Here is a 72089-nt window from a genome sequence, read left to right on the forward strand (position 1 = left end):
TATAGGATCCCCTGAATGGGAAAGAATAGTTATAGATGACTAATAATTAATTATTAAGTTCAGATTATGTATTATGTATATTGGGCAATCAAGGAACATATCATTTCATCATCTTATCAATTGTGTTCAATCAATTGAACTAAAACACTTTAACAAAAAAATTTAAAAAATTGACATTAGAAATAATAAAAATTAAAACTATAATCATATAATAGATATTAAGTGAATAAACTAGTTTCTATATATATATTAAAAAAAAGTAAGCAGACAGATATCAAGGCTTTAAATTTTTTTTGTTAAATTAAAGCTAGATATTATTTAAGTGGGATAAATAAAAATTAAAGCCTCCATATTTTTTGGCTTACTTTATGCATATAATTTAACATACAGGTAAGAAACAAAATTAGTAAACATTTATTAATTTATCCTTAATAGTTTTTTATTAATTATTTTAAAAAATTAAATATAAAATATTATTTTACTTTAAATAATTTAAATTTAATAAATATACTTTTATTATTAAAGAAAATATTAAATTCAAATTTCATTAATTCATTTATTAAATTGTTATTGAATTAGGTTTTTAAATTAAAATAAATTTAGTTATTATTTTTTTTAAATCAAGTTATGTTAAAATTTATTATTTGTGTTCATTTTGATGTAGGGTTAGGTTTAAATTTTGTTTACAATTCAAGATTATGGTTCAACTTTGTCTAGTGTTCAATTTGGTGTAGGGTCTAATTTGGGTTAATGTTTAATTAAGTTTAGGGTTATGGTTCAATTTGGTTTCTAATGTTAGGCCTAGGGTTCAATTAGGTTTTTTCTTATAGATAGGGTTTAATTTGGTTCACAACTATGATTTAACTTTGGGTTTATGGTTTGACTTGGTCTATGATTGGGGTAAGGTTAAATCTAATCTGTTATTCAATTACGGTTAGATTTAGGGTTCAATGTGGGTTAAGTTTAGTGTTAAGGTTATGGTTCAATTAATTTTAGGGTTAGTAGGATTCAATTTGGCTTAGTGATAGGCTTATATTACATATAAAATAGTGTTGGAGTTGGAATTAAAAGACTAACTATAGTATAGTAAGGGTTTGGGTTCAATTTGGTTTTATGGTTGAAATTAGTTTATGGTTCAATTTGGTTAAGGGTTATGGTTCAATTTAGTTTAGTGTTGAATTAGTTTTAAGGTTAGGCTTTAATTTGGTTTAGTGTTCAATTAGGTTCAAGGTTAGGGTTCAATTGGTTTACTACTAGGTTCAGATTATATTTGGCTTAGGTTAGGTTCAAATTGTTTTAGTGATAGTGATAGGGTTAGGATTTTATCTATAATTCAATTAGGTTTGAGGTTAGTATTCCATTTGGATTCAAGTATATAGTGATAAGGTTATGGTTCAATTATTTTTAGGGTTAGGGTTCAATTTTGTTAGGGTTGGAATTAAAAGATTAATCTAATATAGTAGGGTTTAGGGTTCATTTTCGTATAGTGTTATTGTAAATTTAGTTTACTGTTTTCATTTAGGTATACAATTAGGGTTTGGTTTGGTTTAATGTTTAATTATAGGTTGAAGGTTAGGCTTCAATTTGGTTTAGTGTTAAGGTTAAAATTGCAATTGGCTTAAGTTAGGGTTTGATTCATTTTAGTGGTATGGTTAGGGTACAATTCAGTTTAGGTTTACAATTAGGATTTATTTAGGTTTAACGTTTAATTACATTAATGGCTAAGGTTCAATTTAATTTAAGGTTAGAGTTCAATTTGGTTTAGTGTTGGGGTACAATTTGATGGAGTATTATTTAAGTGGAATAATTAAAAAAAATGAAAACCTCGATATTTCTAGGATTCCTTTATATATATAATTTATTATATATAAGCTAGTAGCATCCCCAGTGGTAGCTCAACATAAATTAAATGAGGGTTTAATAAGAGTTTACTGGTAAATGATCAAGGTTCAATTATATTTAGTGTTAGACTTAAGATTCAATTTTTTTGTAATTAGGTTTAGGATTGTGTTACAATTTGGTTTATTGTTAAATTAGGTTTAGATTTAAGATTAAATTTGGTTTACTGTAAATAAGGTAATGGTTCAAATCGGTAAATAATGTTCATTTTTCTTTAGGATTAGGGTTAAATTATTTTTAGCATTATTGTTAGAGTTTAATTTGGTTTATTTATTTTCTTAAATTTTGTACAAGTTTAGGGTTCAATTTATTATAGCATCCAATTAGGGTTATGATTTAATTTTTCTTAGTGTTAGGGATAAGTTATAATTAGGTTCACCATTATGGTTTATTGTGATTTATCTCTAGGATTAAATTCAGTTTAGTTATTTTTATGGTTAAAATTTAATTTTGTTTAGGTTTAGGGTTCATTTTTTAAAATATTTTTTCTATTAATTATAATTGGTAACCATTTAAAAATAGCAGTGAGTCCAAGCATAAAACAAGCATAAAACAAATTATTGTCAGACTCTTCTCGAACACAGTTAAGGAAGGAAAAAATAAGAAACTACTCACAAGGATGGACAAAATCAGAACTTATTAACAAGTATATACACTACCACAATACAAAATTACGGAGAAATTAAAAATATGATATGAGAAAAGATGGCATGCACATAATATCAAGGTCTAACATGCCCTACCAGAGAGATAGAATCCCCCATAATCTCCATCCACATTGTCCAACCTTGTGGTCCTTCCAACTTAGTTCTCCACCCCAAAAGATAGGATCTACACATGGATGGATCACAAGTACAACCACTGGTAGGTCTAGCCCTATCCCTTGTCTATTATGATTTCTCTACTTCTATAAATCCCTCCCAAACATAGCTAGTCCTTCCTCAAATGAAGACCTATCCTCAATGGTCCTAGTCTAGAAGAAATCATGTGTTATCTCCCATGTAAAGACTCTGGTTTGTCCATCCTGCAGAAAGTTTTCAAAGACTCAATAAGGGATGTCTCTCTGTCATTAAAAAGACTATCATTCCTAAACTTCCGAATGAGCCATAAATCTTCTAAAGAAAAGATAGACCAAAACAAATTTGTAGATTGTTTTAGGCTATGGATATGACCAAAGATCACCTTAGAGACCCAAATATTGGCTCCAATATAAATCCCAAAAATGTACCAAACCTTCCTGGAAAATAAGAAATCAAAGAAAATACGCTTGACAATCTTAGGAACATTTCAACGAGAGAAAATAGAGATCTCACCATCAAAATTCCTAATGGGGATTTTATGTAACAACAATAAAAATAAAAAGGATTTTTAATTGGGTTCATTGAGTCTAGTCCACAAGCTGGTAAAAAAATTCTTCCAAAATTCATGACCTTGATTCAAACCCCAACATGACTCAACATGGGACAATATAGAGGAATCATTGGTAAGGAAAACATAAATAGATTTCAATTTAATATTAGACAATAAGGATCCATAAAACCATGTAAACAAAAGAAATATGGAGTCATCAAATAGACAAGTTTTATGTAGGTCAAGGTAGGAGCAAGCATCTCATAGAATAATGTAAGTCTTGCGGTGAGAGCGGGGATAGGAAAGGTTTCTCTCAAAATATTCCAAATCAAAAGGTGCTTATCATTCAAAATATCAAGTTTATTGATGCCTAAAGTAGCCTAGGCCTTAGTGGAACAACCTTGCAGTTGGGAAGAGGTTTGTCCTTGTATTTCAGATTCCACTAGATCGACCGATCTCCACACACCTCCCAGTTGGAAATGTATTTCCTTACTACCTTCCAAGACTTCCCAATAGATTTAAATAATTTAGATCCTGAAGGCGTAAGATCAAAGTGTCTTGCAATGATATCACAAAGCAACAATTCTTTCCACACCAAACTTTTCTTGGGAGTGGCCTTGGAAAGGTTATGTCTAATTAGGATTTTCCAACACTCATTCTCTTGAAGAGCTCTAAATATCCACTTTTGCCACCAAATAATTGCCTTTTCATCTCAAGTCCTTGAGACCGGGACCCCCATATTCCTGTTTAAGGTACATCATTACAATTTTATTGCATATTTTTTCATTCCTCCTTTTCCATCCAACCATAAAAAATCCTTGATTTTCTTATGGATATGGCAAAAATGATAGTTATTAAAGAGCCAGAAAAAAGTGTAACAAATATTATAGGAGGAAAGGATCTTTTGACATATCTGCACCCTCCCTGCCAATGAGAAGAAGTGTCTATTCCATTTTCCCATGTATTTGTTAATATATCCTCTGACCCATTCTCACATTACCATCAAATTGGGTTCTATGACAAAGAGGATTCCCAAATATCTTACCAGGTGGTCCAGTCCTCCCCAAGAGATAGAGAAATTGAAGCACCAAGGGGGCAGGTTTGCTTCCCATCCTAAAAGGACTGATTTTTGCAATGAGATCCTACTCCCTGAAGATTTATAGAATAGATCTAATTTGGCCATAAGTGTATCTATGTTATCTCTTCCAACTTAGAATCTACAAACTAAATGTTGGAAATATTCTCTCCATTTAGTAAGGTAATACCCTGGAAAGTGCGAGATGTACTATAGTCCCTCATGAAGTAGTATAGTGCATTGACTGAGATAACAAAAATAGTAGGTGCTAAAGGGAAGCCTTGTCTAATGTATCTTGAGAGATCAAAAAATCCAAATTTCTTACCATTAACATCAAAACATTCTTTGGCATCCTTTATCAATATATTCACCATTTTAAAAAAGTGTATGTTAAAGGGAACGCATACATTTTTAATCATATTGTATGTCTTTTTATGTGATGCAAGGAGATCATATTTAGTGCTAAGAGCCTCCCAGCTAATAAGGTTATCATATTCAAGGATATCCATAATGTACTTGATTCCTTTGTTATACCAGTGCTTAGCAGAGCAACCTTGGGTTAAAGCAAGGAGTTTGGAGTTGTGATGTAGGTTCCACCATATTGACATTTCACCGTGTAGGGAGTTGTCAGAGTTGATGCTCGAGTTGTTAATTAGACCATGCACATGCTCCCAGACTTTCTAGATGGATTTAAACACCTAGGTGCCTTGGACAGACATAGGAAAAATGCCAGCTATTAGGTCGCTGAGTGGGAGAGCTTTCCACATTTCAGCATTTTTACAAACACGATTTTGAATGTTGTTTCTGATGAGGATTTTCTAGGGTTCTTGTCCTTCCAGTGAGTGAAATATCCATTTGGCAACAAGGGAGATGCTTTGTAGCCTAAGATCCTTAAGGCCTAGGCCACCAAGTTTTTTATCCAAGTGGCACCAAGTCCAGTTGACCGCGTGGACTTTCCTTATACCCTTCCCATCCGACCAAAGGAACCATCTGATAGCTCTTTAGATTTCAAAGATTTGGTAGTTGCTAAACATCCATATCGAGGAGTAATAGATATTGTATGAAGATAGGATTTTTTGGCAGACTTGAATCTTGCCAGCAAGGGGTAGGACCCTATTGTCCCACTTGTTGAGTTTACTATCTATTTTTTCCCTAACCCAGCCCCACATGTCCTTAAGAGAGGGAGATATCAAGAAGGGGATGCCAAGATAACGGACTAGTTTAGTAGGTCCTCCCCACGCATAGCCAAAGTGGTGAAGCTAGTCCGGGGGATTATCTTTCCATCCAAGTAGGATGGATTTTGTCTTGGATATCCGAGCTCCAGATGCTCTATGAAAAATGTCAAGTTTTTTATTTGAGGGAGTCAATATTATGTCTTGAGAGCTTCAGGAAGAGCGAGGTATCATCAGCAAACTGGATGTTAATCAATTCAGAGTCATCTGGTAGGGTAATGCCTTGGACATAGGGGGAGAGAGTGTCATCTCTAAGGAGATAATACAGGGCATTAGAAACAATGACAAACAGAGCAGGGGCAAGGGGGTAGCCTTGCTTTATTGATCTAGACAAGGGAATAGGCTAGGAGAGGGTTCCATTGACTTGAACTAGGGTGGATGCATCCTTGAGGAGGATTCAAATATAATCATAAAACTTGCTAGGAAAGCCAAAGGTTGAGAGCATCACGGGGATGAAGTTCCATTCGACCTTGTCAAGTGCTTTCTCAAAATTGACAAGGAACATGGCGGCATCTTGGTTTGAGGTTCTGGTCCATTCCATGGATTCCCAACTCGTTACAAGATTCTCCAAGATGTATCTGCCTTTAATGAAGCTTGTTTGGGTGGAGCAGATGAATTTGGGGAGGATCTTCTCAAGCTAGGAGGCTAAGGCTTTGGCCATGATCTTGTAGGAGACATTAAGGAGGGTAATTGGCCTCCAATTTTTAATTAGGGCTTTGTCCCCTTCTTTAGGGATAAGTTTAATAATACCCCTATTTATGGATTCCCCCAGGGTGCCAGTGGTAAGGGCTTCATTATAGATATCATAGAGGTCAATGGAGATCCAATCAATGTTAGCTTTGTAGAATTCAACAGGAAGCCCATCAGGGCCTAGGGCCTTGTTATCCTTAAGAGTTTTAATGGCATCCTTGATTTCTTGAACGGTTAGCTTAGCTTTGAGGAGGGTGGATTCATCCTCAGAGATTCTATTAGGAATAATGGTCCTACACCTGGTACGGGCATCTACCGCAACCTCATTATCCTCAGAGGTAAACAGAGTCTTATAAAAAACTTCAAAGGCTTCTTTGATGTCATTGATATCTAGGAATTCCTTATCATCTATAGTTATTCTATCAATTTTTTCTTTGATCTATTTTTGTTTGAGTATTTTAAAGAATATTTTAGAGCCCTTATCACCAAATTGAAGCCAGTGGTTGCGGGCTCTAATGAAGGAACCTCTGATTTTAACCTGCTGGTGCTTTCTGAGGATATCTCTAGCCTCGGTGACCTGCTTTGCCAAGGTAGGGGAGGAAGGTTGAAGTTGAATATCATGCTCTATGGAGTGGAGTTGAAGAGTAAGAGTTTTTTCTATGCATCTGAAGTCCTTGTCTTTCTTCTGGCCAATGGTCTGGAGAAGATTCTGCCAGGAGGAAATGTTCCTCTGCCATCTATTCATGGGGGATTGGGGGAGATGCGGTTGCAGATTGAAGAGTCTAATTAATTTGATGGCATGAAGGACATCCTTATCTTGTAGCAAAGAGGTATTGAGCAAGAATTTCTTATTGCGAGGGTGGCTAGGGGTGATGGAGTTCCTAATGTTGATAATGGCTAGAATGGGGAAGTGGTCAGATAGGGTAGTTGGTAAGACTGCAACCACATTCCCAAGCTAGTTAGGGGAAAAGGAGAAGAAGTCTTTATTAGCATAGAACCTATCTAACCTAGAGTAGATCCTATTAGTGTTTTGCTATAAATTGCACTAGGTGTGCCATAGGTTGGGGGTATCAGGTTTGGAGCCCTCCAGGGGGTCAAATAGTTGCAGATGTTGTTTGAATCTACCCCAATGAGGCTTTTCTTCATTTTTCCATTCAAATGAAAGTCCCCCAGCCTTGTCATTCTTGGATTCAGTCATATTAAAATCCCCAGCCATGACCCAGGGAATATTTGGGAGGGAAGTTAGCCAATTCCAGAGGGATATTCTTTCCTTATAATTGTTAGATGCATAAATGGAGCATATGCTAAAGAAAGAACCCTTAACCTCAAAGGTAGCCCAGGCTACTCTATTACAGGGGGAAGTCCCTTTATCCTTGAGGTACATTCCCCATTTAGGGGCAAGAAGGAGCCCAACTCCTCCTTTACCTCTTGGGTGGTTGGTACAAATTTTCATAGCATCTCACCAAATGAAGTCAAGCATTGTGTTGAGGGAGAACCCAATAGACTTAAGCTCTTGTAACATCAAAAAATCTAAGTTTTTATGCAAGTCCAAAAACCTTTTAATAACAAATTTTCTATTAAGTGACTCAAGGCCTTGAATGTTCCAAGATATGTATTTCATCAAAGAGAAGGGTTTATGGGGGGCTGGTTGGGAGATCATTGTTGATCGCCAGACTTCTTATTTTTGGAGCCCACAGGCCTACCTTTTCTTTTATTAAGGGAGTGCCCTTTCATAGAATCCTCATCATCTTCACTGGGTTCTGGAGGTTCAGCTCTAGTAACTGCATTTCCTCCTATGTTGGACCTAGACAACAGGGAGCCTGGAAAGTCCGAGAGCATAGTGCTAGGCCTAATTTCATCTAGACTCTTATTGGCATATATAAGTTCTATTATATGACCATTCTCTAGTTCTTTGAGTGAAGATGGAGTCGAGGGATCGATGGTGTTAGCATCAGAGATAAGTCTTGCAAATGAAGAGGAGACTGATTGGATGGGGGTTCCGGATCTGAAGATCATTGTAGGGTTATTGCTAATGCTAGCACAATCAACACCAAGACTATGGTTTTCCAATTTATTAACCATATTTCTAACCATGGATTTGACAGGGGATTGGTCAGGAACCTGGGGCTTAGGAGAAGAGGCCATTTGGCTGGAGGAGGAGTGGTTAAGATTTAGGGCTTTAAGGGGGGTGATTTTATGTCTCTGCTTTCTTGAGGTAACAAGTTGAAAGCAATCAGCAAGTGATTCTACAAGATTTTGAGAGGGGTCGAGCACAGGGATGAAGGGCTCAAAGGCCAAGTGTGCGAGATCGGGGATGAGATGGTTAGCCTCATTAGGAGCGGGAGTAGGATCTACGAACACCATGTCTTTAGGTTTAACAATAATAGGAGGGGGAGGATGTGTATCATTAAATTTTTTAGGGTTTATGATCGCTTCATCAGATTTATGCTTTTGCTTCCTACGACTGATAATTGGGCAATTTTTGTGAATATGCCCTTCCTTTTTGCAGAGAAAACAAGTATTCAATTCTCCAAGCATTTCAATTGGATAGACGAATGTGTCTCCATTAATATCTAGGTTTAAAGAAGGCGGAATGTCAATTCCAAGCTTGATTGAGACAAGCATTCTTGCATCTAGGTTGGGCACCAACCTAGCAGTTTCATCAACCCGAATGATTTTACCAAATGGTGCCATTAGTTGGCGAAGGAAACGCCACAAAAAAGGGGGGACATCCTTGAGGATGACCCATCTAGGAGAGGACAATGCGAGGACTTCCTCATTAACCACCTCTGGAGACCAGGCGAGGGCTCGAAAAGAGGTATTCCCTACCATCCAGTACTGGCGATTAAGTGCTGCGATTTGGGCTTCATGCAAGTTGAAAAAAATGAGAAAAAGACCTCTTTGTATTTGTCTACAAAATGTAATTTTAAGCCCTAATTCAAGATTCCATAGATTATGAAACCACTCATCTACAAATTTCCTAGGTGGGCATTTTAGAGCATCCACACAAGCAAAGAAGATAGCAGTGTCACGTAGTCTTCGTTTTTCCAAAGCAATCTCACTTATCATTTTAGAATTTGGTGAAACAGCAAAGGGGTCCGAGGTATTGCAAGGGGACATACCTACCTTACTGGATCCTTCATCTGTAGGAGCCTTAATGAAGTGCGCTGACGAGTGGACTCCATCTGCAGACGGAGCGACGGTCTCGGTGAAGGATTCTTTTAGGGCTGGAGTGGTATGCGGGTAGGGTTTAGGGTTAGAAGTATTAACACTGTCTGACTCCGGTTCCATCGCAAACTAGGGTTAGGGTGCGCTGGGTGGGGCATATGGGATGGAGTAATTTGTAATAAATGCAGAGTAGAAAAAGAAAGAAAGAAAGATAAAGAGCAAGTAGATGAGCGAGTTAGGAGGTGCAAACCAAGTGGAGGAGATAAACTCCTCCACATAGATGCAAGAGGATGCCCACAAGCGTGCCTCAATCCAGCTTCCAACTTCAAGGTGCAGACGAAAGCGCCGAAAATTCATAGAGCCTTGTGTGATAGTCTTCCCTATTCGCAGTCCATAACCCGCAGCAGTAGTTTGCAGTCCGTAGTTGTTGTTTGTTGTTCGCAGTCCGCAGTTGTCATTTATTTTTTCAATTTAAAAATATTATATTTTTATATATAAAATTTAAAAACATATAAATTCTTTTTTATCTTTCTAAAGTGATGATTAAGATTTTTTCCTTCTTTTTTTAATCAAAATTGCTTCTATATACTAATATAATATGTAGGCAACATTATGTTAACAAAACAAAATCATGTGTTTTATCAATCTATGCAAAGAAAAATTTGTTGATATTAAATTGATATTAATCACTATAACATACTAATTTTTACAAGAATTTTTTCTTTTAGATTATATTGTGAGGTAAATAGCCCTAATAGAACTTCTAAACTCAATTCCCAAATCCATTGCCTTTACTTTGAAATTATTCCATTTTTTTTTATAATAATAGATGTTGATACAATCCCTTTATTGATGAAAAACAAATTTCTGATCACTAATCATAAATATACATGAAAAAATATAATAAAAATAAAAGAACTATTTTTTAATTGAAAATATCAATAAAATGAACATTTTAGACATAATTGGTCCCATGCATTTCACATAAAACTTCAATTTTTTTTGCATCTTTGGACATTTCTGCCGACTTCATTAGCGAGCGATTGTAGGCTTTCTCTTAATGCCACAGAGCAGGGGCAACAAGTCAACAACATGCAATAACTGACAAAACATGGGGTCAAGGAAATCTTGTAAATCCAGAAAACACTAAAATAGGGATACATATATTTAATTGGGATAGCAACTTTTTGTATGCAAATTAATTTTGTGACTATTTCAGAATATTATTAAAATATAAGCATTCAAGCTAGGTTGTATATTATTAATTCATCTAAAAATATTTTTGGGTAAATCAAAATGTCATTAGTTCTATTTTACATAGATTATTCAAAATATAAGTATGGAAGTTGTACTCATGTAAATTTGATGGAGTAAACCTATGTTTTTAAATACTATAATAAAATATAAGATTGATATGCTAGCTGTATATTATTTATTTAATAGCAATATTTGTTAGGAAATCACAATGCAATGATTGTTATTTTATATAGACTTTTCGAGAATATAAGTATGTTATCTTTGTTAGCATAAATTGGGTGGGGTAAATCTATATTTTTACTAACAACATTTGCTGCTAAATCAATATCTCATGACTTCTATTATGCATTGCTTTTTTTACCTCCCAAATAGGAGGCATTGAGGGATCATCTATTTATACAATATAAGATTGTTATATTAGTTATTCACTCGCAATATTTGTTGGTATATCCCAATGCCATGATTTTTATTTTGTATAGGTTTTTTAAAATGTAAATATATTAGGGGAGAGGGACCAGTAGTTGTACGGGATCCAATAGTTGTTATAGCATTTGTGCATATAATATCCAGTCTTGCCACATATTTATACTATATAATGTAAATAAATAATCCACATGTAAATAAAAAAATTGCCAAACGTTGATCAAAATGGACCAATACTTGAACATAAGAGAACCTATAAATGTTATATAAAAAAGGCATAAATACACTAATTAACAAGTGAAATAGATATTTTTTGTTTCAAATAAAATATCATAGCTATCCACAGTGTGTCATTTATAAAATAAGATACTTAAACAAGTACTGTTATCATAGTGTAAAAATATTATTCTTATGTGTACAACTATTGGGGTAGCAATGTATATGCATTGGAGTATTTCATATTAGTAATTTGTCTTGTCACAAATATAAAAGGTGAACACAATAAATACCTTATTTTTCTCCATGAAATGTGAGGGATTGTCCAAAGATTTAAGTGTTCAACAATTGGTCCTTTTGTGTTCATATAAGTTTTATTTTATATCATAATATGTTGTTTTGTGTTCAACTAATGGTCCTTTGGTGTTGGATATAAAAGTTAGAGATAACACACATTTATGATTACTAATAGGCATTTGGTCCACTTAAGTTTCATATAAGTTATATTTTACATAAAAATACGATATTATATTAATTACAAATAATATTTTTTTATTCAACAACTACAGATTTTTAGATTAAGTTTTGGTGGAATCTTTAAGAAGTCATTTTTTTGACACTTTGCACTAGACGTGTTATTTTGACGACTTGCATGATGAGTCACGCCTTCAAACCTTAGTTGTAGATAGTTAAGTGTCCATATTACATTTCTAAAAAAAATGAAGGTCTTACGATATTCCATGTGACGGCTACATGTTGACGAAGTTAGCCCTAACGACTATTGGTCCCTCTCCCCTAATTCTAGTCATATAAATTGGATGATACAAATCTATATTTTTAAATAAATAATAAAATATAAGATAGTTATGACTGTTATTTATTATTAACTGATTAACAATGTTTGTTGATAATCATAATGCTATAACCACTACATAAATTTTTAAAATATAACTTTGCTAGTTTTATTCTATAAAGTGGATGGAGTAAATCTGTATATTTAAAAATATTATAATATATTATAAAATGGCTATACAAATTGTATATTATTATTAATTTATTAACAATAAAATTTATTTTTGCAATCGTTTGAATAAGTTACAATGTTTTAGCAATAACGGTTACCCTAACGTGCTACAAATATCTGGTCCTTTGAGAAACTTGTGGAACAAATTTGAGAAACATATATAAGACGCTTCAATCTGCCATTTTCTTCAAGGCTGATCTAACAAGAGACGTCACGCGTGAAGCTAGAAGAAGTTTTTTCTCTTGATTTGGCGAAATTGTTATGAAATGTCTGATATCCACAGAGACTTCGTGAATTATAACAAAATGACCCGCAGAGACTTCGCAAATAATTACGAAATGAACCGCAGCGACTTGGCTAATAGTTACGCCAAAATCGTTGACCCTCGTTACAAAATGCCTGATAGTTTCATGTCTTGGAATGAAACTACAACATTTCCACCTATAGATTGGAATGACACTATGGATACTCATGTCTTTAAGGCCGACCTATCCACCTGTAGATTCTGGAAATAAGCGGAGAACGCAGCATAGAAGGGGGCAAGAATTATCTCCATTGTGAATGGTTCAAAGGGAGGTTCTTGAGGCATTTCACACTACCTGAGAATGCGAAGGTTGATGAGGTTAAAGCTGGCATGGAAAATGGAATGCTCACTGTCACAGTGCCCAAGCAGCCTGATACTCAGGCTCAGTTCAAAGCCATTGAAATCTGCTAAATACATTGTCATTGAAATATGCTAAATATAGTCTCTGTTTGTCATCGATTTCTTGAGTGTTGATCAATAAAATAATGTTCTGTTAGGGTTTATCGATAAACAATCTTAGCCCGAAGAGACTAAGTGAAAAACATTTGATTTGAAAATCAGTTGAAAATATGTTTTTGTTTGATTTCTAATAAGAGAATAAGTTTATAGTTTTAAGTTAATAATTGAGGATCTTTTTCGCTATTGTTTTACTTAGTTTAATAATAAATCTTTGTAAGAAAAAACATTGTCAAAATCAAAAACTTGTAAAAAGATTACTCCATTTAAAGTCCATCAAATGAAACTGACCAAATATTTTGAACTCCGAGGAATATGCATCACTATCTTCATATTTTGTTGGATTCTGTGAAATTTCTATCACCTAAAACAATGTTTGAAAGGACAGCTTTCAGAAATTTTACTTAAACAGAAGAATAATTCAAAGCACGGTGAATAAGCATTCTTCATTTAGTTAGATTTTGTGGAACATTGGATACAGATTTATTATTATTTTCCTTCTCACTTTTGCTCTGTTAAATGTATTCGCACAGGAATCAACATACATAAATTCTCAAGGGAAATGTTGTATTCGCACGCATAAAAGGAGAATAGGGTGATCTTTTCTTCTTTTTAAATTGGAAATACTGCAGATTTTAGGTGAGAACGCACCGGCTATGGGGCCCTTTAAACAGCACCCCATAGCCTATACGGAGGGGCAGGGGTGCCTAGAAATAAGGAAATTTAGTAGGGGCTACGGGGTGCTGTTTAAAGGGCCCCATAGCGAGTGCCAGGTGAGAAGCAGTTTGAAACTGATGCAACAATTCACTCTGGGAAGCAGCTAAAACATCAGTCCATTTAATACACCAGGAGAAAATAGGAAGTTGGGATTGGGATAGAGGTTGTTGGAAATAATCCCAACTACGCCACCAAATCTATCATGTCTATATCCTCCATAATCATCGATATCTGCTCTTAATCCTCAGCATTAAATGAAAGCACTCAAGGACGATCTTATACACATTAATTCTACACTCTACCCGCTGTTCTATCTACAAGTTTCGCATGCTTTATAGCTAGGGTAGTTTGGCAGATAATATTTTATTCTGTCCTCCCTCTCCTTGGTAAGTGATGAATTTGCTATATATTTTATGGTTTTCATTTTGTATGCACTCTCTTTTGAGAGTCCATCTCTTCGAGCTATAAGTTGTGAGTTTATAATGGTTTATAGAGGAATGGAATCATATCTGAAGTTTATTAGAACAGTTACTTAGAAGGTTAATGTAATATTTCATTATTATTAATATAAATATTCAGATTGTTTTATATATTTCTGTCTCTTTTAATTCCTTGAGAGGTTTAGACTTTACAGAGTAATAATGATAATGCATGAAGTAATTCAGTTGGAATTTTATAAGCGTGTTTGTCATAAAAAAAGCGGCGTTCGAAGCGTTAACTTCTGTACAACATGTGTAAGCTGTTGAAGTGTGGTAGGGATTCGGCTGGTGATCATATGTACTTATGCTCTCTTCTTATGCTGGGCAAGCAATAGAAGAAATTGAGAGCGGGGTGGGTGGCTTTTGTTTTATATTGTCATTTATGAAGGTTAAAATATTATTGGGAGTTTAAAAACATGACATTTCTAGCTTTGATTCATTTAGGTTGTTGATCATAAATCATATTAGTTTTTCTATTAGGACTCACTTGTCAATATTATTTCAAATAAAATCAACTCTACAATTCAAAGCTTAGAGAAAAGAAAAAAAGATTCTTTAAATTCTACAATGTAGGGTGGTGATTCTTTTCCTTTTAGTTTTTAGGATCAGAAACCATCCTGGTGTGGTTTTCAGAAAAAAACCCATCATTTGTTTTTATTTTAATATTTTTTGTGACTAAAATGTTTGATACCCTCTGCAAAGATCTCTGAAGGTTTCTGCAACGTCATAATCACTAGATGTTTTATTGGAACCCCATTCCCATTCATTTGAATTTGTAGAATACTATCTTTCCTTATTTTGATCATTGGTGGAAGTGGGATAAATAATTTGCAATTTCTCTTGAGAGTCAAGATCATGTAACCTCAATGGTGGAAAACCAAGTCCCTTTGTCCTCTATTTCTTTGGTACTAACTTCGGTTGTAATTGTTCGATGATGCCATAACTAGTGACACTACCATGACAATACAAAATTACTGAGAAATACAAAAAAATGATATGAGTAAAGATGGCATGCACATAATATCAAGGTCTGATATCCCCTACCAGAGAGCTAGAATCCTCACAATCTCCATCCACGTTGTCCAACCTTGTGGTCCTTCTTTCCACCTCATTTCTCTGCCCCAATGGATAGGATCTACATATGAATGGATCATAGGTACAACCACTGGTAGGTCTAGTCTCATTCCTTGTCTATTCTCATTTCTCTACTGCTAAAAATCCCTCATTAAATTAGCTAGTCCTTCCTCAAATGCAGACATCTCCTCGGTGGTCCTGGTCTAGGAGAACCCATGTGCTATCTCCCATGTAGAGACTAGTTTGTCCATCATGCAAAAAGTTTTCAAATCTCCTCCATTCCAATCTCATAGTCAGTATGACCTGCACATTAATATTATACATAATGAGTCTCCTCAGAGACTCAGAAAGGGATCTATCTATGTCATTAAAAAGACTATCATTCCTAAACTTCCAAATGAGCCATAAATATTCTAAAGAAAAGGTAAACAAAAAAAAATTGTGTATTTTTTTAGGCTATGGATATGACTAGAGATCACCTTAGAAACCAAAATATTGGTGCCAATAGAAATCCCAAAAATTTACCAGACCTCCCTGGCAAATAAGTAGTCGAAGAAAATATGCTTGACAGTCTCAGGAACTTTACAACAAGAGAAAATAGAGATCTCACCATTGGACTTCCTGACAGGGAGTTTATGTAACAACAATAACCATAAAAAGGGTTTTTTTATTGTACTCATTAAATCTAGTCCAGGAGTAGGTAAAAAATTTCTTCCAAAAAGTCATGACCTTGATTCAGACCCCAATAGGATTCAAAATGAGACAATATAGAGGAATAATCGGTAAGGACAACATAAATAGATTTCTCTTTAACATTAGGAAATGAGGATCCATCAAGCCACTGAAACAAAAGGTATATGGAGTCATAAGATAGACAGGTTTTAGGTAGGTCAAGGGAGGAGCAAGCATCTCACAGAATAGTGTAAGTGTTGCGGTGAGAGGGGGGATGGGAAACGTATCCCTCAAAAAATTAAAACTCAAATAGTTCATATCATTCAAAATATCAGCATATATTGATGCCTAAAGCATCCCATGCCTTAGCGGAACAACCTTAGAAACCAAAATATTGGTGCCAATAGAAATCCCAAAAATTTACCAGACCTCCCTGGCAAATAAGCAGTCAAAGAAAATATGCTTGACAGTCTCAGGAACTTTACAACAAGAGAAAATAGAGATCTCACCATTGGACTTCCTGATGGGGAGTTTATGTAACAACAATAACCATAAAAAAGGTTTTTTTATTGTACTCATTAAATCTAGTCCACAAGTTGCTAAAAAAATTCTTCCAAAAGTCATGACCTTGATTCAGACCCCAATAGGATTCAAAATGAGAAAATATAGAGGAATAATCGGTAAGGACAACATAAATAGATTTCTCTTTAACATTAGGAAATGAGGATCCATCAGGCCACTGAAACAAAAGGTATATGGAGTAATAAGACAGACAGGCTTTAGGTAGGTCAAGGGAGGAGCAAGCATCTCACAGAATAGTGTAAGTGTTGCGATGAGAGGGGGGATGGGAAAGGTATCCCTCAAAAAATTAAAACTCTAATGGTTCATATCATTCAAAATGTCAACATATATTGATGCCTAAAGCATCCCATGCCTTAGCGGAACAACCTTAGAAACCAAAATATTGGTGCCAACAGAAATCCCAAAAATTTACCAGACCTCCCTGGCAAATAAGCAGTTGAAGAAAATATGCTTGACCATCTCAGGAACTTTACAACAAGAGAAAATAGAGATCTCACCATTGGACTTCCTGATGGGGAGTTTATGTAACAACAATAACCATAAAAAGGGTTTTTTTATTGTACTCATTAAATCTAGTCCACAAGTTGGTAAAAAATTTCTTTCAAAGGTCATGACCTTGATTCAAAATGAGACAATATAGAGGAATAATCAGTAAGGACAACATAAATAGATTTCTCTTTAACATTAGGAAATGAGGATTCATCAGGCCACTAAAACAAAAGGTATATGGAGTCAAAAGGTATATGGAGTCATAAGACAGACAGGTTTTAGGTAGGTCAAGGGAGGATCAAGCATCTCACATAATAGTGTAAGTGTTATGGTGAGAGGGGGAATGGGAAAGGTATCCCTCAAAAAATTTAAACTCAAATGGTTCATATCATTCAAAATATTAGCTTATATTGATGCCTAAAGCATCCCATGCCTTAGCGGAACAACCTTGTAGCTGGGCAAGAGGTTTGTCCTTGTATTTCAGATTCTACCAGATCGACTGTTCTCCACACACCTCCCCGTTAACTCCCACTAAACCATTATTGGAAATATATTTCCTTACTACCTCCCAAGCCTTCCAGATAGATTTAAAGACTATGGATCCTAAGGGCCTAAGATCAAAGTGTCCTGCAATGATATCACAAAGTGACAATCCTTTCCACACTGAACTTTTCTTGGGAGTGGCCTTGGAAACGTTATGTCTAATTAGGATTTTCTAAGGCTCATTCCCTTGAAGAGTTCTGAATATCCACTTTTCTACCAAAGAAATTCCTTTCCATCTCAAGTCATTGAGAACGAGTCCCCCATATTCTTATTTAAGTTACACCATTGCTATTTTATTGCGCGTTTTTTCATACCCCCTTTTCCATCTGACCATAAAAACTCCCCGATTTGTGTTCGAATGTGGAAAAACTAAAAGTTAGTAAAGAGATAGGTAGAAGTGTAATAAATATTGTAAGAGGAAAGGATATTCTGACATATATATACTCTCCTTACCAATGGGAGGAAGTGTCTATTCCATTTCCCCATGTTTTTGTCAATCTTACCTCAGACCCATGCCCACATTTCTATTCCATTTCCCCATGTTTTTGACAATATTTTCTTTGACCCATTCTCACATTGCCTTCAAATTGGGTTCTATGGCAAAGGGGATTCCCAAATATCTTACTAGGTGGTCCGGTCCTCCCCAAGAGACAGAGAATTTATATCACCAAGCGGCCAGGTTTGCTTCCCATCCTAAAATGACTGATTTAGGCAATGAGATCTTGCTCCCTAAAGCTTGAAAGAATAGATCTAATTTGGTGATAAGTATCTCAATATTATCATGTTCCAACTTAGTAAGGCTCACCGTATCATCTACAAACTGAATGTTGGAAAGATTCTCTCCATTTGGTAAGGGAATACCCTGAAAAACTATGAGATGTCCTACAGTCCCTCTTGAGGTAGTATAATACATTGGCTGAGATAACAAAAACAGCAGGTGCTAAAGGGCAACCTTGTCTAATGGATCTCAAGACATAAAATAATCCAGACTTCTTACCATTAATCTCAACACATGCTTTGTCATCCTTCCTCAATTGAATCACCATTTTACAAAAGTGTTCCAAAAAGCCTAAACTTTCCATCATCATCCGTACAAATCTCCATTCTATTATGTCGCAAGCCTTTTCAAAGTCCAATAGAAGTAGTGTTGTCTCTTGTTTAGACTCTCTTTCCCAATGCATGGGCTCCCAACAAGTGAGTAAATTTTCTAGTATATATCTACCCTTGACAAAACCTATTTGGGTATGGTTAATTACTTTGGGAAGGATGTTTTCTAATCACTTTGCAAGAGCTTTGGCCAAAATATTGTAAGATACATTCAATAAAGTAATGGGCCTCCAATTCTTGATCTGAGATCTATCCCCCTCTTTAGGAATCAACTTAATGAGCCTTTTTTTAATGTCCTCCCCAAATGTGCCCCTACTAATAGCTTCTTGATATACACCCAACAAGTCTCCCCCAATTCATTCAATGCATTCTTTGTAAAACTCAGTCAGAAGACCATCCAGGCCTAGAGATTTTCCATTGCTGAGGGTATTTATGGGCTTAATTTGCTCTAAAGAGAGATTTCTATCCAAAATTTGGGCATCCTCTGGGCTTAATTTTCTAGGGATTATCCCTTTAATGTACTCCCTAGCTCAAGCTTTATTTGCCTGATTGTCCTGAGAGGAGAAAATGTTTTTATAAAACTGAGTAAAATCTTCTAAAATACCTACTTGGTCAGTAATGGTTGCACCATTATCACAAATATTGTCAATTCCAATCCTAGCTTCCTTAGCATTAAGAAGTTGGAAAAAATAATTGGTTCCTTTGTCCCCATGTTCCCGCTAGTTAATTATTGCTCTGGTCGTAGCCCCTAGATACTCATATTCTGTATCCTCTACAAAGAGTATTTTTCTAGGCAAATAACATTTTGAGCCTTCACTTCATTAGGGTTGTTCTAGAGGATTTCTTCAGCCCTAGAAGGTTGCAGTGAGAAAGAGTCTCCTCCCTTCTGCTATCCTTAGCCAATTTCATTCCCACTGATTGAAACAAGGACTTCCAAATAAGAATATTTTGGTTCTATTCTTGAATGAGGTTACTATGCTTGCAAATGTTCTTATTGAATAATTTGATAATGAAAGTCACCCGCGTCAATTCTTTCTCATTTGGCAGATTAGTATTAAGTGTGAAGTTCTCCTTATGAGAGAATCATCTAGGGGTAATATTACTATGAGTGAACCTATCCTAAATGGGGTGGTGGTAAGAGAGAGTGTAGGGGGTGACTTTCACACAAAACCCCTCCTGGCTCTTGACAATTTTAAAAAATTATTTGTTGAAGTAAAAAACGTCAAGCCTATAAAAGATTCTTTTGTTACCTTTCCAAAATTACACCATGTAAACCATATGTTTTGATATTCTCGAGCACAACTGGCTAGGGGATCAATCAACCCCAGTTTCCTAGCCATTCTATTCCAAAAGAACCGTTCATCACCTTTCCATTCTCACAATTTATTATATTGTTCAATTAGTTTTATGGCTATGATATAACTTATCTTAGTGTTATGGTTAGGTTTTAATTACGTTGACAATTAGGGTTACATTTAGTTTAATGTTCAATTAACTTTAAAGTTATAGTTAAATTTTGTTTAATGTTAAAATTAAATTTTACTTAGGTTTATGATAAAAGTTTGGTTTAGTTCTAGTGTTAGGGTATAATTCATTTAGGAATATGGTTCAATTTGGCTTAATGTTTAATTAGGTTTAAGGTTATGGTTCAATTTGGTTAAGTCCTATAGCTAGGATTCAATTTGCTTTAGGATTTGGATTTACTTTAGCTTAGGTTAGGGTTCAATGTTGTTTAGTTTATTTTTATGTTTATGCTTAGGTTTCAAATTAGTTTAGTGCTATGGATTAATTTAGTTTAATGTTAGGGTGAGGGTTCAATTTTGTTCAAGGTTTGGATTCTATTTTGTATAGGGTTAGAGTTAGGTTTTATAAGGTTTATGATTAAGGATAAATTTGGCTTAGTGTTAGGGATGCAAGTGGAATTAGTCTTCATTTTAGTTTGATTGAATTAGATGTAATTTGGCTTTAATTAAGATTAATTAGTTTATTATTTAATTATTTTTAGGATTAGGGTTGAATTTGGTTAATTGTTCAATTGAATTTAGGGTTAGGGATTAATTTGGTTAAGTAATAAGGTTAGGGTTCAATTTGGTTATTGGTAGGGCTACAATTTAATTTGGTTTCATGTTATGATATAGCTTATCTTAGTGTTAGGGTTAGGTTTTAATAAGGTTGACAATTAGGGTTCAATTTGGTTTAATGTTTGATAGCTTTAGAATTAAAGTTAAGTTTAGATTAATGTTCAAATTTAATTTTATTTAGGGTTATGATGTAATTTGGTTTAGTTCTAGTGCTAGGGTATAATTGGTTTAGTCCTATAGCTAGGATTCAATTTGCTTTAGGAATTGGATTTTCTATAGCTTAGGTTAAGTGTTCAATGTTGTTTAGTTTATATTTATGTTTATGGTTAGGTTTCAAATTAGTTTAGTGTTATGGCTTAATTTAGTTTAATGTTAGGGTGAGGGTTCAATTTTGTTTAAGGTTTGGATTCTATTTCTTATAGGGTTAGAGTTAGGTTTTATAAGGTTTACGATTAGGGATAAATTTCGCTTAGTGGTTAGGGATGCATTTGGAATTAGTGTTCATTTTAGTTTGATTGAATTAGATTTAATTTGGGTTTAATTAGGATTAACTATCTTATTATTCAATTATTTTTAGGATTAGGGTTAAATTTAGTTAATTGTTCAATATAATTTAGGGTTAGGGATTAATTTTGTTTACTCATAGGGTTAGGGTTCAATTTGGTTATTGGTGGGGCTACAATTTAATTTGGTTTTAGATTATCATTCTATTTGAATTAATTTTGGTTAGGCTTATGATTAGGATTTAAGTTATTATAATTTTCAATTAGGTTTAGGGTTAGTATTTAACTTGGATTAATTTTAGAGTTGGGTTATAAATAAGTTCATGTTAAGGATTAAATTTCATTTAGTGTTATAGTTACAATTTTTTGTAGTGTAGTGTTAGGATTTGATTTTGTTTAGGTTTAGGGTTTAGTTTGGTTTAGTGTTAGTGTTATGGTATAATTGGTTTAGGATTAGGGTTTCATTTGATTTAATATTCAATTAGGTTTAGGGTTATGGTTTAACTAATTTTGTGTTATAGTTAGGGTTTACTTTGGTTTAGGATTAAAATTAAATTTAGTTTAGGTTAAGGGTTCAATTTATTTTAGTTTTTAATTATGTTTATCACCATGGTTCAATTTAGTTTAGTGTTATGGTTCAATTGTGGTTGATGTAATATGGAGGTTAAATTTGATATAGGGTTAAACTTAGGTTTGATAAGGTTTATTATTAGAGTTAAATTTTTTTTAGTGTTAGGGTTTACAATTAAAGTTTGAGTTCATTATGGTTTAAGTATCAATTCTTATTTTTTAGTGTTTAATTTTTCTTATAGTTCAATATGAATCAATGTTAATTTATTATAAGGATTATTTTTATATTAGTTTTTAGGTTAGGGATATATTTTATTTAGTTTTATGGTTCAATTTGGTATATTTAATTAATTTTAGGGTTACCGTTCAATTTTTTTTGGTGTTTAGTTAAGTTTAGGGTTTGGGTTTAATTAATTATTGTGTAGATTATGATTATGTTTAAGGTTATGATTTCACTTGGCTTGATTTTAAGGTTAGGGTTTAATTAAGTTGATGATTAGAGTTCAATTTGGCTTGTTTTTAGGACTAGGATTGAATTTGGCTAATTATTTTTATAAGGTTTGTGATTAAAGTTTAATTCATCATAATTTATTTTCTAAATACAAAAAAACCAACACTAAAGTTATAAAAATAGTTCCATAATATAAAATAATGAAAATAAATTTAAAAATTAATAAGATAAAAAATTTACTTGAAATTTTAACTACATGTTACATTTCTATCATGTATTGCTTTTAAGTTTTAAAAGATTAAAAAATAAATGTTCTTGTTGTAAAGATGTATCTATAAATATGTATTGTTTGTTAGTTAAAAAAATTATTCTCAATAAGATTGATTTGAATGTATCCTTGAATTTTTACTTAAAATACACAGGAGTGCCCATAATCTATCCCTTGTTTATCACCTATTATGAGGAATAGAAATGCATTTGAACTCCAAGGTTCCAGTCAGTGGGAAATGAGCATGGAATGGAGGCATGGATAATGTCACCCGTGTCCTATTCTATGGTTTTATTAAATGCACATCTAGCCAAAGAAGGAGGTTCATGAATGGGAAGATCTCTTAAATTTGTCTCTCCCATGGTGCCTTCAACTTTTGTCGGACACAATCCTTTCCTCTAATAATCTATAACTATTAATAGGTGGTGTATACATCTTGATTTGTCTATTCACTGATTTCGATAGTGAATCACCAAGTTTGGTAAAATTTAAATGTGTGTGGTTTTAAGATGACCAATAGAAATCACAAACCAAAGTGAATTCTAAACAAGGTTATGATCAAACAAGCACTTAGGATTTTATTTTATATTTAAACCTACAAGCTCCTTAGTGAAGCTCGGGTTTCTTATTAGACATGGTCACTCCTCTCATGAGCCTCTCCTTATTGTCATTGAATCCATGGAAGAATAGTAGAATTTGATTTGGAAATTTTCTTATAAAGGATCTATATGAATGTGCTTATTTACACTATCTTCTTGTAAGCCTATACTAGGAGAGAAGTAATCCCTGATGTCTTCTTGCAGAATATTTGAGCATGTTGTACTATTGTAGACTAGGAGAGAAGTAATCCATGAGATCTTATTGTAGACTATTGAGCATGCTGCACTATGTTATATATAGAAATAAAATTTACATCCCTTCACTTTAAATGTCTCTTAGTGTAAAATATTTCCTCACATAATTTATGGTATAATTTTATTACTAAGAATACATAAAATAAAATAAATCTTATTCAAACTTTTATTTTTAGGAACATCATAAAATCTTAGAACAAGAAGATGTCTTTCAATAATTTTTTATTTTTTTTGGAAAAAGTGACAAGCCACTGATATATATATATTAATAAAAAGAAAACTAATTCAAGAGCTCATTAGGGAAAGAACTAGGAAGAAAACCCTATATCCTTGCTCAGATACAATGATAAAGAGGAAAGGAGGAAAAGAGGAGAAGCCACCCAATCCGGAGAGATAGATAGGGACTGCTCATAGAGTGAGTCGCTTCAGGGTCAAAATTAGAATAAACAGTTGGGGCGAGACCGGAGGAAATCATAAATAACTCACCCCCTTAACGGGTTACCATGGCGACTAGGAAGTGTGGCTTTGAATGTCAAAGTATTGAAGAGTTGTGACAACCGGTTGTTGATTTTGTTGTACGAGTGCTTTGATACCAGTATGAAGTCCCGATGACCGATTCATAAAAAGAAAATCCTCCAATATCGGTGTTAATCATCCAGGAAAAAAGGTTCCTGTACCAATTCTGAAATACCAGTGGAAATAAAAGCAACAACCGATCACCGGAAGACTAGGGGCAGATAGAACATAGAGTCATATCGGTTATCGTTAGAATTTCCATCCATCAAAAAGAAGCAATTTTTGGATAGCAAAAACAAAGTCAAAGCTAGAATGACTTTACTCTTCCATGGCGGCATCTTCCTGGGTCTGATTTGTGGGGGCATCGATGACAGGCATGGAGGAGGAATTCCATCCCATGGCTTCATCGTGCGCTGGTATGTTGAGGTTAGGAACCCTATCTGTGGTTCGACCCCTTTCCACAAGTTGTGATATTTGTAGACAGGGGTCAACATTTTCTATTTCCAGGATTTCCATTAGAGCCCCAACTTTAATTTTGACCCTATGTATAATGTGGCCATCCAATTGTCTATCGAATTGATGCAGGTTATTCTTCACATGGTGAAAATTTTGCCATTCAAGGCCATGCTTAATTCGGCCATAGAGTACCATGTAAGCATGGCTAGATTGAATTAAGTGATGCGGAAAGAGGCCCCCAAGGAGAGCCAACCCCCACCATAGATTATATTTTGCCACAGCTTCATGGAACAAGGTTGAGGGGAGCACAACTTGTCTTACTAGGTTGAAGAATACTAATTCTAGTAGAGGAATAGATTGCAGGAGATCTAGAGCATTTGAAAGAAAGGAACTGAGAATTTGATGGGGATATAGAATCCTTTTAGCTTGCGGGGATAACATCTCCTCACTGATAAATTCTTTGATAGCCCTTCTCAATTATGCATTGTGTAACAGAAAAAAATGGTTCAGGTCCCTATCAGTGATGTGTCCATGAAAATTCGCCAAGGATTCTGGAATTTGCACTAGGACCCAGTCGTTCCATGGCATATACTCCCAATGAATTTTCCTGCATCCTCTGCAAGAACTATTTTCCATTTTGCAGAGCACTATAATACTTCAAAAATTTTAATTTTCAAAAATTTTGGCTGAGAACTATGTGTGTAAGGCTAGGCTAGTTCCATTTATAAATAAAAATTACCATCTCAAAGTGCAATAAATGATCATATTTTAGGATCATGTTTGTGATTCTTGCATTAATTTTATGCTCGTATTATAGTCAATGGGATGTGTGAGAGGCCTAAGTCTATTTTGCCCCATGTGAAGTGACATATTGAGAATCCCTGAGTATTTCATACTAAATTCTATACATACCATTTGTAAAATGCATTTAAGAGCATAAATGTGAGTGTCCTATCAGCCTTCTTGATCACCAGCACTGGTTATGTGCTTATATGTGAGTATTTAATAGGAATATTGCGATAAGAGTGTTATACTTTCCTTTTGTACTAATTCGAGCAATTTGGGAAAAGAAGACAATCTAGTAGGAATTGAGATTGACTCCACAAAGATGCCATCACAGCCCATATTTGCTAACATGTGAGCAATGGAGTTGCCCTCTCTTAGTGTGTGACTGAAAGAGTAGTTCGAGAAAGTGTCGAGAAGATCCAAGGTGTGCTTCAGAACATAAGATAGTTGCCATGCCTTAGATATTTTCAAAGTAATTGATTTGATAATTACTAAAGAATCCCCTTCTATGTGTATATTGGGGAGGCCACACTTCCTTGCTAACACTAGATTGACAAGTAAGGCATTTGCTTCCGCCAAGTTATTCATGCCTGGAGGGATTGGTGAAGCTTGGAAAGCATGCATTTTTCCAAAATGGTCTAGAATGCAAACTCTAATTCCTGATTTCCCTAGATTTCCACAAGAAGAGCCGTCAAAGTTGAACTTAAAAAAATTTAGAGTTGGGGGTATCCATTTGATGGATGACCGGTCTTTCACATGGACTGAAGTCCAGTTCGGGGGAATCCCTATTGGTAATGTAACACCATGCCAAGATTTTACAATTGCCTTATCCCACTAGGTAAATGATTGGATGGCCTTGGAATTATTAAGCGAAGAGTTAATGATTTCTGCAATCAAATTTTCAAGTTTGATCAGAACTTGATCCAGAGAGGAGGATGTTTTCCTAAAGATCCTTTTGTTCCTCTCCCACCAGATTGACCAAATGATGTGAGCAAGAGCACATTTCCAAATACCTAAGAAGGTTCATGTAGAAAATAAAAGAGGCCAAGAGTTAAATATATCCCATTGTGATTTTGAAAATGGCAACATTACTTGGAGTTTATTCATAATGAAGAACCAACATTGGGAGGCAAAAGAACAATGTAGAAATAAATGATCAACTATTTCTTCCTCTAAGTCACAAAATACACAGTTAAAAGCTTGTGTAATGCCTAGTTTTACTAATCTCTCTGTTGTTAGGATTCTTTTATTCAATGTTAGCCATGCAAAACAACCCACTTTTGGTAAAACAATGTCATTCCAACAGAAATAATATGCCCGACTACTTACGTTACTATTGGAACCCTGCTGTAAGGCATTGTAACCTTCTTTAATTGAGTATTGCCTTGATTTTGAAGCTTCCCAAAATAGCACATCATATTTGTTACACATGATAATTGATCTATTCAATAGATACTGGCCAATGAGGAAGATTGCTGGAAGGATATTGGGTGAAGAGTAGGGTCTTTCCAGATTGTTTTCCCTGAAAAAATTTCTACATCAGATACATAGTCACTCAATTTTGTACCGCAATGGGCTATAGCTATATTCATGATGTCTTCTATGTTATCTAGTTTAGCAATAGGAGGATGGCCACACCATGAGTCTATCCAGAAGTTAGCACTGAGACCATTGGTGATTTCCCATGAGACATACTTAGATATTAGATTCATTGAATCCATCGTGAAATTCCAAATAGAAGACCCCTTTGGAGGGTCTAGAAGTGTCAATACTCTTGATGGTTGGGTGTTGTCCAAATTTTTATCTTGCATAATCTCGCACCATTTGGAAACCAGGTTAGTGTACATTTTCCAGTTTCCCTCCAAAGGTCTTGTTGCGGTGCTTCAAATTGTGAAGTCCCACTCTCCCTTGGGATTTTTGACATGATGTATTTTCTAGAGAGGTTAAGGGGATTTTCCTTTCATTTGTCATATTACTATGACATGAGAAATCTCTAATGAGTTTCTGCAATTATTGGATGACGGATGAGGGAGCCTTGAAAGCTGACATGTAATAGTTTGGTATTTCTGTTAGCATTGACTTGATAAGAAGGATTCTACCTGATAGTGAAAGACACATTACTTTCCAAGCTAAGATTCATGACTGAATTCTACCAATGATAGCAAACCAATAGGACAGTTTGGTTGATCCCATAAAAAAGGGGATGCCAAGGTAGGAGGATGGCAATTGGTCCATTGAGAAGCCCAAAGTCTTGCATATTCTTAATGATATGATTAGAGATGTGTTGAAAATGAAAATATTAGACTTGGTGGCATTAACTTTTTGACCCAAAGCAAAAGAGTAGATATCCAGAGTTTTCTTGATGATCTTGGCTTCTTTTAGAGAAAACTTACCAAATAACAATTTGTCATCAACGAAAAGAGTGAGTTACTATTATTGAAGTACCTGGAAGGATGTCCCCAAGCCAAAGCCCTTTTGAAGATTAAGAGTTGATGTGTCTGCTCAAGGCATCTACCATGATAATCAAGAGAAAGGGTGACAAAGGGTCGCCTTGTCTTATTCCCTATGTACCCTAAAAAAACCCTATGGGGTGCCCATTTATTAGAATAGAGAAATGCGTGAGATACAATTTTTGATCCATTTGCACCATTTGTTTGAGAAGCCAAATTTTGATAATACTTTAAAAAGAAACTCCCACTTAACCCGAGCGTATGCTTACACCATATGAAGTTTGATAACAAAATTTTCTTGTTGGCTCTCATGGTCACAGTGTAAAACCTCATGCACTACTAGGGCTCCATCCATAGTCTCCCTACCTGGGACAAACCCCCCTTTTTCTTCTGAGATGATCTTAGGTACAAGGAAGTGCATTCCAAGGTAAATGGCTTTAGTTACAATCTTATTTATTATGTTACAAAGAGAAATGGGTCCGAACTCTGTGAATGAAGAAGGAGAAGGAGTTTTTGGGATGAGAACAATATTTGTTGCATTAAAACTTTTTAGCATAGCACCCCTTTTCCTGGATTCTTCCATTGCCTCTAAGAGGTCAAAACCAATCATGTCCCAGCACTTTTGAAAAAAGAGGGTAGTGAATCCATCCGGACCTAGGGCTTTATCTGGGGAAAGGGAAAATACCACTTTGTGGACTTCTTTCAAAGTGAAGGGGGTCAGAAGGGCTCTGTTATCCTAGTGGAAGATTAGAGGTGGAATATACTATAGTAGAAGCTCAACATTGTCCTTCCAAAGAGGGGTATCTAAATTAGAATGTGGTGGAGCTAGGAGATTCTTAAAAAACTTAACTCCTTATTCTTGGATATCTGCCAAATTTTGAAACAATTCCCTTGAATCCTCATGCTTGATTAAAAATATAACATTAGATGCTTTTCTTTGTTTTGTGGAAGCATGAAAGAATTTTGTGTTTTTATCCCCCTGTTTCAACCAGATTTCTCTTGATTTCTATATCCAGTATTCTTCTTCTCTCTTACAGACCTCTTCCCACTCACTTTGAAGGCCCTTTTGTGTAGAGTGCAGGAGCTGGTCTAAACCCTTGGAAGTTATGGTTTGGTTAAATTTTTTCAGTTGTTGAGCAATGAACTTTTTTTTGAGCAAAGACATTCTTGAAAATCTTTCTATTCCATTCCTTATCCTAGATCTTAATAAATTGAAGTTTCTTAAAAAATTGGAACATCTTTGTTCCACTACATGCAGGGGCAGAAACCCAACATTGTCTTAGTAAAGCCTAAAAATGTGGGTGTCTAAACAACATTCTCTCAAACTTGAAGGAGGAGCCATAAACCAGCATGGGGTTCTATTTTTTCCATTCCAAGATAATTTGGACTAGAAAGTGATTTGATTCAGAAATGGTGAGAATGTCTAAATGGTAACTGACCTGATTGAGGCACCATTCCAAAGGAATAAAAAACCTATCGAGTCTCTCTACAATGTGAAGGAAGCCTGATCTCCTATTAGTCCAAGTAAAGAGACCATTATTGGGGATCACATCCAGTAAGTTGTTTTCTATGGTAAAATTTAGAAAATCCTACATAGATCATGGGGGTGGGCAGATTCCTCCTTGTTTTTCCTTATGAGACAATATTGCATTAAAGTCTCCTCCAATGATGAAATTCTGTGCTTCCTCTTGTTGGAGTAACAAAATCAATTTGTCCCATAGGCCTTTCTTTTCTAGAGTGGGGATGGGACCATAAATATTAAATACCGTAAAGGTTATGTCATAACATACTGCTTTCAACATTTGCCAGTTAAGGTCTTGATCTATTAAGTGAACTTGAACTGTTTTAGGATTCCATAATGTAAGCAGACCGCCCAAGGCCCCAACCCCTTGCATGTGAGCCGATCCAAATTGTGTCCATTGCCCACTGATTTGTGATAGCTTTGTTTCTGGAAGTAAAAAAATGTCTGCCTTTGAAGAATCAAGGTGAGATTTAATTCTCCCTCCTTTGTCAGAGGCATCAATACCCCTAACATTCCAAGAAATCATTTTCATTGTGAAGAGGGAGATTTAAATTTTCCGTCTAAGGTACTTTGCACTCCTGCCTCTATTTCTTCTTAAATTTTCACAGAGTTTGGTTTCGTACCTCTCTTTTTTGGGGTTGTAAAGCCATCTTATTTCAAACTGGGGCTCTATTCAACTGATAAGGATTGTGCATAGTAAAAAATAAATTTATTTTTCCTCACCATCTTGTGAAAGGATTTCCACTTCTTCCTGCCTAATTTCCAAGGGGAGTTCCCCTTTATCTGAGATGTTAGTAGATGAACAATAACACCTTGTTTCTCGTAAGGAGAACACTACATTTTTCATACTAACACCTTCTTCTTCTGCAATTTCCTCAATCATAGTGGCAGCTAAGGTGGGCAGGATATCATCTGCTAGTTCTGGATATGACCCTCCTTACTTGAGGCGGCTATACCTGAAACTGATAAGTTCTACATTAAATTCTGGATGTCGATCGAGGATTTGTTGAACATTATGTCCCGAACTATAGCTTCTCTATCATTAGATGATTTGTCACATAATTGGAGGACCGGTGTGGACAAGGAGGTAGATTTATAGCTATAAATGATCGAGTTGCACATGATAAAAAAATTTGTCAGCTGGTTAATCCAATGAATATACGATGGTTCAAAGGCATCCTGAAGTTTAGAAGGATCATTGCATGATTGTACAGGATCCGAAGGAAGAACTATCTCATTCTGATGGGCAAGACACCAAAGAGGGTCTAAGCAGTGATTTTTACAGACTAAAATCTATGGGTGCTCATGGCCACTACAGGAATTTGTGAAGTGGCCTAATTGATGCTGATATTTGCAGATGACATCAGCATTATCCAAGATGATGTCTTGATGCCATAAACGCCATTTTGATGAAATGGTTAGATGCTTTTGCAGGGTCTTATTTGATGTAAGGAGAAGACATACTGTAACATCTCTCTAGGTTATTTCAAAGGGTATAAGATCATGAGAAAAAAAATGCCTAGTTGGTTGGCCATGGTCTCCATAATATCTGGGTCTTTTTATTCCAAAGGCAAAATTGGAAAGGAGATCCAGTGGGGATAAAATCTGCAGAGATTAGCATCTGGTTTGAAGTTTTGAATCCAGGATAAGGTGAAAGACCAGCCCCTTGACAAAACTAGCCTTTATTTTTGTGAATTGCATCTCTATCTTCTGATGAAGAAAATAGGGCTATAAAAAATCCCAAGTGGTTGTCGATGAAGAAAATATCACGAAGACCCAACCAGTGGTTGTTTGCCCATGAAAGCAGATTTTGAAGTGGGATTAAAGAATTAAACTTACCAATGAGAGCCGATTTCTAGAGAAAAGAGACCGACTGGGAGAGAACATGGTCATGAAAGGATATCTTGATGACAGAAGCATCCTCAACTAGAGCCCGAGCTAGAATGGGGAAAGAGGACTCTGTCTCTTTAAACTTTGTTAGTTTTCTTTTCCATACAGGGGGCACTAGTTCCGACTTTCCATGATCTCCTTGTTGGTTTTCTCTAGTTTTCCTGTTAGCAAGGCAAGCCTTAAAAGAAGGCTGATGAGGGGTGGAAGGAGATGCTTCACAGATGTAAAAAATTGGTTGTTTCTTATGGTGTTTTGTTTGGAATGAATTTGGAAATGGGGGCTTTTTACAGGATTATAAAACAAAAAATTCCCGCCCAAATGAATTTTGAATTTTTCTCCCCCCAAATGGATTTTGAATTCTTTTTTCCCACCTGAATGAAGGTGGACAGTGGCCTAGGTGTCCCATGAGGATCTTACAAGCCCCATGATTGAGAGATGCTCTCTGGATGCAAGTATTGGATTTCAAATGATTCTAAGGATTACCATCTGCTTTATAGGGATGGGAATGAAATCAGTGGGCTGGATGAGCAAGAGGACTATTGAAAAAAGTATCGAGGATATCTAGATGATCTTGTAGACATGCGAAGTGGTTAAGCCATTGATTTCTTGAGGGTAAATCTGAAACTGGTTTGATAAAAGGTTTGTCCCTGAATATTTTGACGAAGGGGTTGATGTCAAATTTTGAATATTGGTCGAAACGATGGGCATCCTTTGGTTGTCCTTGGTGAGCCTGGTGGGGGACACTGAAACCTTGCTACCATCTACTATTCCCTACAGCCCTAGTTTGAGGCCTTGCCCCGCCCTGCCATGTTACACTATCATCTTGCCACCATCTTCCATTCCTTGGAAACCTATTATGAACCCTGAGAAAATTCGAGACTCCTCCCATTTCTCCCATCTTTCAATAATATTATTAGCACAAGATTTTTCTCTTTTTTTATTGTTATATGAAACCAAGTAAAATACCTGAACCTAGTATGAATATATTGGCATTACCCAAGATTCTCATGAATGCACAATCCTAACATTGGTAGGACCAACACATGCCCTTCTACTTTTACTCAACTAATTTGTGAATAAATTAAGTATTGTGAGGTTATATGTCTAAAATCCAAATATATTTCAAACGAACATGGGATTGGTACTTTCACCCACACTTACTTCCCACTCATAGTCCTACATTTACTCCTACCATAAATAGGTAATATGACAATACCTTCACCATATTATTAATAATGGATTCAAAAATCACATCCTTTAACATCTTTACAATATATGACTTTTCATAAGGAAATTACAATGTAATGCCAATATTTTTTGGGTCTCTAAACTATTTAACATAAAATTCCAAGTATCATCATGCCAATGAGAGTCAACTTTCTCTAGTATTATACATTGAATTATTTTTTTCAATTAAGACATGATGAAATATTCTTAGTTATAATTTCCAAACAAACATTTTCTCCTCGATACAAGTATACCATTAGAAAGTAAATGGAAGAATTTTATCTTGACGTAGAACTATAAATTTTCACTCAACCTTACCTTAGACTATTATTTTTAAAACAACATTTGATCATCATTACAGGTTCAAAAACGAAACATAAAAAATGAAGGATTACTCTCCTCCCATCTTTAATGGCATCATGAGACCTCAAGAGTTCTAGCCATACCCTCAAGCAAGAAGGACACATATCTTACCATAAAATCTATGGTGATAGCTTAATACATATCATAGTCTTCAATTTACACACTTTTTTCTAACATCCACACATTCATAAAGACGTATAAAGTTTTCATTTTCATAACAAAATAAAATACTCTTTGTTCTTAAATAAACTCATAAATCCTTTAATAAGTATATTTACTACAACTATTCTATCCTTATCTCTATATGATCATTCAATTGATATCATAATATGTGTAAATTTCTACAAATAGTCATTCATAGCATTCCATTCATTCTATGCATCATTCAAATCTACATTTAATACTTATAATACAAACTAAACGATAGGATGCGTCCATTGATCTTCAATCCAAAGCTATCTTCAATACAATCTTTTAGAAATGAAGACGAGAACAAGATTCAGGTGCTTTTTCCACCCAACCTTTAAGCTTACATTTCTCCAAAACTCTTATTCTATAAAGAATACCTGACTCAACATGAATTGCTTAGCAAAAAGAGTTCGATAGACAAGATGGAATTTAGTGCGTGCCTAGAATGATACATGTATTCTCTACTTTCTAATTCCATTAATAAACAAGCAACATCAATCAAGGATATGGTAGAGAGCATAAATAAATCCATCTATTTCAATGGTCAATAAGTTACCCGACTGAGTATAATGCCATGCATAGCAATAAAATATAGGTTGGAAAAGCAAACTATTCTCTCTATAATTCCACATTCGGTACCGGTCTCAGAAGGTAACTTTCCCCATAAACACGATCTATATTATCCTAACATATCTATTCTTTCTATTGACCATAAGACATCAAAATGATTTAAAAATAAGACAATCTTTCATTTTTAGCTTAACAATTAATTTAAAAACAAGAATGTGTAACACATGTATGCATATTTTGGCATATATATGATTATAAAATGCACAAATAGAAGTTATGAGCATACATTCTTTCTATCCATTTCTGACAAAACCAAAATAAGCTTCAACATTCAATAATTCCTTACACTAATATTTCATCTTCTTTGTAGTTCAAATTGAATATTTATTACGCACAAGTTCTCTATCCTCATATTTCTCTAGAGATGGTTTGGTAGTCTAATTTCTAAGATTTACATTATGTATATCAACAAATTTAGAGAAAATATATCCTCAATACATTTATGTATATATATAATTTCCTCAAGTTTTGTATTTTGATGCCAATCGACGGGATTCTCATAATCAGAAATCTAAGTACTAAGTCTTTAATTCTTTCCTACGATATCATCTTCTATGTTTCTTGATTTCCCTATGGTAAGGACACAAATTAACAACAGTCCTTAATTCCACATCTTTGGAATAACATCAACTATTTCATATTTTCAAAGTTTTATTCTTTGATCTTTGAATTGTTTTCAAATCAAGTTTACTCTTCTACACAGAATTTGAAAACTTTTTATTCTAATTTTCCTACAACTAAACCTCATTCAATTTTATATCCAAAAGAAAATTAACTTTGCTTCTTAAAAAGTCCTCAATAAAATACCATTCAAAAGAAAGCCTACCTGTGAATTGAAAACCAAATATCATAAGATTGTTGTTGTATTTTCACCAATTCTTCTTCTTATCTTCCTGTATTCTTTTTGGTTTCTTTCTAGCTGTGTCGATTGTTTTTTTTACCAATCAACAATCCATATTTATGCTAGTCGCATGCTATGTTATCTCCTTGTTTCAGGCTTACACCCCAATGCCATGAATGTTTTACCTTGCCACCCATGCATAACCGTTGGCACGTCAAACAATTCGCATGGCTCATGGCCAACGGATTTTACCACGTAGTGTTGAATACTAATGGTATATAGTTTGTGTCCCACTTGAACTCAATGAGTTTGATACAATGCATAGTCCTTGTTCAAAATAAACACAATGTGTTTGTTATAATGCATAGTAGATACTACTCATCGTCTCCCCTTTTCACTATGTGATATGCTTTGTTATTAATAACATTCTAATTAAAAAGTCCGTCATAATAGTATATATAGATAATATCAAATGATTGTGTATATGTATATGTGTATATATAGATATAAAAACAAAATACATGAAGTAAATCAATTCAATCTCATGATAATTACGCACACACATATATATATAATACAAAAGTGAACACATAAGTACAATATTTCATCCAATTTCCATTTCACTATCATCTAATTTCACTTTAAATTTAATTTCTATTTCTATTTCATTTCATAAGCAAAAAATAATCATTATTTTTCAAATTAATTAATTATAGATAGATATGAATCATGACATCCATCCCCACTTGGAAGAGACATCATCCCGATGTCTTATTATTCTATTAATAAGTACATAGTATTTTAACTTCATAAAATATTAACCATACATCAAAGTCTCAACTCAAAGTGCTATCCAAGTTCACAACATGTGAATCATCTCAGCATCCTCCCATGTAGCACTATTATTCTATCAATAAGCACATAGTATTTTAACTTCATAAAATATTAACCATACATCAAAATCTCAACTCAAAGTGCTATCCAAGTTCACAACATGTGAATCATCTCAGCATCCTCCCATGTAGCAGTATCCTTAGAATATTGGTCCCACTAGACCTTATACTGAGTGAAATCTCTGCTATGTCCCTTAATGCTACAATAGGATTCAAATGGGCTCCACTAGCACCACTTCTGGTTCCTATACCTATAATCAACTAGATTAATAAGTTGGTATAATCAACTAGATTAATAAGTTTGAGTACATCTAAAGGTCCCATGTATATTGGTACAAACTTTTATGATTAACCAAATGAGATAGAGCTCTTATGAGGCTTAACCCTCAAAAAGAATTTATCTCCTGCAACAAACTGTCTCAAATCAACATCTCTTTTCTATCTTTGGACTACTTCTTTCAATCTACCCTTGATCAATTTCATCTGCTCATCCATCTGCTTAAGTATATCTAGACCTATGATGATCCTATCTTCCATCCTAACCCAAATTTCCGTGATAGAGTGCCTTAATGGGTGTCATTCCTAAAGATGCATGAAAATAATTGTTACATGAAAACTCAACCAAAAGAAAATACTCTTCTCACTTGTATTGTTAATTCATGCAATACATCGAAAAAGATTCCTCCACTACCTGATTGACTCTTTTATGTTTACTCATTTGTTTGAGGATGATATGCTGACTAAGGTTCAATATAGCTCCCAAATATGTATTCAATATCATCCAAAACCTAACTGTCATCCTGGTATTCCTATCTGATATTATGATTTCTGAAACACCATGCAATTGAAAAATTTCTTAATAAATTTCCTTACAAGAGTCAATAATCCAAACTTTAATATTTCTAGGTATGAAATGTGCAACCTTTGTCAATATATCGACAATAACTAAAATCATGTTATACATGCTTTTAATCATTAATTCAGTTGCACAGATATAATCTTTTAGAAATACTAAATACCTCCAAATATTCCGAAGAAGGTGAAATACTTATTTCCTCAAGTTTTTCGGTTCCAGGTAAGTACATCCTTTGTTAAAATTCCTAATCTCTATCAATTCCTCTTATATATCTATAAAATATATGATTTGTATAATCTACTTCCATAGTTTGCCTGACCATAGTTTTTCGGTTCCAGGTAAGTACATCCTTTGTTAAAATATATGATTTAGTCAAAGGCCCATTGATTTTCACGCCTGACTTCTTCCTCCTCTTCAGGAGTGTAGTCATTTTTTATGTTAAATATCATTCGGATCTCTTCTGGTGTTTTGCCCTTAATCATGTCAGCTACAGTTTGGCACGTTAAGTCCAGAAGATTCTCTATATTCAGATAGTTTGCAGCCTGCGTACAACAAACAAATATACGTAAAAAGTCATCACTTCCAATTTATACATATTGAGAAAATAAGCTTTACTACAAGCACATCAACAAATATATACGGCAAATGATATATAAATTAAACCTAGCATCTGCAGGCAAACACACACATCCTCAATGACAGAAAGTGGGGAACGATACAACTCCCGCACATTAATGCAAAAGACAGGCATTTTCAAGATCAATGTTTGCACCACTATGAAGAGAGAAAATCAGAACTCAGACTTTATAGATGGCACTACAGATAACATGCACTGTACGAAAATACACTGCACGTTTATTAGCATTTTGAATATATAAAATATGTCCCACTCTTTTTGAAAAATGAATATTGTTTAGGGAATATAGAAGTGCCTTAATTTATATAAAGAAACTGAAAAAGAATTTAGATGAGGATGATGGTAAGAGATATAGATGTCATTCACCAAGCTTCAAATCTGCAAGTGGCTGTTTAGAGGAAGGAGGCTTGTAGTTTAGATGTATGATTACTTCAAATATTATAATCTATTAAATAAGACTGAAATATGACATCTTTTTTTATAAGTTACACACTCATTCAACAATTTGAGGGGATCAAAACTTCAAAAATCATTTACCAATAGTAATTCAAATGCTGTTTTTATTCAGAAAAGTATACAAATTGCTTGATATTTTCTAGACAACTTTAAACAAATTGCTTGATTTTTTTTCAGAAGAAACTTAAACATCTAATTTCGAAAATCATCAAGATAGGTCGTTCAAAGGTACTAAAGTATGAAACCTACAAAACTAAAATAGGATAAACAAAATATGAAGCTTACAAAACAAAACCAGGCGACACAAAAATATATGTGCATATAAATTGAATTTTGATGGTGTTTCTTGTGGGAAGCCTTGTTTCACAAGGGCTGGTATGGTAATTTATGATCATAAGGTAAGATTTAAGGAATTCTTTGTTTTGTTTGGGTTTGGATATGGCTATATCTTTGGGAATTAAGGACTTGATAATTGAGGGTGATCCTATGGTTATTATCTAAAGTGTCATGAAAAAAGAAGTTGAATTGTTGGAAATTAAAAATATTTACTTGATCATATTTTGCAAAAATTAGAATTTTTTGATTCCTTCTTGATTTTCCACTGTTATAGGGAAGTGAATAAGATTGCAGATCTCTTGGCTAACTTAGCCATTCACACATATAAGAACTCCCTTGTTAATGGCATATTTGACAAAGAATTTCTACATGAAACATGGAGGGTGTGGGGTCTGCAATTGTATGCATGCTTTTCTTTGGCATATTCTTCTGAATAAGGCTGGTGTGGCTTTCATTTCATATCTCAATGGGGCTTTTTCGTATCTCTAAAAGCACTCATAACATGAAACATGGAGGGTGTGGGGTCTGCAATTGTATGCATGCTTTTCTTTGGCATATTCTTCTGAATAAGGCTGGTGTGGCTTTCATTTCATATCTCAATGGGGCTTTTTCGTATCTCTAAAAGCACTCATAACATGTTATATCCGTGCTTGGAGTATCTTTTTGAATTACTCATTGCACTTTATGGTTTGTTGTTCTGCACGGGCACTTCCTTGCAATCATTTCTTGGTGATTGGTTTTTATGTGAGAATCATGATCAGTTAAAATTGGGAGGGATGTCTTGGGTATCTTCGCTTGTGCGTTTCCCTTGTTCGGTCATTCATTGATGATTACAGTGACGTCTTAGTTTGCTTCATTTCTGGGTTTGCAGTGAGAATTCATATTTTGATATGGCTCTTTTGAGTGAATGGTATATTTGGCAGTTCTGTGGTGAGTTTTTATGTCTCTCATTTTTGTTTACTACGTATTACCTACTAAAATGCTTTGTTTCATTCGGAAGCTCTTGCTTCAGGTTAGTAGTTGGTGGTTGTCCTTTAGTTCTTGGAATCTACAGATTAACTGGTATTTGAATTGGCTCCTCCTTCTGTTGCTTTTTTCTTGGTTAGTTCTGTGGGTTTGATTTATTTGGGCTCCACAAGGACTTCAACATCCTTTCTTTCTCCTCATTTGAGTTATACTATGCTTGTTCACAATGTTTATTTTAACAGGGTCTCTGATTATGGTATTTGGTATCATTCTAACAAATCGCTTGGAGAATTGTGTTTCATAGACAGGAGTGGTTCAGGCTAGTGTTTTTTGGCAGCAATGGCTATGCATCCTTTGGCTTTTACTGGTGGCTTCCTTTATATCTAATGCGGCTTATGTAATTGGGATGGGTGTTTTGATGTACTATGCCAATGGGCATTCTGTATTGGGTAGAATAGGCTTGTGTTTTCTTATTCAGTGGTTCTATCCACTTATATATATATATATATACGTAAAAAAACAAAATCATGCAAAAATTCATCCCATAAATCCATTCCAAATTCACATAAAATCCAGAAATAATATTACTTCAATTTGTCCGAAAAGACAAAAAATTGTTTAACCAGGACCATAGCAAAAATAAAACGACTACAAGTACACCAAAACCTGAAGCCCTGCAAACCAAAAGCTAATAAAATTCATCCTACGATTTAATACATATCAGCTGTTCGAAATCCGTGTGCTTTAAATCCAAAGTATCTATAATATTTCCGGAAAACCTTAATCTCCAACCTCAAAATTTACAATAAAAATGTTCAATTTTCTTTCTGAAACCCTAAGACATACATCATAAACAAAATCCAAACACGCTAATAAAGGGGCGCTGAAAATCACGCATACCTGTATAATATCAAAAAGGGTAGCTTGATCCACCTTCACGAACTCCTTATCCCACGTCTTCACATCCAACTCCGAAATCTTACTGTTCACATTCAGCAAGGGCACGACGCTCTCCACGCCTGTATCCTCAATCATATTCTTGATTGTTTCAGATTCAAATGCCACGGCCTCATCAACCTCGAACATTTCATCATCTGAGCTCTTCAATTTCACTTTACAATCCTTCGCCATGGATGTTTTGGGTATTGAAAACAGAAATGTTGCAGAGGGAAAGCGAACGAAAATCCAAGAAAGAGAAAGCACAATTCTATGTTTAGCCTTATAATAATTTGCAATGAGTGGCTAACCCCTGTATTTATATGTGGGGAATGGGTATATTTTTATACGAATAAAAATAGCCCCGTGAGTTATTTACGGCGAATTTAATATTTTTGGCTCTTTAGCTCTCTAAATCCTTCGGCCCTTTTTATCGATTTAATAGTAACTAATATAACTATGGTATATTTTTTAGTTTCAATATTTTTAATTATTATTAATTATAATTCGCCATTTAGTCCTCCTATTATAAGATATATGACTCATCATCATAATAAAAGAGAATTGACTTTAAAAATATTATATTTCACTTATATTTTTAGTCAATTTAAATAAATTAAATTAATTTGATACATTAAAATATCTTAAGTTAAATTTGATAGTTTTTACAAGGTAAAAGAGTTAATATTCAATAATAAACATAAATTTAAAACAATCTAATTCGAAAACAACATTGATTAGAATTAGAAATTGTAGATTTCTAATATCATTAATATAATATTTTATTGAAGAAGTATCATATATGCCATATTTTTAAAATAATTATATTGCACGTCTCATTACAAAAATCAAATGTCAAATTTCCATATAATTATTTTATTTTATTAATTAAAATTTAAATTTGATAAATATGAAAAGGCATTTTATAATGATGGAGCGTAATTGTTGAGTGTGTTAATGTGACCTTATTAACTAAAAAACTCTCCTATTTTTTTTTAGCTTAAAGCTTACATCCATTTGTATGTCAAAATACTTATATTAATTAAAAACATAATATTATCAAAATAAACACCACCTTGAAAAGAAGAAAAAAGCCATCAAAATTGTTAATTTTAGATAGATGTATCACTATAAAATAAAAATAAAGATATTTTACAAATTAGAATAAAAAGACTCTATTTGATGAAAAATGATATAGATATATTTAAATTTTAATGTGTTTATATTAATAAATTTAATTTAAAATAAAAGAAAATAATTTTGAGATATCTATAATTGATATATCCATTCTTTTTATATACACTGAAATTGGTCCTAGTTCTGCCAAGACACTTTTCACTAACCCTTTTTGTCTAAAATAATTAAATAATTTTAACTATTTAATGAGTACTAATATTATTCTTCTAATTTTTTATAATTAAATAATTTTTAATTATTTAATTATGTTCTTGTAAATCATTAATTAAATAATCTTCATTATTTAATTAATATTCATCATTGTCTCTTTCTAATAAATTAATCTTGATCTTAATCCTCTAATCCTAACTATTCCTCTTTGATTAAATAATTCACTTAATTATTTAATCTATTTATTCTAAGATAATTATTCTTCTATGATTAAATAATTATTTTTAGTTATTTTATCCCTTTCTCTAAATTATTCTAATTAAATAATTGAATTTCTTCCATAATTAAATTATCCTAAGTAGCATGCCTCAAGGAAGACATTCAATTATTTCAAATCACATTAAATGATAGATAGATCATAGTGTCCTGCAACACTAAGATATATCTTCAAATGTAAATCCTAGGTAAACATAGACCCCTCTATCACACTTGCTTGCGCATTTGAAGCTTTAGTAAAATGCAAATCTACATGTTTGTACAAGAATGAACTCCTACATCATAGTATGCAATCAAGGAAAATTACAAGCCACTCCAAAATTTGTTTATAATACTGTTTCTACAGAGGAGACATCTCAACTCAAAAAATTCTTTCTATGTAAAGGGATAAATAATTCTCAACACCTTTGATGACTACATATAATATGAGGCCGCAGTTCTCATGTAAATTAGTGAGCTCAACAGTCACCGACCTCAAGTCCTCGTAAATTCATCCTTATTCCAAATTTGTCTTGATGTGGGAAATGGAGTAGAGCTCATTACGTACTTTCTTATAATGAAGAGAAAAAATGGTATCACAAAGTCAATGTAACAACATTCTAAGGAGAGTAACTAATATTAGGCACAATCCCACCAACATCATCAACAAATATCATGAGCGCAACCATAAGACCACGAAAGACATCAAGCGAGGAAAGGCACATGTTATGTCCCACTCCCTCTACATGAATGACATTTAGTTAGGGTTATGGTTTACACATGACTGGGGTTAGGGTTAGGGTTTAGATTATGGTTAGGCTTAGGGTTATGGTTATTTCTAGGATTATGACTAGATTGACCTTAGGCATTCTGGTTTCCTCTTTGGCCTCTTTCTGTGCATGTTTTTCTCTTTTCCGCTTCACCTCCTCCTTGGTGAATCCCATCTGCACTGCCACTTCCTCAACCATCTTAGTAACTTTCCTTTTTCTAGTAGGTGCAATGAATTTCTTATTTAATTCAAGTTATTTCTCCTTAAGTGTTCCAAATCTTCCTTCTTTTGGGTCAACCGGCTTGCTTCAATAGGTGTTCTGCATATTCCTCAAGTGTGATAGAGTCAACTTCATACTGCATGGGCATGATCCGCACTGTCCTAGGCTCCACGACTTCCATTTGACATTGATCTTTATCAACCATGAAGCAAATAGTTTTCTCATACCTCTCGACAATCTCCTTAGGGATTATTTCTTTGTTTTTCATTGCAACTTGGAAAGATTTGAAATAACCTCAGAGAGTAGATATTCTCATTGTGTCATCTCATAGTCCCCACAATCTCTCTCTGATTTGCATTGTCACTTGTCTATCATAGGCCCATTGGATATTTCCTTTTACATCGGGTATCTCATTCAAGAAATATAAGGCCAAACATATAAGAAGAGTCCCATATTTAAATGTGTGCTTCTTATCTTGCTTAATTTCTTTAAATTATTAATCAAATCATTTAGAAGGACTATACAAAGATCATACCTCATGTCATTATTCAACATCTGAGATGCATAGTATATGACAATTATGGAGACATAGTTGTGTCTACTAGACTGGTAAACTTTGTATCCGACCACCATTGATGCAAAATTCAAATCATGCTCCAGAATGTCATTTATGGTCATCTCTCTGTTGTAAAAAATGGAACCAGTAATGCCTATCACTGTGTTATTTGATACTATTCTCAGACCAGTTACTTCACCAGTTTCATTGACGCATATCATAGCTCAAATTACCTATTTGGTGATTTTGTGATGTCTATCAAGCCATATGAACTAATCATGAACTCGAATGAGAATATATTGGATCCATTCTACTTCATTGAATAATAAAACATGGATGAATTGTGAAAAACCCTTGCGTTGAAGAACCTTATACTATGATTTTAGGATCCCTAAAGTGTCTGCAAAATATTTGTTATACAGGTTCAATATGTCAGCATTACCAAGATTCTTAAGATAACAATGAATGTATGCCCTAATACCCTCATTGTGAAGGACGTCATGGGCTACCAAAGAGAATGCACCTTCCAAATCATCTTCAATAAACTTGAAAGGGCATTCCTTGAAAACAGGTCTGGCTCTATCCTTAATTTCAACAACCAATAGGTTAGCAATACTAGAAGCTGAAGCCATTTTGAACTTAGGGTTTGTGGAAAAAAATAGTCTGAAATAGATAAATACATTGATTCGCAACCGGGCGCTGAAATTCTCTTTAGTATCCCTTAAATCACTGTTGAGATCATAAAATTGCTTTTCTATTCTTCTCTGCATTATTTTCTTGATCCCATTGTGACAAATCAGAGGTGTTAATATCATGAACTCGAATGAGAATATATTGGATCCATTCTACTTCATTGAATAATAAAACATGGATGAATTGTGAAAAACCCTTGCGTTGAAGAACCTTATACTATGATTTTAGGATCCCTAAAGTGTCTGCAAAATATTTGTTATACAGGTTCAATATGTCAGCATTACCAAGATTCTTAAGATAACAATGAATGTATGACCTAATACCCTCATTGTGAAGGACGTCATGGGCTACCAAAGAGAATGCACCTTCCAAATCATCTTCAATAAACTTGAAAGGGCATTCCTTGAAAACAGGTCTGGCTCTATCCTTAATTTCAACAACCAATAGGTTAGCAATACTAGAAGCTGAAGCCATTTTGAACTTAGGGTTTGTGGAAAAAAATAGTCTGAAATAGATAAATACATTGATTCGCAACCGGGCGCTGAAATTCTCTTTAGTATCCCTTAAATCACTGTTGAGATCATAGAATTGCTTTTCTATTCTTCTCTGCATTATTTTCTTGATCCCATTGTGACAAATCAGAGGTGTTAATATCATTCCTGAATATTCTATTATTCCTCTCTTTCCATATCCCCCAAAGGATATGGGAAAAAGAAAACATCCAAAGATTTCTTATGGTGATGTTATTGGTAGAAAAATGCGAGCTTCTGAAACAATCCCGAATCTCCTCAGGGAAGACCCAATTCAACTCCCACATTTAAAAAAACATTCCGCAAATAGGAATAATAAAGGGACAATGTATAAAGATGTGGTTCGTAGATTCCTCATTATTAAGACAAAGATAGCATCTATTTGGGATACAAAAGCCCCTCTTTCTCAAATTATTAGTAGTTAGAATCTTATTTTGCAAAAGGATCCACAAAAAGATATTGATTTTAGGAATCAAACCTAGATACCAAGCCTTAGCCCAGCAAGGAGTAGGGTCTTGGGATTGAGCCAGTAAAAGGACAATAGAAGAGACTGAATAAGTCCCTGAAGATGTCCCTCTCCACACCATGTGGTCTTCCCTTCTGGTATTTAAGATAACATGGTTGATCACTAAGTTTACTTGCTTGAGTTTGAGATCAATAGAACTAAGGTCCACCCACTTTTGATCTTTCCAGTAATCAACCACTTTAGCATTGATATTTTCCTCAAACATGCATTCCAATTGTGAGCTAGTTTGTTGTCTCCTTACCACGTAGAGTTCAATGTTAGACAAATTGTTGTTATTCTTTCATGATTCTATTATTAACTAAAGACTAACTACTCATTAGGACTATGATCATCTTAATGTAATAGCCTTTTGTCGTTCTCTAAATTATCTCTATGAATATGTATAGAAAGCGATCCATACTGATTCTTGGCATGATTTGTTTGTTGTATCTTGTGTGCCCACTAATAATCTTCATCTCTATGGCTACATTTGGAAATATGGGCACTATCTATTTTATGTGAATGTATGTTACTAATATTGTGATAAATCTCTTAAAATGATTGTCCACTATTGATTCATCATTATAATTATATTGACAATGATATCTATTATCTTTGTTAAAGTTGATCTTGTCTTTTATTAGCACTGTCCTTTTCTGAGACTATTATAATTTCATTGTGCATACTGATTCTTTTGTAATAACTATCTCATTCATTAATACATGTCTGCCTTAATTGGGAATGCTTTGATTATTCTGCAACAAAAACATGAATATCAGCACTCATGATCGAAGCTTGTCCTTTTGATATCTTGTCATAACTACATAAATTGCATTGTTGATCATGGCATTGTGATGTCTATGATAATGACTACTTTGGTATAAAATCACTGTATCTTGCAACTAGTGCTCTTAATGATTTAACACAAAGAATACAGGTGCTCTATTCATTGTTAACTGTGATTTTATACTATCAAGATATTTGATTCAAATCATCTTGACTCTAGATGAGAACATGACTGTCTTACATCTATGGACTGTATTCTTACTATTTTAATAGTCTTGTTGTGCAACAATAATTATTACTTTATCATTGTTATACATTATATACCTCAAGACTGTTGACACTCCTTACTGACTATCGATAACATTACTATCCTCTAAAACAACAATTGCTTTGTTATCAAATCTTTTTCTCCAAAGTCTTTGATGACTATTTTTTCAATTTACTTTATGTATCCTTTGTCCTAAAATATGGTGATATCTGTCCTAATATCCTAACTTGCCACTAAAATGATCTATGTGATGGCTTATTTCAAGGTTACTGACACCATGTCATATCATTATATTCAGTGATTGCATCCATGGAAGCTTTGATGTCTTCTATAATGGTTTTTATCATGTGATAACCGAATCTATTCATTGATATTGATGAATAACCATTTACACCTTCTTTGTAATAATATACATTGTCATTTAGATTTGCCTCATGATTGAAGTAGTCATACCATAGTGTATTCATTGCGATTGTACAATGAAGTGTTGCCAAGGGTGTATTAAGATTTTACTCTGCAATCAATCTCTATGACTTCTCATTTTCCCTTTCCAAACTCCTAGTGTTTGAGATATATTTTCTTATTTAAGCTATTTTTTTCAAATATCATCATTATCACTTATTTTCCATACCTGTCATTCTTAGATGTAGATGATATCCACAATATTCTTAGATGGCCTAAAGTTGCAATAAAATCTTTTCCTTTAATATGCAATTGTATATCACTATTTTCTACCTGAGAATGTGTTTTTTTACTCAATGCATTTGATGATAGTCCATGCCTTTGATACACTTGTGGTTATAGGACTGTTTTTACTATTTTGACTATGACTATGTTTTCAATAACATTCACTATTTTCTAACTACAATATCACTTCTTTGACCTATTTATTACTATGATAAAATGAGGTCTCTATGTATTTTTTATATTCGTGTGAGCTTTGACTGATATAGAAACCTTGTAGACTACACTTTTGTATGAATAGGCTTTCACATGAAATGCTCATAAATGATTGTTCCAAACATATTACACACTTGACTACTCCATACTGTTGTCCGACAATGAATTCCATAAAGATATTACTTGATCCTCTTGTAAATTGCTTTATCAATCTCACCGAGTACAGTGACTTTGACAGATGTCTTGTGATTCTTGGAGGAGTCTCATTTATTATTTACCATCATGATCGTTTGATGGATTTATTCATTTGTCTACCATTTAATTTAATTCTATTCATTGTTGTATGTATTGCTATTTGGTGGTTTATGCTTATCATTGAGTAGTAGTTCATAGGACCATGAGTATATTTATATTTTATATTTGATAGCTGATAAGTGTAACCCTGTGAGTATTGACAAGTATGTTGAGCTCAACCCCTTCGAGAGCCCATTTTAACCCATAAACATGATAGATATGAAATGAAAACCTATATCCGCAAATGAAACAAACAAGCTAAATAAAAAAACATGGTTCTTTCTGATATCTCATAGCATCTTTTATGTATTGATCTGATCTGAATCTCATATAGCAATGTAGGCACACTAGGAGTATCATTGTGTATGTAGGAATGAAAGGGATAACCCAGAGTTGTAACAAAACCATTTCTCTTTTTGTTTCAGGTCATATCATGGATGGACAATGAGGTTCTTTAATCAACGAAGTTGATCAGAAGACTCTTTTTCAGAACTCTTCAACCTATCCAAGCAATGATGGGTTCTTTCTTTCCTTTCTCCATACATTCTTCTCTTTCTTTTGTGTTTGCATTCCTAGGATTAGTGTGATCCACTCTCAACTATTCCCATGGCTTGTATGGGATCTTGTAAACAATTTTTTCTTTATAAATAAAGATGTTTTACATGGAGATGTTTTATTTATATATATCTTTCTTGATTCAAAACATTGCATATTGGGAAATAATATGCTTGTATGAAATACATGTTTATTTAATAAAGATAGAAAACTAGTGGAAAAAAAATGTGTACCTTTTTATTTGCAATTCATAAGGCCTATAATAGGTCACAAAAATTTTAGGTGTGATAAAATTTTGGGAACATTTTTGGCAACCTCTCAGGGGTTTTTGCCTTCTAAATATTAGTATCTAGTAGCCTAGCATATCCATTGGGCATTGAGTCAAATTTGTCCTCTTCAAAATCTAAAACTACATCTTAGCACAATAAAACAAACGGAAAATGAAACTACAAAGGCTTTGCCTACGGCCGAGCCTGTACATTGTGCAATCTGCACTTATGGAAAACTGAAGCAGAAATGAACTGAATCAAAAAACTGAAAACAACAATGTGCTGGAAGCACTTATTGAGATGAAAACTTGCTGAAAACTGAAAAAAAAAAACTCAAAACTGGAGAACTGAAAACTGCAGAATGCTGAACAACACTTATTCAAATCAGACTACTATAGCTTAGCTTATAGTTGGGCCTAGAAAACTGCTGAAAATAAAATGACAACTATTCTACTATGTACATATGCAAATTATTAGTTCTCAATAGCATAGTTTGAGGTGAATCCCATTAACAGGGATTGACAACACCTCTCCCTCCAATTTAGCAAGTTGGAATGTATTATTTTATTTTCATTCTATGATAACATACAAGCCATCTTGCATGGCATCAAATTTGGTATGCCTACCAAGTCTATTCTTTAACTCATCCCACTTGAAAACAAGATCACCTTGATTAAATATGCATGGTACAAATTTTCTATCAAAGGTTCTCTTCATCTGAGCATGATGAATTTCTAATTTTTTGTATTCTTCCTTGTGAGTTTCTTCTAACTCGTAAGCTGAGCAAGCCTAATCTGCATCAATTGCTCTTCAAGTAACTCTATCTCTTTTACATAATTTAAAGTTGGAAATTCAGCTGAAATAGGTAACTTGGCTTCTTTTCCATAAGTCAAAACATAAGGAGAGTGACCTATTGATCTCTTTTGTGTAATCCTATCAGCCCAAAGGGCTAACTTGATCTTTTAATGCTAGGTTCTGTGATTCTCAACAATGGTCTTCTCAATTATGTTGATCAAGTTTTTATTAGTTGATTCAGCTTGTCCATTACCTTGAGGGTAATAATTGGATGAAGTATTCAAATAAATATTATGCTTAACTAACCAATCTAAAACTCTAAGACCAATGAAAGATAAAGCATTATAAGAAATGATTGATTCTAGGGTACCAAACCTAGACATCAAGTCTTGATAGAAGTTTAAGACATAAGTTTCATTAGCTTCTTTCAATGGAACCTCTTCTATCCATTTTGTCAAATAATCGGTTACTGTAAGAATCCACTTATGACTTGCACTAGAAGGTGGATTAATAGGTCCCATAAAGTTAATCCCCCACTTTGCAAAGTGCTGCTCAACTTCAATTTGTTGCAAAGGCAAGGCTACAAGCCTTTGTTTGCCTGCAAATAATGAATATTTTTCACACTTCTTCTCCCACGAGTGAGCATCCTTAAATAATTCGGGCCAATAATAGCTAGCTCTCAAAATTTTCAGCACTGTTGTTCTTGCTTTAAAGTGACCTCCTATAGGTTCTTCATGAAATTCTTTCAAAACTCTTTCATTTTGATCTGGTTCAATGCATCTTAATAGAATATTATTATAGTCATTTTTGAACAAAATACCATCTTTTAAAGCATAATGAATGGCTTGTATCCTGAAATACCTTTGTTTAGACCTGTCCAAACCTTCCGAACAGTCACCAATTTGTAAATAATGGGCAATTTGCTAATTCCAAGTGGCTGGTACAACTGGGGCAATAGGTTGTTCTTCATTATTTAACACTATTTCAACTTGTTTCTCTTGCTCTTTGTTGTTTTCTGCATTTCCAGCAAGCTACTCACATAAACCCTTGCCTCTAACTAGCTTGGTTATGTTGATTGAGTTGTCATATTCCATTGCCTTGGTCATATTCAATAGTATCCAACTTGCCCTTTTGTCATTTATGTCCTTGTTGAGAAAAAAATCCTTCATTGTAGGATGAGCAACCATGAGTTGAATCTTATTGTTAGAGAGAATGTACCCACATTTCATAAGGCTTCTTATTACAGCTAGCACATGCTTTTCTACAAATGAGTACCTAGTCTCGTAATCATGTAAAATGTGACTAATGAAAGCAATTGGTTGTGTTAAGACTTCGTCATTTTGCTGACATAACATTGCAGAAATAGTATCCTTACTCCCAAAAGCATATAGAAAAAAATATTTCTTAAAATTAGGATTAATGAGAGTAGGGGTTGCCGCAATTACCTCTTTAATTTCTTCAACACTGTTCTTACCTTCCTTAGTCCACTGAAAAGGAATATTTTTCTTAAGCATGGATGTGAGTGGCTGCATCGATGTTGCAATATTAGGAATAAACTTTCTGATAAAGTTAATCCTAACTATGAAACTCTGGAGTCCCTTTTTATGTGTTGGGAATGGTAATGCAAGTATAGCTATGATCCTCTCATGGTCTATTGAAAACCCATGCTTTGAAATAATATATCCCAGCAATTTGCCTTCATGAACAACAAATATGCTCTTCTTAGGATTCAATGAAATTTTGTATTCCCTGCATCTCTCAAATACCTATCTGAGATGGTTAAGATGTCCGTTAGCCTTTTTGAAAAAAATAGTTACATCATCTAGTTAAACCAAAACAAACTTGTTAATCAGGCCTTTAAATATCATGTCCATTGCACGTTGAAATGTTGCCCCTGTATTGGTCAGTCCAAATGGAATTTTATTCCAATATCTGAATAGAGTCTCTTAAGCCAAATGTCTTCTTTACAACCATGAGTAGCTATCATATACTCTACTTCTAAATTGGACAAATCAACCATAGCCTTTCTCTTACTCATCCAACTAATTGCAACACCAAAATAAGTAAACACATAAGCACAAGCAAATCTTCTTCTATTAATATCATCTGCCTAGTCTGAATGCACATAACCATGAATATCAAGGGAAGTCATATCTCCAACCAAATTACCATGATAGCACAAAGAATACTCTAAGGTACCCTTCAAATATCTAAAGACTCTTTTGACTACATCCTAATGAACTCTACTTGGATAAGACATATATCTAGCAAGAACTTCCACTGCTTAGGCAATGTCTAGCTTGGTACAAACCATAGCATACATTAAAATACCAAATGCACTCTAGTAAGGCACTCTTCTCATGTCTTACATCTCTGACAGAGATGTAGGACAATCAGAAATAGATAATTTTGTTCCAACTGTAAAAGGAACACATAATGGTCTACAATCTTGCATGTTGAACCTCCATAAAATTGATTTCAAATATTTACTCTGGCCTAGCCATAGTTTCTATTTACTCTATCTCTTCTAATTTATATGCCAAGAATGTGTTGTGTTGCACCAAGATCTTTTATTTAAATTTAGCTACAATCTAAGAATTTAGTTCTAAAATCATACCTTTCCCTTTACCAATGAATAACATATTATTAACATATAATACAATGTATAGGAAATGATCACCATCATATTTATAATAAACATAGTAATATGATTTAGAATGTTCAAATCCTAAACTCAATACATATGTATCAAATCTCTGGTACCACATCCTAGTACTCTGTTTCAGGCCATACAAAGATTTCTTCAATTTACAGACCAAATTACTTTTACCTTTCACCATATAGTTCTCTGGCTATGTCATATAAATATCCCCCTCCAAATAACCAGGAAGGAAATTAGTTTTCACATCCATTTACCCAACCTCTAAATCGTAAGCAACAACAATAGAAAGAAAAAATCTAATGGATGTCATTTTTGCAATGGGAGAAAATATCTCACCATAATCAACAACCTCAACCTGAGAGTAGCCTTACTTAACCAACCTTTCTTTATACTTCTTAATGGTTCCATTTTAACCAATCTTTTTCTTGAACACCCATTTACTACCAATAGGTTTTTTTCCTTCATGAAATGGTACAAGATCCCATGTGTGGTTCTTTTTCAAAGCTACAATTTCTTCTTCCATAGAAATCTTTTAGGATTCTGCATCATTTATACCTAATGTCAGCTCTACAGATCTAGGTTCATCTATATTAGTATTCAAAGAAAAACTACATCTCCAATCATCAGTTGAATACCTTTCCAGTGGTCTCTACGACTTGTAGAACTTTGAACAAGATGAGTTAAAGGATATTCCACCTCTTTTCAAGATTCAGAGCTAGATGAGCTCTCTTCAACTTCTTTCCTATCAAGTGGTCTCAATTTAACTCTTTTAGGTGTAGAACGGAATAGAATTACATCTACCTTTTTAGTTTCTTTTGGCCGCAATTTAACAAAAGGAAACTTAATTTTCGTAAAAATATCACTTCTACTATGAATTACCTTTTGTGCAATTGGCTCCTAGAGCTTGTTCTCCAACTTTGTTCACTTCTCCTTTGGCATATGTGCATATGCCTTGCAAGCAAAAACTCTAAGATGTCTGAATGAAGGCTTTTGATCTGACTATGCTTCCATAGGAATTGTATCAACAAGAGCTTATGTATGAGACATGTTAATCAGGTAGCAAGCAGTGGCAACAACTTCAACCCAAAACTTTTGTTCTAGACCAACACCTCTCAACATACTCCTATCCTTCTCCATCAGTGTCTTGTTCATTCTTTCTGCAACTCCATTTTTCTATGGAGAATATAGAGTTTTCTTTTGTTTGTTGATGCCATGGTCTTTATAGAATCTATCAAAATCATTAATTAGAGCAAAATTCACTGTCATTGTCAGTCCTCAAACATTTAATTTTCTTTCCAGCCTACAACTCAACCATTGCTTTAAATTCTTTAAAACGACTAAAAACTTCATATTTACTCTTTAGAAAGTATACCCATGTCCTTCTACTAGAATCATCAACAAATGAAGCAAAATATGTAGATTTTCCAATCCACAAAATATCTACAAGACCAAACACATCAGAATGAATAAGATCCAAAACACGACAAGATATATGAGAACTTGAGTAAAACTTAACACAATTTGGTTTTCCATAAATGAAATGCTCACAAAAATCAAAGTCAAGATTACAATCATTCGAACCTTCAACAAGGTTTTTATTTTTCAAGGTCCTTAGACCCTTTTATCCAATGTGGCCAAGCCTTTGGTGCCATAACATAGTCTTCTCTATAGGTAACTTGTCCTCAAAAGGAAGAGCACCGTTAGGTACCCAAAAGCCATGTCCATCTGCTGAAGGGGAAACACTCAAATCTTCATATGAAGTATCCATAGATTTTTTTTTATAGAAGTGGTATTACACTCAACATTGTATGCCTCTAACTTATGCAAAGTGCCAAACCTGACACCTCTAACAATCACCATAGCACCCTTAATCATCTTACATCCTGCATTAGAAAAGACTACCTGCACACCCACATCTATTGGTTTTCTCATAGATAATAAATTTTGTTTTAAACGGATATGCAACACATCACTAATCTTTTTTATTCTACTGGCAGGAAATTTGATTCTAACTTTACCTTGATCAACAATGTCTAAATGTGAACCATCACCCAAGTACACCTTACCTCCATTAAATTTTTCATATTTAAAAAAACAATCTTTATAGGAAGTCATATGAAAAGATGAACCTGAGTTAATAAACCATGCATCATTACATACATGAGTAGCCAAAGCTGCAATGAATGCATTGCCATCTTCCTTCTCAGACTCAGAATCAAAATCAAACTTATTATATTTCTTCTTCTTTTCTTCTTTGGAGTCCTTATAGATGTGACCTGAACTATACAATTCCAACAAATGGATTTGGACTTTCTAAGATATTTTTATTTCCCTGTGGATTTGGACTTATTAAAGCTAGAGGCTAAATTTTTCTTAACTTGATGATTTACAATTGCAAAAGAGGATCAATTGTGATCAATTCCCTTCTCTTGATAATAGTTTGCTTATTGTATACAATGGGAAGGTGAATTCTTTTGAGAGTTCCTCTTTTGACTTGTTTTGGTCACACAATGTTTTGAATTTAGTGAGCATGACTCAATGCCCAATGAAGAGTTTCATTTTTGCTTGAGTTGGCCTGTCCAAATAATTTCCTATTGGTTTACTCTGCAATGGTCTACTTCCCCAGAGATCTAGAATGAAACAAAAGCAAATGGCATTTGGTGGGACCCGGAGCAAATATAAAGAAAATCAAAATGTTCATAAAAACTATAATGCCCAATGCAAATATGAAATAATAAGAAAAATAAAATTAAAGATTTTTTTTAATTTGGTTAATGCCCTTGCATCTCTTATTATATCCTTGCCATCTCATGATCGCATGATGGGAAGATGGCAGATCGTTACTCATCACAACATTGCGATGAGGAGATAATTTTCCCTAAATATGTGATGCGAGTTGCAAGCTAGGGTTTTGCAATGTCAGTTTTCACAACTTTGTTCAATGTCGGTTATCTTGATGTCAAATTGGGAGATTCATCGAATCTTGCGAAAATGAACCAAATTGCAAAAGATAGAAGGATTTCATTGAATGATTATATGTTCTATTCTTTTGGCGTAGATCATGAAGACGCTAGTAGATTAAGGAAATCGATCATAACATGTATGCAACATGTGAATTGAATGCCATAATAGGGTTACAATTGTTTCAATATGCAAGAAACATATTAAGAGTGGTCATAGCGATGAGGCATGTAAGCTGCTCGAATCCTACAACCTTTACTGGCAAAAATATATGAAAAGTGTCGAAGCATGTAGAAGGTGTATCTATTTCAGTATTGAGGGATTGTGCCAGATGACGTAGCGACTTGTAGGCGTCGACGTAAAATTTCAAAACACAGACACAACATGTGAATTATTCTAATGCCTCAAATCGGTGTTATCTCATGGGAAGAAATAATTGCAGAGCTACATAAAGGGTTTGATGAAATGTAAATCTGAACTTCGTGTCAGTTTCCAACATCGATTTTTTCTGTGAAAATATGGAAGTCTGAATTTATCAATAGATGCAGGCCGAATGTGGAAGCATTGACATGGCATGAGCATTGTTTAATGCCAAATGTAACGGCTCTCTTCAGCGCCATTAACCATACCTGTGCCAATATTGTAAATCACACTGTGTGCACCTTCTATGGTCCTTCTGGAGCAAGAACCAGTGAAGCTTTGTCACTTTGTTTCTTTTGGCTTCTTGCTAGCTTTTTGTCTTTACTTAATAGGGTTTTGGGGTCCTTCAAAACCTTCTTTTCACTTAATCGAAAATAATATTCTTTTAAATTTTGTTATTGTTATTCTTAGTTTTTGTTATTGTTAGTTCTTTTTATTGTTATTTTGTGTTGCTTCTTTACATTGCTATTAGAGCATTAGAAATATTTTGTGCCTATGAAAGAATGGAACAGAAATGAGACAGCAAAATGAGGGCTTCATTTGTGGTATGTGAAAAAAATTTCAGCATTGAAATTTAGAATTGAAATTGTTTTTTTATTTCATTAAATCAAGGTATGTGCTTGTGGCCTCTTTATATTGTAGTAAGTTTTTTTTTGAATAAAAGTGGAGTGAGAATGATTAAGTGTTAAACTCGGAATCAAGCAAAAACTATTTGGTTTGATGATGATAGAGGGTGAAAGTATTGTTCAACATATTAGTACATTTCATTCTAGGTGAAAGTATTGTTCAACATATTAGTACATTTCATTCTCTTCTTAGTCAACTTGCTGGAATAAAATGTATAATTGATGATGATGACCCCAAATCCATTTTATTAAATAGTATGCCTTCAAGTTTAGACAATATTGTTTTTTATTTTAAACAAATCAAATCAGAGCCCAAGCTTAGAAAATGTGATCTCTTTCTTAATTGATGAAGAGAAAAGGGTCACTAAAAATCACTCAATTGTTGAAGAAATTGCTTTGTTTGCCAAAGGGAAGACTAATGTTTCAAGAATGAAGAATAATTTAAAATGTTTCTATTGTAATAAAAAAGGACACATTCTGTCCAAGGGGTTGAGCTTAAAGTTCAATTCCCAATAGGGACATTTGAAGTGGAATTCTAAGCTATGACTAATATCCATAAAAAAAAAGGACACATTCTAATGAACTGCATTTACCATGCTAGATATCTTATTGATAGAAAGATAAAAATAGATAATGATTTAATTGCTAGTGAAACTTGGGGAGAAAATTATAATTTTGCAATGTGTAATCAAGGTGACTATGAAGATGTATATATTCCTTAAGGGATGAAAATGAAGGCCGAAGGATATTTGTCATCTCAAACTAGCTTCTCAAACTAGCTTCTCAGTCAGGGATGATACATTTCATTAGAAGCATTTTTTATTGCTAATATTTCTAGGAGAAAGAGGGGGCATGTAGTGGTATGTTGGTTTGTGGATTGTTGAATCCACAAAATTGGTGAATTGTTGGTCTATGGATATTTGAATTCACAAACCAATAATGGGCAGTTGTGTGTTGGATGCCTCCAATCTGCATTAGATAACTTTGTGTTTTTTGCACTTATTATAATCTTTCTCGTGAATTTTTCTATTTTTAATTTTAAGAAATATATCATTTAACAGCAATAAAACCCTTGACTAATGTATATACACATATTTGATATTTATGTATAACAATTTTCATGTTTCAAACCCTCCTCTATGCCAACAATTTCCACTCTGTCTCTACTTAGCACTTCTCTTGAACACAATTTCACCTGAGTGAAAGAGCATAACACTTCTCCCTTTAATGCTCTTATGAAACTATTTCAATCTTACCTAATATATTTTCAAAATTTCTTTCACATCCACATCTTGTAAAAACATTTACTTCATTGCTATATCATTTTCACTGGTTTTTTTCTTCATCCTATAAACCTCTTTTTGTTAAATATTTCACTCTTAAACAAAAACATTTATTATGTTCACAACTAAAAACATTTGTCCTCTTTGATAAACACTTATTTTACCCTTTTGACACTTACATGTAAATGAAAGTAATTATCCTGCATTTTCATTTTACCCTCATTGATAAAAATTGATTACCCCTCATGTACGCATTTTAAATGAATACAATCACCCATTTTACTTAACTCCCTAAATTCTTTTAAGTCTTTTCAAATCTTAATGCAGTTAAAAACAATCATGCCGAACTTTAATCAAGAAAACACAAGTGCAACCAGAAATGAAACAAATAAAAACAAACAATGAATACATCACTCTCCACAACTCCTTCAATTATTACTGCAAGGCTAAAATCTGAAAGTCTTCCTTAATGCATGGTAAGAAACCCAAGTCCCATGCCACAAAACTATATATAAAGTAACTTCCAGATTTAGTCAAAGGCCCATTGATTTTCACGCCTGACTTCTTCCTCCTCTTCAGGAGTGTAGTCATTTTTTATGTTAAATATCTTTCGGATCTCTTCTGGTGTTTTGCCCTTAATCATGTCAGCTACAGTTTGACACGTTAAGTCCAGAAGTTTCTTTATATTCAGATAGTTGGCAGCCTGCGCACAACAAACAAATATACATAAAAAGTCATCACTTCCAATTTATACATGTTGAGAAAATAAGCTTTACTACAAGCACATCAACAAATATATACGGCAGGGATTTTGCATGGCTAGCCGTAATAGTACTCAAGAGCCAGTAATACTGCTCAAGAGCATCTAGATTTTTCGAAATAGTTATTTTGGACTCTAAAGTCATTCCTAAGGTAGGGATCTTTGCATGGCTAGCCTATCAGAAGAAGATTTTAATGGCAGAAAAATTCATAAAGATGGGGGACCCTCTAGGTGCATCATGTGCATAGCTCAATCAGAATCAGTTGACCATCTACTTCTCAACTATCCCTTTGCCTCCAAATGTTGGCGTTGGCTATGCGCTAAACTTGGGCTGATCACAGCCTTACCAAATAACATTAAATCTCTATTTCAAAGCTGGCCCATCCCAAGCAAAGAGTCCACCCTGAGCTCAATTATGGAAGGATCCCCTTCATGATTAGTCTGGGAAATCTGGAAGGAGAGGAATAGAAGGCTATTTGATGACAAATGCAAAAGATTAGAAACAATTTTAAACTCAGTTGAATCAGTGATAGTGGACTCAGTAAACTGCAAGATAGCTTTCTCCCTAGAACCACCTAAAGCCTTTTCATCATGGGATGAAAGCATTAGGAAAAATTGGCATAGAATCAGGATCCCTTCTTCCTTTGGGCAAAAATACAACATGAGAAAAGCGCAACCTGGTCTCCTCCAAATCTGGGTTGGATTAAACTAAATTTTGATGGTGCTTGTAGAGGTTATCCGGGTCCTTTAGGCATAGGATATGTAATCAGATCACACAAGAGCAATCCTTGCGAAAATGGAAAAGCCAATCCCCCCAGACACAAACAACATAGCAAAATTCAAAGCATTGCAATTTGGATTGTTAGAGTGCATAAAACATGGTGACTTAGAGATAGCAATAAATGCAATTAAGAGGAAAAAACTCCAAACTAGAGATTGTAGGGAATCCTAGACAACATAAGTCCAAGCCTCGACAGAATAGAAAGCTACGAAGCAAAGCACATCTATAGAGAAGCAAACTCAGAGGCAGATGCTCTCTCCAAAATAGATGCTCTCTCCACTTACCTTAGAAATATGTGAAAGCTAATTAAGGTTTTGATCAACATGGCAAACTTTAAATTTAACCTTGGCAGCTAAATGAAATGGCTATCCCAATTCAATTAGTGTAAAAAGTGTGCCAGCCTACTTCTTCTTATTGCCTTCTGCAAGTTGATTTCATTCCTTGTCAATTAATTGCAAAGCTCTAGTTTTTAGCTCCTCCTTTGCGGATAGCTAGATTTCATTCATGTCGAGAGAGCTCCCATTCGGATTCATTATGAGTGTTTACCCTAGGCCCATCTCCTGTTTTGGAGCAGACACTCCAATTTCTCTTTCGACGTCTATGTGCCAAGTCTCATTCCAAAAAATAACATACCTGAGGCTCAAGCGCTTTCTTCTCTTCTTGGATTTCCCTCTAATTTTGGCAGTCAAGATGATCTTAGGTAGTGGGCATCTGAACGGAGATGAGTATCCATAGGACAATACTATCATCTCCTCAAGGTTTGTTGCATCTTTGCTGGATTTAAAACTGGCTAAGAAGGCCGTTTGGACCCTCACGAAGAAGATTTTCCCAGAGGAGGTCACCCAAGAGCTCCAAGAAATTCTAAATAAAGCAATTAATGATTTTGGGGCTCCTTTGTCAGGTGAAAAAATCCTATTCAATTCTCATGGCGAATTAATTAAGTACTATCCTTTCCTACTCGACTTGAAACGGAAGGACTTGGATAGGCACAGAGTATTTGCGGGAGTTGGCCTTGGGTACCTTAAATGGCAGTTTCTAGAAGAAAATCAAGAATACCAGGGTAGAGAGGACGACGTAATTCAATTTGCCAGACTTAATGACATATTGCCCATGAAAGCAAAAGAAGATAACCCTCAAGTGGAGGGGGTGGCACTAGTAGGGGTCATTGCGGGTCTAGGCGTGGGCGTGGCAGGGGCCACCCTCCGTGCAGAGGCCGTGGGAGTGCAAGGAATGGGAATGATGTGGACAAGAAAATTGCAAGCTAGGTTTTGTTGATTTTTCTATAAGTTTTTGTTTGAGACTTGAACTATAAATTTTGGCTTATCAAGCATATATTTTTTGGTTTTTAGGGCAGTAAAGCATCTGCCACACAAACTTATAATCTTTCAAGTTAAAGTTTTAAGACTTCATGCTAATCTGGGAAGGAGATCTATGTCTTCCACAATCTGTATAAATCCTGTTAAAAATCTACTACCTACTAGCTATATAAGCTCTGTTAATTTTTGCATAATCAGTATAATACTAGCTCTGTATTTACCAATCAAAAAACTAATATATATGAATTAAACCTTGCATCTGGAGGCAAACACACACATCCTCAATGATGCAGAAATTGGGGAACGATACAACTCCCGCACAGTAATCCAAAAGACAGGCATTTTCAAGATAAATGTTTGCACCACTATGAAGAGAGAAAATCAGAACTCAGACTTTATAGATGGCACTACAGATAACATGCACTGTACGAAAATACACTGCACGTTTATTAGCATTTTGAATATATAAAATATGTCCCACTCTTTTTGAGAAATGAATATTGTTTAGGGAATATAGAAGTGCCTTAATTTATATAAAGAAACTGAAAAAGAATTTAGATGAGGATGATGGTAAGAAATATAGATGTCATTTTAAGTGGCTGTTTAGACAAGGAGGCTTGTAGTTTAGATGTATGATTATTTCAAATAGAAGCCTGCAAGTGACTGTTTAGACGAAGGAAGTTTGTAGTTTACATGTATGATTACACCAAATATTGTAATCTGTTAAGTAAACTGAGATGCCCACATCTATGTCTATAAGCTACACACTCATTCAAATTACAACAATTTGAAGGGATCAAAACTTCAAAAATCATTTACCAATACTAATTCAAATGCTGTTTTTATTCTTAAAAAAATACCTGCACGCTAACATTTTCCAGAAAACAGCTTCAAATTAAAAAAAATATCTGCACGCTAACATTTTCCAGAAAACAGCTTCAAATTTTCTAGACAACTTTAAACAAATAGCTTGACATTTTCTTTATAACTTTAAACAAATAGCTTCAAATTTTCTGAACAACCTTAACAAATATCTTCAAATTTCCTGAACAACCTTAAACAAACAGCTTCAATTTTTTTCACAATAAACTTAAACATCTAATTTTCGAAAATCATCAAGATAGGTCGTTCAAAGGTACTAAAGTATGAAACCTACAAAAATAAAACAGGATAAACAAAATATGAAGCTTACAAAACAAAACCAGACGACACAAAAATATATGTGCGTAAAAAACAAAATCACGCAAAAGTTCATCCTGTAGATTCATTCGAAATTCACATAAAATCTGCAAATGAAATTGCTTCAATTTGTCCGAAAAGACAAAAAAAAATTGTTTAACCAGAACCATAGCAAAAATAAAACGACTACAAGTACACCAAAACCTGAAACCCTGCAAACCAAAAGCTATTAAAATTCATCCTACGATTTAATACATATCAGCTGTTCGAAATCCGTGTGCTTTAACTCCAAAGTATCTATAATATTTCCGGGAAACCTTAATCTCCACCCTCAAAATTTACAACAAAAATGTTCAATTTTCTTTCCGAAACCCTAAGACATACATCAAAAACAAAATCCAAACAAGCTAATAAAGGGGCGCTGAAAATCACGCATACCAGTATAATATCAAAAAGGGTAGCTTGATCCACCTTCACGAACTCCTTATCCCACGTCTTCACATCCAACTCCGAAATGGCGGTTGTTTCTTCGCTAGTTTTGGCGGCATCCACATGATACTTACAATATTCGATAACTTTCGCCAGGATCTTACTGTTCACATTCGGCAAGGGCACGACGCTCTCCACGCCTGTATCTTCAATCATATTCTTGATTGTTTCAGATTCAAATGCCACGGCCTCATCAACCTCGAACATTTCATCATCTGAGCTCTTCAATTTCACTTTACATTCCTTCGCCATGGATGTTTTGGGTATTGAAAACGAAAATGTTGCAGAGGGAAAGCGAATGAAAATCCAAGAAAGAGAAAGCACAAATCTATGTTTAACCTTATAATAATTTGCAATGACTGGCTAACACCTGTATTTATATGTGGGGAATGGGTATATTTTTATACGAATAAAAATAGCTTTCTAAATCCGTCGGCCCTTTAGCTCTTTAGCTTTCTAAATCCGTCTGCCCTTTTTATCAAATTAATACTAACTAATATAACTATGGTATATTTTTTAGTTTCAATACTTTTAATTATTACTAATTATAATTCGCGATTTAGTCCTCCTATTATAAGATATATGACTCATCATCATAATAAAAGAGAATTGACTTTAAAAATATTATATTTCACTTATATTTTTAGTCAATTTAAATAAATTAAATTAATTTGATACATTAAAATATCTTAAGTTAAATTTGATAGTGTTTTACAAGGTAAAAGAGTTAATATTCAATAATAAACATAAATTTAAAACAATCTAACTCAAAACAACATTGATTAGAAGTAGAAATTGTAGATTTCTAATATCATTAATATAATATTTTATTGAAGAAGTATCATATATGCCATATTTTTAAAATAATTATATTGCACGTCTCATTACAAAAATCAAATGTCAAATTTCCATATAATTATTTTATTTTATTAATTAAAATTTAAATTTGATAAATATGAAAAGGCATTTTATAATTATGGAGCATAATTGCTGAGTGTGTTAATATGACCTTATTAACTAAAAAACTCTCCTGTTTTTTTTTAAGCTTAAAGCTTACATCCATTTGTATGTCAAAATACTTATATTAATTATAAACACAATATTATCAAAATAAACACCACCTTGAAAAGAAGAAAAAAGTCATCAAAATTGTTAATTTTAGATAGATGTATCACTATAAAATAAAAATAAAGATATTTTACAAATTAGAATAAAAAGACTCTATTTGATGAAAAATGATATAGATATATTTAAATTTTAATGTGTTTATATTAATAAATTTAATTTAAAATAAAAGAAAATAATTTTTAGATATCTATAATTGATATATCCATTCTTTTTGTAGACACTGAAATTGGTCCTAAGTCTTCCATGACACTTTTCACTAACCCTTTTTGTCTAAATTGATTAAATAATTTTAATTATTTAATGAGTACTAATATTATTCTTCTAATTTCTTATAATTAAATAATGTTTAATTATTTGATCATGTTCTTGTAAACCATTAATTAAATAATCTTCATTATTTAATTAATATTCATCATTATCTCTTTCTAATAAATTAATCTTGATATTAATCAACTAATCCTAACTATTCCTCTTTGATTAAGTAATTCACTTAATTATTTAATCTATTTATTCTAAGATAATTATTTTTCTATGATTAAATAATTATTTTTAGTTATTTTATCCCTTTCTCTAAATTATTCTAATTAAATAATTGAATGTCTTCCATAATTGAATTATCCTAAGTAGCATGTGTTAAGGAAGACATTCAATTATTTCAAATCACATTAAATGGTAGATAGATCATAGTGTCGTGCAACACTAAGATATATCTTCAAATGTAAATCCTAGGTAAACATAGACCCCTCTATCACATTTGCTTGCACATTTGAAGCTTTAGTAAAATGCAAATCTACATGTTTGTACAAGAATGAACTCCTACATCATAGTATGCAATCAAGGAAAATTACAAGCCACTCCAAATTTGTTTATAATACTGTTTCTGCAAAGGAGACATCTCAACTCAAAATATTCTTTCTATGTCAAGCGCTAAATAATTCTCAACACCTTTGATGACTACATATAATATGAGGCCGCAGTTCTCATGTAAATTAGTGAGCTCAACATATAATATGAGGCCGCAGTTCTCATGTAAATTAGTGAGCTCAACAGTCACCGACCTCAAGTCCTTGTAAATTCATCCTTATTCCAAATTTGTCTTGATGTAGGAAATGGAGTAGAGCTCATTACGTACTTTCTTATAATGAAGAGAAAAAATGGTATCACAAAGTCAATGTAACAACATTATAAGGAGAGTAACTAATAGTAGGCACAATCCCACCAACATCATCAACTAATATCATGACCACAACCATAAGACCATGAAAGACATCAACCGAGGAAAGACACTTGTTATGTCTCGCTCCCTCTACATGAATAGCATTTAGTTAGGGTTATGGTTTACACATAATTGGGGTTAGGGTTAGGGTTTAGATTATGGTTAGGCTTAGGGTTATGGTTATTCCTAGGATTATGACTAGATTGACCTTAGGCATTTTGGTTTTCTCTTTGGCCTCTTTTTGTGCATGTTTTTCTCTTGCCTACTTCACCTCCTCCCTGGTGAATCCTATTTGCACTGCCACTTCCTCAACCATCTTAGTAACTTTCCTTTTTCTAGTAGGTGCAATGAATTGTTTATGTAATTCAAGTTCTTTCTCCTTAAATGTTCCAAATCTTCCTTCTTTTGGGTCAACTGGCTGCTTCAATAGGTGTTCTGCATATTCCTCAAGTGTTATAGAGTCAACTTCATACTGCATGGGCATGATCCACACTATCCTAGACTCCACAAATTCCATTTGACGTTGATCTTTATTAACCATGAAGCAAATAGTTTTCTCATACCTCTCTCCAATCTCCTTAGGGATTATTTCTCTATTTTTCATTGCAACTTGGAAAGATTTGAAATAACCCCAAAGAGTAGATATTCTCATTGTGTCATCTCATATTCCCCACAATCCCTCTCTGATTTGCATTGCCACTAGTCTATCATAGGCCCATTGGACCTTTCCCTTTACACCGGGTATCTCATTCAAGAAATATAAGGCCAAGCATATAATAAGAGTCCAATATTTAAATGTGTGCTTCTTATCTTGCTTAATTTCTTTAAATTACTTATGAAATCATTTAGAAGGACTGTAGAAAGATGATACCTCTGTTAGGCCCAATATGAAAATCTAATGTACGGAGAGGGGAGGGGTGAATCAGTACTTCAAATCTTTTCTTCAACAATAACTTTATTGTTAAGCATAAACCAAAAACTCCTGTAACATAATATAATGCTAAAACACATAGATAAGAATCATACATGATACACTCCATAACACATATATTTTCGTTACACAGAAACTCTTGGTTAGAGAGAAAAACTGGGGTGGGGATGACACCACAACTTCACTACTGCAATAATAAAGGTTGCTCGGTTAGAGCTACATGTTTAGCTATTTATGATAGCTTACCATTTTAGGAGTATCAAGATCTTTAGATCTACCTTGCTAAAGGATTTTATAACACTTATTCTAAAATGTTGCACCTGGTTAAAGGCTTTACAATTTCTAGACTTTGTTAGAGTCTTTTACCCTGTTAAAAGTTTCTCTTACAACTCAAAATATTACAATTAAAATCTTACAAAATATCTGCAACTTCACATTTGAAATGTTAAAGCAGATTCTATGTGCTCAAAATGAGATTACCTTGGCTATAGCATACCTCGGTAACCCATAAATTTACTCAGTAAACCCTTCTGTTTACTTTGTTCCTTGACTATTCTCTAAAATCCTTCTCGGTGACCTCTGTGTATCTCTGTCAATCATAACAGTCATAACACTCAGTGCTTTCTCATGATTTTGCTTTTCACATATGTTTTGCTTCACACACATGTTTGATCCTTAGTTCAAGCTCTATAAATAGATCTCTTGTAACGGTGATCTTGTTCATGCTTCGATCTTACAAACATGATTTATTAAATGAATAACCATACAAAATTATTTCATTGGACAGATATCCTCAAAATCATACAAAATGTTAATTGCAATTTCCAATGTGTTAACGGTTCCTTGTTCCTCGATCTTTGTAACATGTTTCCCATATGTGTCTAGGTTCAATGAATCTAGTAACACATTTTCTTGGTGTGTATCAACTCGGTATACCATCTTTGCTGCTCGGTATTCATAGAACATTACTCTGTAGACTACTTAGTGTATACTAAACTTTGTGACTCCTTTCTTCTATAACCGACTACTCTATGCTTACGGACTTAATATTTCGGTAGTAATAACCGAATAGAGTATATAGAATGACTTTAGACATAAAACTAATGACAACTTAGTAAATAGTAACAATCTCCCCTTTTGACATTAGTTTTGAAATGTTTGACAAAACTTCTTTGAAAGTCATAACTCAAAAAAAAATCTATATACTTACAAAATTTGACTAAACTAACAATATATACAATTGTCAATAAAATAGTATACTCAAATACACTCCACTTATCAATATACTATACATAACTCTGATTATGCATGCGTTGTGATCAATATTTTGTATTCACTGCTCGGTTCACGGCTCAGTTCACTGTTCCCCCTGTCAAAATTATCTGTATACTCGAATATGTTGATCTGCTTGGTATACTCCTCTTGTATACACTATACTCCCCCTTTTTAACAAACATCAAAACTAGTTACCATTCAGTGGAGGCAACTGGTCAAAATTGGATTTATACTTTGTTCTTGCATCAGTGAGAGGGGCAGAGAGGGAATCCTTGACACTATCCATGAGTGAGTTCTAAGCTATAATATCAGCTAATAGTGAAATCAGTCCATCTAAAGGGCTTCCCTCTGGCTGAGTGGATAAGGAGGTAGCCTTGTTGATATGCTCTTGGATAGAGGAGAAGTGTGGAATGAATAAGGATTGAAGAGTCATAATGTCCATCCTTATTTGGTGCTCTTCATTCCTAAGTTCCAATTGGTGAGCCATGAGCGTCTGTTACTTGGTATAAAAATTTTGAATGGAATTTGGCTTAGTGGTTAATTTATTGGAGAGATCAGTGATCTCTTTCTCAATCACTTTTGTTTTAGTCTTGATATCTTTAATGAATAAAGAGAATGTACAAAGTTTCTGAAATAAATAAAGAATGTGCTTGAGTCGAGGGGACAACTCAGCAATAAATTTAACAAGTTTTACTTTACCAATAGCAATGGCTTTCTGTACCTCTTCAATCATTTTTGCAGTGAGCTCTTTGTCCTTCAATTTTCTCAGGTATTTAGATGCGTCTACTCCAAATATCTCGATCTGATTGAGGAGTTCATCTAGTTGAATATGGATGGCTGCATCTTCTGTTACTATAGCTTCAGGTAGTATTTTTGTTAAGAGTGCTTTGACCTTCTGAAGTACTCTATTTTTCTTTTGTATAGCCATGTGTTTTTCTTGTTTGGCTTTAGCTTTGCATAGTTCACTGAATTCAATAATTGCTTGCCCTTTTAATTTGGATATGTCTACATTTGGCAACACAATTGGTTTTGACAAATCTAATTTGAAACTATGCTTTTTCATTTTCTTTTCTTTAGAGGAGGAGGCTTTCATTGGTTGAACTAATACAATGGCTTGGGAGCCTTGTTCTCCTTTGGTAGGTTGCTTGGTAGAGGTAACACTTTTGTCAATTTCTTTAGCCTTAGATGTAGCCTTCGGTGAATCCTTGCTCAGGGTCTCAGTTGTAATATTGTCAGTAATTGAAGGGGCTTGAGAAGTCTGTTCCCCGGTGGCCTAAGAAGTAGCTTCTCCTTTTGTGGACTAGTGACCCTCTTTTCCTTGTTCAGTATCCTGAGGTGTCTCGGTTGAAACATGTTGACTTATCAGAGGATAGGACTTGACTTGTTCCAAAACTAACTCACTTGATACCAGTTTGGCATAAGCATTCCCTTCTATCATTTCATGTTCCTATTCCTCGGTATCCATGACATCCTCATCAGGTTGGATAGTTTCAGTGGGATCTTGCTTGGTCATATCTACTATTTCAACTTCACCTTGCTCATCACCACTCTTAATTCAAAAAATTTCTTGCCATTTTTCTTATGTCTCTTTCTCTACTTCAAGGTAAAGGCCATTCATTAGTTTCAAGGCTCTTTGCTTGACCAAGAAGTTTGTGTGGTAGTTTTTCAGATGTTCACTTATCTCATCTACCGACATGTCTGGAAAGAGATGCACCAGACTTCTTTTTCTCATCTTCTTTTCCGAGTCCATAGCATATTTCCACCTATTATCAATGTGTAAGTACAATGATTTTGGAAGAGAATTGGTTACTTCCAATGGGACCAATCAGAATTTAAGAAGTGTGCATACAATTGACTCTTCTATTTGCCTCTTTTCTTCTTCTGTTCGAGAGTCATATTTGACATACCTAAATGCTCCAAATCCACCATATTGTTTCAAATTGGCACAAAAATTATCAACACTATGTACATCTTCCTTTTTGCTTTTGACAATCTAAAATTTGTTTTTGTCTTCAGATTCAGTGTCACTTGACTCTGTATTCAAAATGAGTCTCCGAGTAGACTTCTTATAAGATTTTGTTACCTTTGGAATGGCAACACTTTTCTGTTTCTTGCTCGGTGACACTGCAGATGATCTAGTGTTTGGGCATTTTACTGGAGGAGTCGATGATGTATCCCATTTCTTCCTTTTCAAAATTTTCCCTTTTGGCAACTCGGTGCTCAAAGTAATAGCTGCTTCTTGGGCTTCAGATTCCTCCTCGGTGATGACTTGAACACTCTTGACAGGAGTGGAGGAAGAACCTTCTCCAAATTTCTCCGTTAATGCTTTAATCATTTTTGTTGCTTTCCTAGTAACCTTTGGTACTACAATGCTCATTTTTACTTTTTCTTTAACTTCTTCATATGTACCGTATCTGATCTTGGTAGCATGCCTTGGCAGTGCAAGAAAAGCATCTATCTGCTATTGTGTAATGTCAAAATCAATCTCATAACCCATAGGTGGCAAGGATTGAGTTCTCGGTTCTATCGCATTGACATAGCAGTAGTTAGTATCCACTTCAAAACATATATTGTCCTTATATTTCTCCACTAACTGGGGTCGAATCATGTACCTATTATGCATCTTTTCCTAAAACTTGCTAAAATAATCATCGATAATCTCATTGAAGTTATCACCTAGCTATTTGATGAAGTCATTGATTTGATGTGTGATTGGTCGGTCTGGCTCCCAAACTACATTACCGACTGATGGAAAGAATTTCTCAAAATAGAAAAACATGCTTACCAAAAGTGATCCAAACTTCAGTGTGTTTGCTGAGTTGTTCTTCTTTGGCTTCCTTATGGTGTTGAGATTTTCAAACAGATTTTTCAACAACACGCATAGATCAATCTTCATACCTTTCTTCACAATTTTATAGTCTAAGTCAACAGCAGCATAGGATACACTATTTTCCCTTGCCGATTGAAAGAAACAATGACCTATGACTCTAATTGCAAACTTTAGTTCTACATCTGTGACATTGTTCAGTTTTAGACCTCTGCAATCAGATTCAACTTTGGTTAAAGTGATCAATTCTTTGTGTGAAATCATTTTCTGAGCTCGGGCATGGTCAAAAATAGGGTAACCGGTGATTAAGTGGATGATTTCCTTGGTGATCTTGAATGGTTTCTCCTCTAACCACATGAAGTCATCATGAACTCTGGTCAAAACAAATTTAACCCATTGGGGTTTGAAGACTCACAGATAGGTTAGGGCTTCGGTTAATTCCTTGATTTTAATATGTTCAAACTTGCTATCTAGTTTTCCATCGGTACACAATTCGTCATATGTGTCCTTGATCTCTGTGTGACCTAGTTCCTCAACACGATACTTAGTGAACAATTTGACATCCTCAACTAATAAAACCCTATCCAAAATGAGTGAAAATGCAGTTTTATCATCTGGTTCGGATGCTACTTTGGGAGGTAGAGAGTATTTCAGTGAGGGCTTCTCAGTGTTCTCAACAACAACGGGTTTCTAAATCTTAGGTGCCATTTCAAACTTTGGATAATCACTAACAAAAGAGCCTCAAGGTTTGAAAACTTTGAACCAACAGATGCTTTCCACTTAGTAAATATAAAGAAGATATTCACAGCTGATATGATCGGTTAACTTGCTTTAAAATGCATTGTGATTGATATAAATACATTGAATTTCACTTCGAAAGAGTTTTGATCGCCTTTGAATCGCTTTGCTCTGCTTTCTGAAAACTGGGTAAGTGTAAAATGACATTGCAAAAGCTTTAAGTACACATTTTAACTTATCAGGCTCCATGTAGTTAGGTCAAAAAACATTAAATGCACTCAGTTCCACTAAACCAATTTACCTTTTTTTTGTTTTACCGAGTAGCCAGACTTCCTACGTTTACTGACCTGACAGGCTTCCTACATTTACCGATTTGACTAGTGCTCCAAAAGACTTAATCAAATTTCAAACTTGCTAATGCATCTTAGCTATGCAGATTTTGGAATTAAGTACATGATAAAATAGGAACTGTTAAGATTTAACCTTGAGAGAATGCAATCCCTTCATACCTTTACCGATTAATTTGGAATAGATGCACCTAACTCGGTCGATAAGGTGCTTTCTTTATTTGACACAATTTCCTTCTTTTTCCAAATCATCTGGAATTTGCTTTTTATTTCTTCAATATCTTCTTTAGGTTGATCTCTGCAATCTCTAGCCAAGTGTCCAACCTTGTGACAATGAAAACATGCCATACCAGGATTTCTCCATGATCTTCGGTTGTTCATTCCAAACCTTATAAAGCAGTTGGCACTTATATGTCCATATCTTCCACAACATTCACACCATATCCTTGTATTATAATCACATGGTACTGTAGTATATTGTCAGTTAGGATCTGTGTGAGTTCGGTAGCTTCTAGTATTTGCTCGGTGTGTAGACCACATATAGTTCTTCTGTGTAAACCAACACTTCTCGGTATTGTGTCCATATCTATTGCAGTTTTTACAAAACCCTTTGAATTTTTCCTTTTGATAATTGCTAACAGACTTAGTCCTACATTGATTAGATGTATGACCATACTTATTGCAATTGTTACAATAACCATTAGACCTAGTGACATTCGGTTGCTTACCTTTTCTAATTTGGCACATGTTTGCAGTATGTCTTTATTTTCCATAGTAGTCCTATATCTTTGTTGGGTCTTCTTGTAATTAGTTGCTCATCCAACATCCTTGATGCTTCATAACTTTTCTTTAGTGTTTCTTTAGTTTTCTTCTCTATTTCAAGTTCATCGGTTAATCTTGATAGTTTAAGTTTCAATGCTTGATTCTCATTTTCCTTTAGATTTGCTTCATGATGTGCATAACCCAATTGATCAAATAGATTATTTTGAATTCCAATCATCCTTATGATTTCATCATTCTTTTCAGATACTAATGCTTCAAGCTGTTGTTTTTTTCTTTCTATATCTCTTATGTTATACTCGACTATCCTCAATGTATCAATATTTTCAATCATCTATGTGCTGAAATGTTCATGTTCTCTTTTCATTGCTTTTAGCTAATCAGTCAGTGCTTTGTTCTTTTCTTTCAATGCTCCAATCATTTCTTCAGTTTCTTCAGATATACTATTCTTAGATGATGTCTCAATTTGTTCCACTAGCTTTTGAGAGTCCTGCAAATCATCAGACAATTTTCTTCTAACTTTCAGTGATCTTTGCATTTGTTTTTGCATGTCTGCAATCACTAGATTAGCACGATCTAATTCATTTTGAAGATTCACAATTCTCTGAGATCGTTTGTAACCTTCCATTGATAAGATCTTTCTCTTTAGGCAGTTAAATCCTTTTTCAAGATACAAGCTCTATTACCAATTCTTAGGCCCAATATGGAAAGCTAATGTACTAAGAGGGGAGGGGTGAATCAGTACTTCAAATCTTTTCTTCAACAATAACTTTACTGTTAGGCATAAACCAAAAACTACTGTAACATAATATAATGCTAAAAAAAATAGATAACAATCATACATGATTCACTACATAACACATATATTTTGGTTACGCAGAAACTCTTGGTTAGAGAGAAAAACTATGGTGGGGATGACACCCACAACTTCACTACTGCAATAATAAAGGTTTCTCAGTTATAGCTACATGTTTAGCTATTTATGATAGCTTACCCTATAAGGAGCATCAAGATCTTTAGATCTACCTTGCTAAAGGATTTTACAATACTTATTCTAAAATGTTGCATTTGGTTAAAGGCTTTACAATTTATAAACTTTGTTAGAGTCTTTTACCCTGTTAAAGGTTTCTCTTACAACTCAAAATCTTACAATCAAAATCTTACAAAATATGTACAACTTCACATCTGAAATGTTAAAGCAGATTCTATGTGCTCAAAATGAGATTACCTTGCTTATAGCATACCTCGATAACCCATAAATTTACTCGGTGAACCCTTCTGTTTACTTTGTTCCTTGACTGTTCTCTAAAATCCTTCTCAGTGACCTCTGTGTATCTCTGTTAATCATAACAATCATAACACTTAGTGCTTTCTCATGATTTTTCTTTTCACATATGTCTTGCTTCAAACAAATGTTTGATCCTCAATTCATGCTGTATAAATAGATCTCTTGTAACAGTGATCTTGTTCATGCTTCGATCTTACAAACATGATTCATCAAATGAATAACCATACAAAATTATTTCATTGGACATATGTCCTCAAAATTATACAAAATCTTAAGTGCAATTTCCAATGTGTTAATGGTTCCTTGTTCCTCGATCTTTGTAACATGTTTCCCATATGTGTCTAGGTTCAATGAATCTAGTAACACATTTTACTCGGTGTGTATCAACTCGGTATACCATCTTTGCTGCTCGGTAGTCATAGAACATTACTTGGTAGACAACTCAGTGTATACTAAACTTTGTGACTCCTTTCTTCTATAACCAACTACTCTGTGCTTACCGACTTAATATTTTGGTAGTAATAACCAACTAGAGTATATAGAATGACTTTGGACATAAAACTAATGACAAATTAGTAAATAGTAATAACCTCATGTCATTCTTCGACATCTGAGATACATATTATATGATAATTATGGAGACATAGTTGTGTCTACTAGACTGGTAAAATTTGTATCCGACCACCTTTGATGTGAAATTCACATCATGCTCTAGAATGTCATTTTTGGTCATCTCTCTATTGTCGAAAATGGAACCAGTAATGGCTATCACTGTCTTATTTGATACTTTCCTCAGACCAGTTACTTCACCAGTTTCATTGACACATATCATAGCTCAAATTACCTGTTTGGTAATTTTGTGAGGTCTATCAAGCCATATGAACTAATCATGAACTCAACTAAGAA

General features: G+C 34.0%; 2 protein-coding genes across 2 annotated transcripts; both read right to left on the minus strand.

The window, feature by feature from the left end:
• Positions 1-36471: 36471 nt before the first annotated feature.
• On the minus strand, positions 36472-39629 carry LOC131035451 (SKP1-like protein 1B). The gene is made up of 2 exons (XM_059216058.1): positions 39399-39629; positions 36472-36645 (listed from the first exon to the last, which is right to left on the minus strand). Exons 1-2 carry the CDS (start codon positions 39627-39629, stop codon positions 36472-36474), a joined length of 405 nt encoding a protein of 134 aa, XP_059072041.1.
• Positions 39630-56618: 16989 nt separating this feature from the next.
• Positions 56619-60926, minus strand: LOC131035446 (SKP1-like protein 1B). The gene is made up of 2 exons (XM_057967145.2): positions 60603-60926; positions 56619-56831 (listed from the first exon to the last, which is right to left on the minus strand). The coding sequence occupies exons 1-2, from the start codon at positions 60903-60905 to the stop codon at positions 56658-56660; spliced, it is 477 nt and encodes a 158-aa protein (XP_057823128.2). The 5' UTR covers positions 60906-60926; the 3' UTR covers positions 56619-56657.
• Positions 60927-72089: the final 11163 nt, after the last annotated feature.

Source organism: Cryptomeria japonica, unplaced genomic scaffold, assembly GCF_030272615.1.
Source record: "Cryptomeria japonica unplaced genomic scaffold, Sugi_1.0 HiC_scaffold_568, whole genome shotgun sequence".
Classification (NCBI taxonomy): Eukaryota; Viridiplantae; Streptophyta; class Pinopsida; order Cupressales; family Cupressaceae; genus Cryptomeria; species Cryptomeria japonica.

Excerpts from the sequence above, each read along its gene's own strand:
- LOC131035451 (XM_059216058.1), bottom strand. The coding sequence starts at position 39,629 with ATGGCGAAGGATTGTAAAGTGAAATTGAAGAGCTCAGATGATGAAATG. Across the intron at positions 36,646-39,398 it reads CCCTTTTTGATATTATACAG|GCTGCAAACTATCTGAATAT; the intron begins GTATGCGTGATT and ends TGTTGTACGCAG.
- LOC131035446 (XM_057967145.2), bottom strand. The coding sequence starts at position 60,905 with ATGGCGAAGGAATGTAAAGTGAAATTGAAGAGCTCAGATGATGAAATG. Across the intron at positions 56,832-60,602 it reads CCCTTTTTGATATTATACTG|GCTGCCAACTATCTGAATAT; the intron begins GTATGCGTGATT and ends TGTTGTGCGCAG.